Raw genomic sequence first — 65,855 nt, forward strand, 5'->3', positions numbered from 1 at the left:
ACACAAGCGGGAGTACTTGTACTTGCTGGGAATCCAAGAAACAAGGAGTCCGTAGTTTTGGAGCTTGCACGTGGTCATGTCAGTAAGTTTTCTATATAAGGTAGCAATAGGATGTTGTGGTCTAAGTCGCTATTGTATAAACTTCGACTCTTTCATAGTGGATTCTATTTTACCTTGAGGATAGCTAGATTAAATCCTCCCCAGGTTTTTACCGGTTTGGTTTCCTGGGTAATCATATCTTTGTGTTCTTTATTTTCCGCATTTTACATTGATATGATTATATGATTGTGTTAACCTAGATTTGGAATTTGGACTAAGTAATAACTTGGCTAAATAACTAGGTTAATTTGGTTGTGTTTTTAAGGGGTCTAAAAACATACACTAACTACAATATGAAATCCAAAAGCAAGATGAATATTAACGTGAAGCGAACATTTAATTATTCCCATTCTAAGATTCTTATAACTACCATCCTAAATTCCTAATCATCATCTATGTAGACATTATATATTTGTATACTAGAGTTGCAAAAGACATCAAGATATAATTTCACACTCAACTATTCAAGTTATACCGCTCAGCAACAATTAAAAAGCATGCTCAAAAAAATCAATCAATCAATATACAAATATAAGCATAACTGATAAAATTATATATAAAAATATATTTTAGTAATATTAGAACACAAATTAGTATATTGATCAAACAAATTTAACAACATTATAGCTTAAAAGGCAGCAAAGCCAACATCAAATTCTTTATTTAGAAATGATGAAGCATTTATTCATTTTAATTGCAAGTGAACTAGAATCTAGAAAACATTTGTTTAGGTTTTACATAATTTTATAAAAATAAAATAAAAAGTTATACCATCACAACATGAAAATATAAAAACCCTTAAAGTTTCATCAAAACAAAAAATTTATCCCATTAAAAAAAAAAAACCAAAATATTTTATTTTTGGTAGGATTAGTAGGATCCCATATGATCGTACAATCCTATATGATCCTACATGATTGTACGTACGATCCTACCATTTTTACAATCCTAGTGCGATCCTAAACGCTTTGATGAGGTGGGATTGTAAAATCGTGCGATCCTATGATTCAGATTGTGATTTTGACAACCATGACCCCAAATATCCAAATACACATTTGACAGTCCACATATAGCTATATATATTCACAAACACATACATATATGTACTCTCAAGATTTAGCCAGAACAAACAAGAATAAATCACAACTTTCACATGTAAAAGATTTATTTTACCTAATCAATGAAATCAAGCTAGAATAGAAGAGTGCGGTGGCCGACGAGGGAGAAAGGTAGAGATGAGAGTGAGGAGAGCTGCAATTTGAGTTGAGGACTACAGTGGTCAACGATAGAGAAGGACTAGGGGTGTGCAGCCAACCCACCAACCCGCCAAAACCGACTCGACCCAACCCAACTTGCTGGGTTGGGTCGGTTTTTAGGGCTTGGTGGGTTGGGTTGAGTTATAAATTTTTTTTTGATAGCGGGTTAGGTTGAGTTTGGGTCATAAAATTCCAAACCGGACCCGACCCACCCATATATTTAATATATATTTAAAATATATTATATAATTAATAATTTTTTTAAAATAACTAGCTCTTCCTCCTATTCTATATAAAAGCCAATATTAATGTATATTAGTTCATATATTAATGTATAATTGAGTTGGAATATTAATTCATATATTAATGTATATTTTGTTTATCAACTCAGGTGACATGTGTGATATATTTTTTTCTACTCAATTTAATAATAATAGTAATAAAAAAAAGTTGTCCAACCCATGGGTTCAACCCGACCCATGTTGGTTGGGTTGGGTCAAAAATCCCCTTAACCCGACCCATGCACACCCTTAAGAAGGGCAGAGATGAGAGTGAGGCAATTGAGGTAGTGAGGTGAATTTGAGAGAGTGAGCTTGAGAAAAGATTGAGGGTTTGGTTTCTATTTTAACCCTTTGAGGAACCAAAACGACGTCATACAGGGAAAAAAACAAAAGACGCAGTGATTTAACTCCAAAATGGTGCCGTTTAAGGCTTAAAAAAAGGGACTTGTGAGAGCTACTAGCTCGGACCACGGTTCGTATAGGTCCTTACTTTTTTTTTTGCATAAGACAGTTCTTGATGTTAAACAGACCACAAAAGTTAACAGTTTGAGGTTTTCCCGGTCAGACCATTTCAAAACCATGTGCACCACACCACCACTGCTGGTGGTGTTTTTTACTAGTGTCACCACCACTAGTGGCCAGCAAGTCCCTTCCTCTCTTTCTCTCTAATGTCTTTTCTTTTTCTTTTTTTTCTTTTTCTTTTTTCATTCAAAGTGTGGACACACTGGGGAATTGAAGGCTAACTCCTTATAAGTTCAAATTGGACACGTTCTGTTTCTAAGTCAATGAAAAACAACTTGACCATATGGTAACAAAAAATTGTGCCTCTCTACTGTAATTTGGAAATATTTATGCGACATTAGGGAAGAGTTAGGTCCAAGTTTTGTTACAATTTGTACACACCAAAAAAAAAAAAAAAAAATCCCAATTGGGAAAATGAATATCCAACCAATGCATGGCATAGTGCTAAGCATAGTTGAAGTAGATTTATCTATGGTCAAAGCTGATTTGTGGCAGGTGGTAAAGTTGATAGCTGAGAAGAGAGTGGATGAAAATAGTTTTAATTGAGGAAATGTTGGAGAAAGAAAATGGGGAAGTTGATTATGTAGTGTAAGGTGCAAACTTGACATTGTTAAATTTGGAAGAAGCTATGATTTATGGATTGTAATTAAAGGGACATAGACCCATTTTTGCAAACTATATGTAACCAATGGGGTTGGTGATGAAGGGATTCGAGGGCCTGTAAATGGCTAAGGGAAAGGTGGTAGTGGAAATGGACTATGGTGATCATGGTTCTGCCTGAAAATCAAATTGCACTGCTCAAAACTAAAGTAAGCTTGGAAGGGATTGGAATATCGTTTGAAATAAAATCGCAAGAAAAGAAAGATAGTAATGATATACGTCAATTTTCTCTTTTTAGAGCACTAGTTATTGGGTGCGAGTGAATATATATATATATTTTTTTATCAAGGAGTGCGCTTAAGTGAAGTCAGTGTAAACACAGGGAGTAGGTGAGTGCAGATATAAAAATCTAGGTATGTAAAGGGTAAATAAGCTGTGTGTGTTACCTTGTTGTTTCGTTTCCCTTTGCTTTGATCTGTGTTATTGCCTTGCTTCTTTATTTTAGCTGTTCTTCTCTTCTGTCCCTCGTACCTCCTGAGCAATTTTAGGAGTATACTTCTTTTTTATTTTTTTGGGCTGTTGTTGTTGCCTTTAAGTCTTTAAGATCAACAAAAAGAAAACAAAAAGAACAACCAACTCTCTATCTCTCTCCGATTATTTCTCTCTTCAAAAAAATCAAAGATCAGATCAAAAATATTTTTTTTATTCCAAACTGAAATTTCATTCAATTCAAAGATGAAAGTACATTAATTAGAAAGACAAAGAAGGTACAGATTGTAGAACATGCAATACCCCCAAATGGTTTTGTACCAAGGTGGTCGATACTATACCGGTTCATGTACCGGTATCTAAACGCCAATGTCTTTTGGTACAGAAAAAAGCTTTTTTTTTTTTAGTTTTGTAATTTTTGAGTTTTTGTAAGGGCAGGATGGTAACTTACTTGCATTAACTTATTAATATTATTTGTTTTCTTAGTATGCAATGAACAATTAAGTTTTCTGTCTTTTGTATTGTGTGTGTGTGTGTGTGTGTGTGTGTGTGTGTTTTTTTTATGCTAAAGTCTAAAACCATGAATAATTTATTTTGAATTGAGTTAATGTTTTATGGTAAACTTTTATATTGATTATATAATATATATATATATATATATATAATAGTAGTAAACCCGAAACAGTATACCGGTATTGATAGGTATCGAAATTTATCGTTTCACTAGTCAAACCGGTACAACCTTCGATATGAGGTTGACTCCCTTGTTTTTTACCCTTCCAAATTTGCGTATTGGTGTTCTTTAGGCCATTTATACTAGTTTATGAGCTACCTTCTTATTCTCTAGCTAGGTGCGTTGGAAATTGGCAAATTGGAAAGCCTTGAATAATATGATTAATTGACCTCACTTCTTTTCAGAGTTTATGGCTTGATTCATAGTTAAAGCATCACTTTCAAAAATTGCTTTCGAAACTCCTATTTCTTGAGCCAACATCACAATAGATCTATGTAGTTTTTTTACACAAATCCAACTAAAACCATAAATCTAAGCTCATGTCAATGATTGAGTAATAGAGAGATCCAACCAAAACAACAACAACAATCAAAACCCATATAAGTTGCTGGGTTTGAAACGGGTGGAGGTGGGTGGGTCGGCCACCATGGACCCGTTTATGAACAAGGGATAGAAGGGTTTTACAAGTGGTGAAGGTGGTGGTGTGTTTGCCTATTGCGGTGGCTAGATTGGTGGTGTTGGTGGGGTTGCAATGGTGGTTGGGAAGAGAGAATGAGATATTAGAGGAAAGAGAGTGAGAGGTTAGAGAGAGAAAGATTTGGATTTTTTTTTTGTTGTTGCTTTTTTAAAGCTAATTTGGCATTTTTTTTATGTTAACTAAAATTTTTAATATTATTTTAGAAGCCACATATGCACACCATTTGCCACAGGAATTTCTGTTAGTGAGTTAACGATATGGACCAAATTGACTACAAGTTAAAAATAACAGGGACTAAATTGACTGCTATAAAAATGTAGGGACCAAAATAGTGTTTTTGCCTTTATTAATATAGTCTTTTCTATATTTGATATGCTTGATGTTATTTATTTATTTTGATATATATTAATATGATTTTGGGTTGATATAATCGGTTCTATTTGTTCTTGTGTCTTTATTTTATTCTTATGTTATATTAACATGTTATTTAAGTAACGTTAGCTTGAATATTAATATTTGTTTTGTTTAATGATTATGATTCTTGTTTGTTGTGTTAACATGATTATAGGTTAGTTTTATGTGGTTCTTAGTTTAGTACTTAGGGTTTCTAACATGCTTATTTTTTAATACATTTTATTTTTATAGAAACAAACACACACACACACACAAGGGAGAGGGAAAGGAGTTCTAACACAAAGGTACACCACAACTCCACTCAAAAGCCATGATAACTTTTAAGGGAGGGAGGGGCAAGTTATACCTTTTTTTAAAAAAAAATACCTTTGTTTGTTCAAATTTGCAAAAACGTGATTTTTCGGATTTTTGTATGAAGGAATAAGAGACAAAATGTTGCATCTCTAGTTTAGTTTGTGTTTTAAACAATGTTACACCACTCAATATTTTTTAATTGGATACGAATATTGACAAATCCACCGTTAGATTACATTATTTGCGTATATTCTTCATGCTTGCAAAATTTCGAGGTAATCAAAGATTAATAGCCATGTCATCAATTAATTGTTAAAATTCAAATTTTTATAGTTTAAAATAATGCATAAAAGATGAGTTCATAGATCAAATGGTAAATAGCATCCGATTGATATGAAAATTGGCAAGCATGTTAAGAATATGTAGAGCATATAATTTAACAGTTGGATTTTCAAATTATTAATTCAATAACAAGTTATTGGGTGGTGTAACATTGCTTAAAGTTATACTAAGTGTAACTTGAACCTAATCCATATATAAATATATATATATATATATATATATAATAGGTTGTAATATATTTACCAAAGTGTGCCTATTGAAAGGTCATAAACCTTCAAATTTGATATACCAAAAGGTGTCTATTGAAAGGTCATAACCTTTAATATTGGATATACCAAAAGGTGCCTATTGATCAAAAAAATGCCTATTGAATGAAAATGTGTCTATTGAATGAAAATGTGTCTATTGAATGAAAATATGTCTATTGACTAAAAAGATTCCTATTGAATGAAAATGTACTTATTGACTGAAAATGTGTCTATTGAATGAAAAAATTCCTATTGGCTGCAAAGGTGCTTATTGAAAAATGAAAATGCACAACTGTTCGTTGTTTTTAAATGTATACAGGACATTAATTTATGTAGCCACGTGACACAAGGAAGAGCGGTCAACAAAAAGTCAAAAGTTTCGCTTTTATATTATATATAGATTATTTATGTTTAATTGTTTTCCATGTTTGTTTTAGTCTTTTTTCCATGTTAGGTTTATTTTGTAGTCTTTCCTTATGTGTGTAATTTAATAGTTATCTTTTTCTTTTTTAGTATATATCTTTTTAATTCTGTTCTAACGTGTTTCCTTTTCTGTTTTTATTTGTTTCCTATAATGTTGTGATGCAAACTTTACCATGTTGTGTGTGTTATTCTTTTAAGTGAATGATGTATGTTTAGGTTAAGGATTAGAGTTCTCTTAATAAACTCTTTATTTAAACATGTCCTAGGCTCCTAGCAACACATAATGGAGGCCGGCCTACAAGCGGGACAGTCTTAGTCATACCCAAAAATCTGATACGCAGATCTATGCATGTAAGTACTAAAAGTTCCAATTTGGTTCCTAGACCTAAACTAGGTGGCGACTCCCAATTCCTTTGCCACGGGTCCATTCAGATGAGGCATACTTCCCAAAGGGGTACAAACCACGTAGCGTGAGTCAGGCGCGAGAAGGTGTGCTCACACATAGCCACATAGTTTCCTTAACATATCTTTCCTTTTGCCAAAAAAAAAAATTATTTAAGGGAATTTTGGAACAGCTGAACAGTTAATCCAAAATGGATAGTAGGTTGGAAAAATTATAGAATACTAATGCATACTCCTAACCTATAATTCATATAAGAGGGGGATGTACGTATTTATAGTACTTCGGGAGTACTCAATAATTACCAATTATAATGTATTTAAAATGGGTAACAACAAAAGAAGTTACCTTATATTTGTAATGACCATTAAATCTATAATAACTAAAACAACTAATATTTTCCTAATGATTTTTTTATTTTTGGAGGGGGGTGGGGGGGGGGAGGGATGAGCATTAAATCTAATAATAATATATTGCTTATAATAGTTACCAAACAAGGCTCGGTTTATGTCTAGTAAGTTACAACACGTATTTATAGGTTAGGAACATGGGAAGATGAATCAAAAGGACAGTAATATTGTATGTTGAGTGCCGGCTTGCGAGTAAATATGGGTTTACATCTCTTACTAGTTCTAAGTCTTTGTTTGTGCTACAAAGCTGTTGGAGAAGGAATAACCAATGTGAAGCCAATTCAGGTACTTACATTTAAGTTTTTAAAAACTAATATTGTATTTAGAGATTGTTTTCAAATACTGTACAATGTTTTTATTCCTGGTGAGACCTTTATATGTTTACAAGCAAAAAATCATGCTTAAAATATGGGAGAAAATGGGCTTTTGCCCTTTTTTTAAAAAAAAAAATATCCAGTAAAATGCCCATATTTGAAACTATTTAGGGAAATGCCCCTGTTTTGGAACTCGATTTTCTAAAAATCGAGTTTCAATTTAAAACTCGATTTTTGATTTTTGGACAATCGAGTTATAGTGAACCAAAAAAAAATATATATATATATATATATTTTTTTTTTTTTTCTGAAACTCGAGTTCCATGAACTTGAGTACTTTACATGGACCTTGATTTCCAATTTTTTTTTCTAAGTCCACGTTCGCTATAACTTGATATTCCAAAAATCGAGTTATACATTTTAAACTAATTAGAGGTATTTCCCTAATTAGTTTCAAACATGGAGCATTTTGCTGGATATTTTAAAAAGAAAGGGCAAAAACCCATTTTCTCCTTAAAATATGTATATGTTTCGTTTTGTTGAAGGTTTTTAAAAACGTTGATATAAAGAATAATTGAAAAAAAAAAGTACATAGTGGTATGTATAAGTAAATTACAAATTTCGATAAATAATTCAATTTAGTTGCATAATTATGTTGTTTTGATTGAAGTTCTTATTTATGAAGGTGCTTTAAAGAAAAATAACAAACAATATTATTCATTTATAATTTTAAAATTTTATTTTTTTACTAAATCATATGTGTGTAGAAAAAGGTAGTGAAATTAGTCTTTTGTTTTAAGTATATAGGAATAAACAGATACTGTCAAATACAAAAAATATTTTACTCAAACGGAGCATTAGTATTTATTTTTATTGATCTAACAATTAACACAAGCTATTTGGATAAGAGAGTGAATAATTATCCAAATGTAAGATTGCCTTGATATATAAATAGAAATAAAATTTGAGATGTCAAACCATCAATGACATAGATGACAGATATAGTTTTAATGGTAATAAGCATATTTATAATTGACACTAGGAAAACCCAGGCATGCATTTCTTGATAAGAATTTGTTTACAAATTTAGCAGGAAAAGATAATAAATTAGATTACTAAAGTCAATTTTCTATTTTTCTCATCTACTTGCTTCAAATATATTAAAATCTATTGTTATATTAACAATTTTTATTTCAAAGATCCAAGACTGATTTTTTTTCTTTCACTTGTACAGCAAAGATATGACCGTGAATTTGATTGCGTGGATATATACAAGCAACCGGCTTTTGATCATCCTTTACTTAAGAATCACAAAATTCAGGCACCACTTGATCCCTCATATTTTGGTTTCCTTTATTTTTTATTTTTCTAAAAATTAAAATAACGTTCTAAATAATTAGGATTCCACGATATCTGCTTAACAAACTTCTTGTAAATAAAGCCCTAAAGTTAGGATTTTTTTTTTTTTTTTTTTTTTTGGACAAATGAGGGTATTCAAACCTCTTCAAGTATCTAAATATTTCTTTTGGAATATGCAATCCCCCCATCCCACACACACTAAGTTATTACAGGGAGCTTTAGATATCATGAGACATTAGAAATCGCTAAACTGACTCCTTGGGGTTAAGTTAGAATTTCAAAAATGATTAATTTTATGTATTTGACCATATTACTTAAAGTTTTTAAATAATTTATAATTTGGAACACCTAAATAGTGGATACCAAAGAGTGATAATTTTCCTAATGGTAGCAAGTATAGATTATTGGTAGACTATGCAAATTTATCATTCGTGAGTGCCTTATTTTATAGAAAAAAAAAATCATAGTTTGTCATTTTTTTAATGTATTTTTTGTATGTATGATGCAATAAATTTATTTGATGTTTCATTCAAATCATATACTTTATGATACAACTTATGTTCTTAAAATTATGTATCTCCAAATTCTACTACACATATAAAATTCTATTACCATATAATTAAAATAAATTTAAAATTCATTTTATCAGTCAAGTCTCAACAATTAGCGATCACACTCTAAAATAGGGATGTTCACCAAACTGTACAAACCACAAAAAGCGCACAAAAACTACTCATAAAATGAAATAACCGCACCACACTATAAGTAATAGTGCACACATTGCATGATGCAGTGTAGTTTGCGATTTTATAATAAGAAAACCACACAAACCGCACTGCACCGCACCCTCTCTATATATTAATATATTTATTTATTTATTTTTAATATTAAATATATTATTAATAGTTTAATAACCCTAATTTTCAAAAAAAAAAAGTTTGATATTTCTAGCAAGTGTTGACTAAAGAAAGCCAGCCCAAAATAAAGAAAAACTAGTTCAATAGTTTAAAATTTGGTTCAAAATAAAGGGAAAAATTAGTTTTGGGCTAGGTAAGAAAAGCCCAAAATTTGAAAAATATACCGAGTTCAAACCGTTCGTATTGCATCTGACCGCAAAAATAAGGTACAGTGTAATTATAGTTTTGGCTAAATTGCATCGCAAAAGGCTATGCTAAAATGGCCCAAAACCGCACCGCAAACACCCCTACAATCAGGCATTAAAATAGTATATATATATATATATATATTTTTTTTTTTTTTAGAGAGTTTCAACCTATGGCATCCGCTTCTGATGATAACTCTTTATTCATAATTTTTTTATTACAATTACTTTATTCTTATTTAATTTTTAATTTGTGCTGAGTAGTTTTATTTTATTCTAATTATATAGAATTTTAGTTCATTTAATTTAATAGAAAATAAAATTAATTTTTATCTTAATTTACCAAACTTCATTTAAAATTAACTTTCACAAAAATAAAATTCTCTCCAACTTAGTTCATAAAATTATTTGGATCTAGTTTTCCCATTTTCTTATTATTTTAATGTACAAATAATTCAATTGAAGACTTAGTGTTATTACTTTGAATAAACCTCAAATGGACAGCTTACAAAGTTGCCAATTTGGGTTGTGTTGGTTTGGCCTTCGCTCTCACAGCCCAAAATGCCAATAGCAAATGTTGGAAATATTCAGATAGCCAAAAAGATTCAAGTTATTTGCTTGAGAACAATATCTTTTTGTGATTTCTAGTTTTCTATGGTCTTTGTCTCCACAGGTAAGGTTGTTCTGCACATATTGCTTAGATACCTAGGCCTGTGACTTGTACTAAGTAAACATTTTTATTTTCTGTCTTTACCTTTTTTTTTTTTTTTTTTTGGGTGTGTATTTTGTATTTACCAATTTAGATTTAACTTTTATTGTTTGCTAAACTAACATGCAATTAGTTTAACTTTACAGATGGCTCCAAGTTTTTCTGGAAATGTGCTGAATAATTACGACACCAAAATTGGTAAATTTTCCAAAATTGGCCTTCAAGATGAAGGTTGTCCACCAGGAATGGTACCTATTATGAAGATTAAATCCAGTCACCTAAGAAATGAGTATTCTCACTCAAAATATCATTCTAAAAATTTTACAGACGATAACCCGAGCCAACAAGTAAGTTAACTATTTATATTCACTTTTTATTACTATAAAACACAAATATATTTAAATAGAATATTCCGTACGTGCTCAAATTCTTATGTTTTATTTATTTTTTTCTTTTCTATTTCAATGACCTTGTGGTTTAGTGGCACTTTTTTCACCTAACCTATATCATTTTCATGTCATATGATATGAATGACCACCTGTCTATAATGGCAAAAATCCAATTTAAAGACAAAACTTGGATTTTGACTATGAATAAACGAGGCTGTCCTAAAAGCATCATTTGTTTCTTATACAATCAACAACGTTTGAGTTTGTGAATATAATAATTGGGTAAATTGTATGCTAAAACTCTATAGCATACAATAAATTTTACAGATAATATATATCATTAGCTAATATTATAAGGCCAAAAGGTGCTAGTTGAATTATAAAACTCTTAACAGTTGGCATTACAAATGCTTTATAATGTAGAACATCATTAGTCTAAAATAAAAAATAACTAAATTTCTTGTAGGTATATTTTTTTCTCAATATATAATTATAATCTTCAAAATTTAACATGCATTCTACGATTCAAATGTAATGTTCTCTTATTTATTTATTTCTTTAAATTTTTGTAACCACCCTCCACTCTCTGGATATCAATTTATACCTACCAGTATCACCTCCTAGTTAACATTGTCAAATCTTTAAATGAATTTTTTTGGTATGTCATGTATTGACATAAAATGATAAAAACACTGAATTTTATAGGGGAACTTTAACATTAATAAAATATAATTTTCTAATTCACAGTATTTAAATGGTGGCTATTGATGGCACAATTATGTTAAACTAGATGTAGGTCATAAGCTAATTCTTTTTTCTTTTCTTTTTTTGGTTTCTAGTTTGCTACATATCACACAAAATCGAATAATAGAATTAATCATGGTGCTCGGGCGATCATCTCTTTGGAAAATCCAAGTGTGGAAATGGGCCAATACAGTATGGCTCAAATTTGGGTTCAAAAGGGACAATTCAATGGACTTGAAAGCATACAAGCCGGTTGGGCAGTAAGTGACAAAATGTATTTCTGTGTCTCTTGAATAATCAGTTCAATATACATAGATTGATGTCATTAATAATATAACCTTTCTTTATATTCCATATTACACTGTTATAAAGGATTTTTATATCATGGTATTGACATTCATAGGTGGATCCAGTGTTATACGGTGATAGTCGTACACGAATAACAACATATTGGACAGTAAGAACCAAATCATTTTCATTCTTACCTATAGTGTTTATAAGTACTTTCATGAATATATCCCTACTTTCGCTTATATGTTTACAGGTAGACAACTTTGGGAAAACTGGTTGTTTCAATTCTGAATGCCCTGGGTTTGTACAAGTGCATCCTCGTCTTCACCCTGGTTCGCCTTTCGCCAATATTTCTGTATTTCAAGGACAACAATTCGTTACTGATATTTTGATAGCTCAGGTAATACATTGTCCATTAAAGTGAGAAATCATGCTATGATACATCATTCTTTTATTATATAAATCATTTATGATATTATTTGTCATTTAAAATATTTACTAATAGAACTTCAACAAAACTGTAAGTGTCATTTTTTTCTATATAGGATAGAATTTCAACTTACTGATATTTTGATAGCTCAGGTAATACATTGTCTATTAAAGTGAGAAATCATGCTATGATACATCATTCTTTTATTATATAAATCATTTATGATATTATTTTTCATTTAAAATATTTACTAATAGAACTTCAACAAAATTGTAAGTGTCATTTTTTTTCTATATAGGATAGAATTTCAACTTATGACAGTTACTTCATAATGATTGTTTTTTATCATCAAGCCAAGACAACAAATTGTTTTTGGTGTTGACGGAGTTTGAACTCCAAATTTATATTTACTAACAAGATATTTTACCAATTGAGCTAACATGAATTCATAGATGTAATTTTACTTTACTAATAAAGCCAATATTTTTTTTAAAACATAACGAATCACACCTATATCATTAGACAATGGTTGAAGGGAAAAGAGAATACTATGTCTCATTAAATAGCCCAAATACCTAAGAGACAATCCTATGGACCATGAAAAAAAAAAAGTAGAAACAATCACATTGATAGTAATTTCTCATAAAATTATATGTATATTATAATTATTGAAAAAAAAAAATACTAAACCAAAGATTTTTTGCTTAAATGCGAAAATGTTTGTACTTTTTGATTGACATTGAAGCACTCAATGAGAATTTGTTTTATAAAAGAAAGTATGATAAAGGAAAGATTGAAAACTTGGATGCATTTATTTTTTACCTTAAATTTTTACTTATGATACACTAAGTGTGCTCTCTATAGTCACAACCGATTCACCAAAACAGAGACATAGACTTTGAGTTTGACTATAGAAAGTGAAAGCACAAATGATAGAATCAATTTATGCTCTGTTTGTTTCAGTAATGATGTTTTCTAGAAAATTAATCGTTTTCCAAGAAGCATTTTCTATAAAACTATCTCATTTTCCAATGTTTGATAGTAACTTTAAACGAGTTAAAAAAATAAAATAAATAAAATAAAAAACCCTCCTAACTTCCCTTATTTAGCTGCTGTGAAATAGAGTTGTTTTCCAAAAAAATTAATGGAAAACAATTTCTAAAAATAAGCCATACTTTTTATATTGACCAAAAATAGTTTTCCTCTGACTCATCTTTTTTTATGCTACCAAACACTGGAAAACACGGAAAGTTATCTTTACACAAAGTTTTCCATCGAAACAAACAAAACGTTACAAAAAAAACACTGGAACCTTTTTTTGTTTTACCACATAATAAGTACAAAAAATAAAATAAAATAAAATAAAGGTTAGATTGCTAACTACACCCTTAAAGTTTGAGAGTGTTTGAATTTTACACCCAGAAGTTTGATGGTGTTTGGATTTTATACCCTAATGTTTCAGAATTTGAATTTTACCCCCCAACATTTTAGGGCTGTTTGGATTCTATTGCAAAAAGTTTAGGGGCATTTGGATTTTATACTCTGAACTTGAGAATGTAAAATCCAAACACTCTCAAATTTTACGGGTAAAATCTAAATTTTAAAATTTCAAGGTGTAAAATCTAAACACTCTCATATCTCATCCCTAAAGTTTGGGTTCAATTCCAAGTTGCCCACATGTTACAAATCTTGGCTCTAGTATGTATATGCTTGCATTGATTGGTAACAGTAATTGCCCAGGCCAAGCATACACATGTCTTACTTTATACTTATAGCCCGGTAGCATGCATACACCCATACCTTGGCCAATACTATAAAGAACAAAGTTTCTCTCCAAATTAGTTTAGAGAGGAACCCTTCAAGCTTATTGTATATCTCTTTTTTGAGTGTGAATTTTGAAAATTTAACTGTTGAAGTTTATGTGTTCCTTATGTTCTTAACATGCATATCAAATTTCTTTCAAATCAGTTGTTATTTATTATTCGATTAATAAATTTATTTTTTTTATTCACAATTTTAGATAATAAAAACTTGAAATTTTAACATTTGATTGATGATGTAGCAATTGATTTTTGATCTTCTTAAAATTTTGCAAGCATAAATGATATAATAAGAACATGCAATCCAACGGTTAGATTTTCAAAATTCACATTCAATATAAAAATATATGATAAGTTTGAAGGGTTTCTCTCCAAACTAGTTTGGAGAGAAACTTTGTTCATTCTTAACATCCATATCTGAAGCTACCCAGTCTGCGATGCTTATGACATCCCAGTTCGCATGCATAATTGCACACTTATGTAGCAAAACCTTGTCCTATTACTATTTGTACAATTTTGCATCCCTACCCACAAAAAAATCCATATATGAAGCTACCCAATTTGCGATGCTTATGACATCAATTCACATGCACAATCGCACACTTATGCAACAAAACCTTGTCCTATTACTATTTGTACAATTTTGCATCCCTACCCACAAAATCGCATTGTTATGTTGCTAGCTTTTGATTTGGTCAATTTAGTAGACCTTGTCCTAAAATCTCTCTCTCTCTCTCATATAATATGTAATTAAGCAGTGACTTTGTTCTAGAGAAATTTAGATTTCTCTTCATGTGATTTTGGTGAGAGAACTCTTTGGGTGTATTTGGAGTTTAGATTTTGCAGAAGTGCCTTTGTGTTTAGTGCTTTCAGTGAGAGAGCTTTATGGGTGTATTTGGGGTTTGGAACCCTATAAATCTTTATGCTTTGTGTAATTGTCTTTTCCATTTTGCATAACATACTATTATTTGGTTACACGCCTAATAAATAAGTATCAAATGCATGTTTCGTTGCATTGTAGATGTATTAAATAGTAGCTTACATGGCAAGTTTTAATTGGTGGAACATAAAATAGAACACAAAAAGTGATATAAAAGATTTGTATTCTTTGCTTTCCTACACTCTGCTGCAAAAAAGACTGCTAATTTGTTTGCTGCTTCTAATAATGCTTTTCATTTTAATCAAAGTCGTTTTCATTTTATTTTAGTTAAATTTTTCACATTACAATGATTTTTTCTTTTAAATTTTAAAGATAACATCTAAGACTTATAGTATCAAAATATTCTCATTTGTTGACGTTTCTTATACTTCATGCAGGATAAAACAAGCGGTCATTGGTGGTTTACACTGGATAATCAAAAAATAGGATATTGGCCCAAAAATATTTTCACTCTCTTAGCCAATGAGGCTCGCTTTTTTCAATTTGGGGGCGAGGCATATAGGAATATAAATAAGCCGTGTCCACCGATGGGGAATGGTCATTTTCCAAGCAGGGTTTTGAAAGAATCAAGTTATTTTGTACAAATGCAATCTGTCAGTCCAGCATACAATTTATTGGATATAGACCCCATTATTATGGATAAGACCATTAGCAATGTAGGATATGACTTGGTACCTTGGGGAAATCAAGGTGGAAATTTGAAAATTGCCATGACCTATGGGGGACCTGGAGGGAATTGTGGTCAATAATAGTTGGTGTATGCAAAATACAAATAAAAGGAACAAATGTACTTGGTCTTATGCCTCTGACACAAGAGTGTTCAATGGCCTGTTTGGATAAGCTGTTTTAAAAGGTACATTTTCAAAAAATAGCGTTTTTAAAATGAGCATTTTGAAAACTCAGTTTTTAAAGCTACATTTGAGCATTTGGTAAAACATGTTATTCTAAAATTGTTGTTTTGAGAAAATTACAAAAAAGGACACGACAGGCTATGCTATAATGATAATAATAAGAGTAGTAATATATTTTTTTTATTTAATAATTTAATAATAAGAAAACGTCCCATAAAAAATTTAATAAAGAAAGTAATAATAATAATAATAATAATAATAATAATAATAATATGGTTCCATTTAATAGTGTAATTTACTTTTGTTATTAAATAATAAAAAATTACACAAGAAGGACACCTAATTTTTATCTTTTCCAATGTCTATCTCCTACTACCTCAAGCTTCTTCTCCTTCACTTGTTGGGTAGCTGGACAAAAATCCTCTACTGCCAATCACATGGTCCGCATCTAACCTTAGTAATTTCTAAAAAAATTCATTCAATTGCATCCAAGTTTCTCCAGACTCATCTTCTTTGCGTCACCTACAACCTCATCCCATACCAAAGTAATTTTTGCTTGCGCTCCAATTTTTGCATGCCCAAAATATTCAATTAATGAAAAAAGCTAGAGAGAAGAAATTTCATCAAAGCCGAGCAGAATTAGATAGTGGCAAGGCCTAGAGGAGATAGATGATAGCAAGGTTGCGCCCACAAGTAGCAGGCAAGACATTATTATTCGAGGTTATTTTAGGAATTTCAAGCTTCAACTGACTATGATAGTTGCGTTTTTTACTTGGTTTTTTAAAAAGCTATCCACCGTTGTGCTTTGCAAACGTGAATTTTCCGAGTTTTCAAAAACGTAATTTTTGAAAAAACGTAATGCCAAACGCATAGCTTCTAGTGTTTTTTTTAATCAAAAACGCAAGTTTTCATTTAGAAAACGCCCCACCAAATGGAGCCAAAGAGTAATAATTTGCTAATGGTAGGGGTTTATGATGACTATGGAAGGGTGATTTGACAGTGAATGACTGTTTTTTGAATAGTAAAATAAGAGTTTTAGTATGGATTTCGTGGGTTTTTGGGGATGAGTGGCTACTTTAGCAAAAGTACTCCAAAATGACACTCTAGTAAGTACAATATTATTAGTGCAACTGCATTAGTTGATGCAAAGTCTCGCAAAATAGAAAAAATTTACTCATTTTACACATTTTGAGCAAAAAAAAAAATACCCACATCAGTGGGTGTAAAATTTTGCATTTATGCAAAATTGCTACAGTAACCGTGCATATATACTGTAGCTGTGCATATCATTATTTTATATATTTTTTCTCTCACCTCTCTTCTTTCTCCATTTGACTTCTCTCTTTCCCTCTCCCTCTTCCTCTGAACCGAACAAAACCGATCGACCACCGACCACCCAATTCAGCAACCCACCATCACCCAATCCAGTAACCTACCACCACCATCACCATTACAAGATTGCAATACATAATAAACCAACCAAAAACTCAAAGGAAAATCAAATAACCCATACATGGACACACAATAGAGACGTAGAGAGGGAGAGATCTGACCAAGATCAACTGTGGCAGAGATCAGTTGTGGTGGGTCTTTCTCTTTCACACTTTCACTTCACTGACTCCCCCTCTTTCCTTCTCAACCTAGGGTTTTAAAGACTTGGGCTTTGGTATTTTTTTTCTTTCAATTCCATCCCCCAATTCCCAAATCAAAACCTAGACAGCATAAACAATCACAGATCGTGTTTCATTGAAGTGGGCCACATATTCAGCGACAACTTGATGACCAATAACAAAGCTAGAGAGACAATTTGAGTGAGTATAGGTACATTGTACACTTTACCAAACCAAAAAAACACCATAGCCTACTTGACAACTTCAGAGGGAGCACAGGGTAAAAGACTAAAAAGTCATGCGCGGTTGTTGATCTCGGTTAGAGAAACCTTAAAAATTCAAGTTCTTGATCTTGGTTGTTGATGATTTTTGAAGGTTTTGATGGTGTTGATGATTTTGATGATTTTTGGGGTTTGATGATTTTTATTCTTTGTTTGATCAGTGGGTGAAGGGAGAGCTTGATGATGGTGCACAGTTTGCAGTGGCTATGCTTGATGATGGTGGATTGATCGTTCATGGTGGCTTGGGTTGTGTGTGAGTGGATTTCAAGAGAAGAGATAAGTGTGAAGGGTGAAGGAAATAATAAAAAATTGTAAAAGAATGAATATTTTATTGAATATATGTGTAGAATAGACAAACTAATGTGGGTGTTTTGTAAAAGGGCAAAACTTAGATACAGTACCTTAGGTATCCCTTTTAAAATTCAGCCACCTGTCTTATTAAAATAACTTAGCTAACGGTGTTAACACCCTCTCTTTCTCTAATTCTGTTAACTATATACCTTCATCATTTCACTCTCATCTCAAACTTGAAGATCTCTCCACCACCGAATCTCCATGGCTGCTGTCAAGGGCGGCCACAACAGGCCACTATTAGCCACTCTCATAGTCTCTTTTGGGTTTGCCCTTCTCGCTGAAGTCTAGCCTAGGACCCAAGGCTAAAAGCCTAAAACCCATAAGCTTTGCAACCATCAGAAGCACACCGATGATGCTGTGGCCGCCGATCGTCCTCCTCCTCCTCTTCTTTTTCTTTGTTTGTTCTTTAGTTTTCCTTTAATTTATCTTTTCTCCTCTCCTCGTTTGATTTTATGTGGATTTGGGGATTGGGTTTGTTTTGGTTGTTAGGACATGATGGTTTTGGTTGGATTCCAAACATGGGATTTTTGGGTATGGTCATTCGTAGATCTGTGATTACATGAAATTGTTCATTGTCCGTTCAAGTTCTTTGCTTCTCCAACTATGTCCCTAGCCACAGACAAGAAGCAACAAACCTTTAGTTGACAACGCAGTGCACATAATTAAGTCAACCTTTTCGTTCTTCTAATCTTGATTTCTGATGTGCAAGAAATATATACAATAAAGTACTCACATATCTACATATTTAGCCTTACTTTTATGTTATTTTGTGACTGATTATATAATATCTTTGTGTTGCAGGTAACAAGGGCTTTACATGCAAAGTGGGGCTAGGCCAATTGAATCAAGCCAACTTACATCCAGATAGGCATGAATTCAAGAAAAGACCAACCCAATTAAATTTAAGTCCAATTGGAGCAAGAAATCAAAGGAAATTTGCACCAAATCCAAGTCCAATTTGGATTAGGATTCCAGCCTGCATGAAATATATACAATAAATTACTCACATATCTACATATTTAGCCTTACTTTTATGTTATTTTGTGACTGATTATATAATATCTTTGTGTTGCAGGCAACAAGGGCTTTACATGCAAAGTGGGGCTAGGCCAATTGAATCAAGCCAACTTACATCCAGACAAGCATGAATTCAAGAAAAGACCAACCCAATTAAATTTAAGTCCAATTGGAGCAAGAAATCAAACGAAATTTGCACCAAATCCAAGTCCAATTCGGATTAGGATTCCAGCCTGCACATCAGTTAGTATTTTTGGCATAACTTTTGGCTCAGATATCCAATTGAGATGATTCAAATTGGGCTAGAACTTTAACTTAAAGGGATACAACTTTGTAGTTTACCAAAAGTCCGAATTCTGAATTTAAATGGGCCAAAATCGTCGGTTAAGTGAAGCCTAAAAATCTAGGATTTTCTCCAAATAGGAATTCAACTTGTAATAGGATTCCTTGACCTATTTAAAGGCTCTCTAGGGCAAAATTTAGAGAGGCTAGTGCTAGGGCTGAGGGCTGAATGCATGGAGAGCTGCGGCTGTGGCTACCTCTTTGGTTTTCTTCCATGATAGTTAGTTTTATTTATTTGTCTAATTTAATGCTTAGTATTTTATTGTTTTGTATTTTCTTAAAATTACTGTGAGTAGCTAAATTTATAATTAGGGTTGAGGATGAAACCTTGTTAAGGATTATCAGTAATATTTATGTGATTTGATTTTTCCCACAATAATTGTTCTTTAATGATTTAAATTGTTCTTGCTTCATATAAATTGACTAAGATGGGATTCTAGATATGAGTTCAATCATGTTTTTCTCATGATTTAGGATTTGTCTTAATTAATTGAATGCTTGGTTTATTAATTCTTGATTATAAAATTGGATATCGCTTGTGATTTGTCTGTCAATGAATACAATTTATGATTTGATTTTTAGAATTGGATATATCTTGTGATTTGTTTGGCTATGGATACAATTGATGATTTGATTTTATACCTAGGAAGCAAAGGAAAGCATGCTTTAGATTTTTAAACATAAGTTTTAATGATGATATTTACCATGATAGCAAGATTGATTTCTAGATTATCATGTAGTGGTTGGGAAAAATTAATGATCATAAATATATGTTGATATGATTTACAAGGTGAATTCCAAAACCTTATTTCCTTTCCCTTGATTGTTTACATCTTTTTATTGCTTTATATCTTTTGCTTAGTTCATTTAATTTCAAAACAACCAATTTTTATTAAACTAGATTAGAATTAATTTGGTTAAGGTTTGATTTAATTTTCCTACGTTCATTCAAGTCCCTGTGGGTTCGACCTCGTTCTTGTCAAACTATACTTCGGTACAGTTTGTATACTTGCGAGTACTTTAAAATTTCACAACAATTTCTTTAAAAATTTAGAAGTCTGAGAGATTGAAAATTTAAAGAGGTTGGGTTTTCTCATGGGTTATCTAACATCTTGGGAAACTGAAAACAAAAGTGAAAAGAAAGAGACAGATAAACGGACTGTGTTAACACCGTTAATTGAGTTATTTAGTTAGACAAGTGGCTGAATTTTAAAATGGGTACCTAAGGTACAGTATCTAAGGTATTGTATCTAAGTTTTGCCCTTTGTAAAAATAGATGTGTAAAATAGAAAAAGTAGATTTTTTTTTGCAAAATTTACAAAATTTTTGCATCAACTGATGCATTTGCACTTACTTATATAAAAATACAAATTGTGTTGTCAATAATTAGTATCTTCAAATAAATGATAAAGAATGATGATCCCCACAAGCAGCCATTGGAAGCTTCAAACTCTCTCTAGTCAGGGGCGGTGCCACGTTCAGGCTAGGGTGGTCCTAGCTTGAAAATTTTTTTTATATATAATAATATAAAAAATTTTATTTGTCTACCCTTCAAAAAATATTTGAGAGCACCCCCATTTTTTTTATGTCAATAAAATTAAATTTTGCTCCATTATTTGTTCTACTTTCAAGCAAAAAGAAAAAGCCCAAAAAAAATTTTGAACTAAAATCTGGCAAAAAAAAAAAAAAAAATTGTAACATAGTAAGCCCACCCCAGGGAAAAAAAGCCCAACATCAATCCTAAACAAAACTAACCCCAAAAATATTTTTAAATCAAAATAATTAAATTTTTATTAACTAAATACCCAACCGGGCCAACCCAAACGGATTCTCAAAAAAAAAAAAAAAAAACCCAACAAAAACCCAATACGCGTCCGCTGATTGCTCATATGGTAAAGCAAAACTGAAATCAAAAATCCTAAACTAAAGGAAAAAAACCTCATCAACGACAACGACCAACGGACCAAGCACATTGGCGTGATGGCACCTCCACCTCAAACTCGAGCAACAGAGCACATCGATCATCGAGCCTCAAACTCGAGCAACAGAGCACATCGAGCATCGGCGACAGCGAGATCGAAGATCGGTCAGATTTGATTAGACATTGCTTCACTTGCGACACTTGGCCTTGAGTCCTCACCTCGATGTGCTACCGCGGCACCACCCCTCAGGCCTCAAGGTGTAGACACTCAATTTTGCATGCATAATTTAATCAAGGAAGATGGCTAGAGTGACCATTCATATACCTGAAAAAATCATAATTTCATTACATGCATTAATTCATTCATTGCATATCATAAAAAAGATCTTGAGATTCTAACAGTCACGATGGTGTGCCTGATTCCAAATTGAACCATTGGATTGAAATATATCGCATGATCAGGTTTGCACAGTTTGCATGCATTTTGTTTGGATAGAACCAACCACAAATGATTAATTTAAATTAAATCTAATTGGTCAAGCAATTAAAATTAATTAAATAATTTTGTGATTGGTTGTTAATTAGTGTTAAAAATAGGCTTGCTTGCATGGGAATAAAAAATGATAATTAGATAACTACAAAATTGTGGATAATCAAGACTTTTTGGAGTATTTATTTACAAGATAATCATTCCTGAAAAGGACTGAATTATCAGAAAAAGAGTTTAATTTTTAGAATATGGATTAAAAACACATCTAAGTGCAAGCCTCGGCTTAAAAAACCTCATAAAAGTAGTCCAAAATGAACCAAAACTAGAACACGGGACCGGCACCCAAAAGGGCCATTCGGCAATTTCCAAGTGCCGATTGGCACAAATGCGGGCCTCGGCCCAAGGGCACTTGGATTGAGATAAACCTTACATTTTTCAATTTTTTAGAGACAAGGACACGTCCCAGTTCATATTCTAACCATTTAGCTAAATTTTCGAACATCCCAGCCTCTATAAATAGAGGGGGCCTCTCAAAATTCAGCACACTTTTTCATGCTCTGTGACTCCCCTCTTTCTAACTGTTCTCTTCTTTTATTTTCCTTCTTACGTTAAAGACGTTCTGGAGGCTTTGACCTTAGGAATTTCTTTCCTGTAGGCAAAAGATTTTAGGTTTCAAAGAGAATTGAATAAATTTCTTTGAACTCTAAAATATTCCTTCAATAAGAAGATCACGCTCATGCAAGAGGTAGTTTTTCTTTTCTTTTTTCTATTCATTTTTATTAATTCTACTTGATGATGCATGAATAGGTTTAGGATGTTTTTTATTAATTTGATTTCTGATGTTGTTGCCACGTGTTGTTTAAACTTAGTATGCTCAGCATCGTTTTACCAAGATTAAATCAACTTTCTTAAAAAAAATGGATAAAACTTAGTTACAATACTTTAATAAGGCAAACTTAAAGAATAACACCTAAGTACAATACCTAAAGAGGGGCTTTGAAACTTATACTAATTTCAGTAATTTGATTTGCAAAATGACATCGTTGGGCTATGAGTAAGTTTAGGAATGTTTTTTTTTTTTTTAAATAAAAATAAAATAAAAAATTTAAAAAAAAATAATGTGAGTTCAATTCAATCGTTTAGAATAATGAATATGGTGGGTTTTTAAAAACAGAAAGAAAAAAAAAATGTGAAGAGGCTCTTGTCAAAAAATAAAAAATAAAAGGGCAAATTACAATTTTCTCACTTGTGCTTTGATCGAAATTTAAGTTGCTTATATGTAGTTTGAAATTTGACATTTTAAGAAGTTGTCTGGTACTAGATTTTAAACAATAGTTTTTAGTGTTTTTAACACTAAAACACGTATTTCCACGATACTTTTTAACCCACACGTATTTTCACAACACTTAAACAACGATACTATAAATCTCTAACCAAACGGGCTCTTACTCACCTGAGTTTTAACTGAAATTTAAGTTGTCTATCTATAGTTTGAAATCTCATGACACAAGTGTTCTGCTGGATTCTTTTTTATCTTGTATTGTCATATATTTTGTGTTTTTGGAGAAGAGTGACATAAAAATGGAGCAAAGTTACATATTTAGCCATATTTTTAATAGAAGTGAGTTACAGAACTTTAATTGAGCTAATCTCAAATGGATAAAGTATCAAAATTGAAATCAAAAGTAGGTAATTTAAATTTTGATCAAATCACAGGTAATTAAGTTGTAATTTGCCTAAAAATAAAAGAATTCGCAGAAGTAATATAAAAATCAGAGTAATTATAGGAAATATATATGGATAATTATGGGTATATAAATTTACGATAACATTTAATGATAAAAGCAGAGTCATTAGTGACATGTGGCCACCATTTTTTTTTTTTTTTTGAGAAATTGACATGAATTAATTAATTTTTACTACGTGGAATTTTATGTCTAAAACATGTTAAATATGGATAAAGGTTAATTTGTAGAAGAAGCATACACAACACATGACAGAACCTAAAATTGGGTTTCTGTAACCAATAATAGTTTGATAAGGTTTTTAATTATGTATCAAACATAACTAATAAATTATAGTTAACTTACGCTACTATATTTTCTTAAAAATTAAAAAAATTAAAAATTAAAAAACTTATTCTACCATACACATATGAGCATAGTCATAATAGTGAGCCTATACAGGAGAATGTAACACACCACCAAAAAAAAAAAAAAAAAAAACCTACTATTGAGCATCCTCATCCCATCATTTGAAAGTCCCACTCAATCATCTCCAAATGAAATGACACCTCGACAATAGGGGCATGTAGAGGCTAGAGCCAAGTAGGGTGCAATGCAACTGTGATGGAACACATGCCTGCATGGTGGAAGACTCGACAACTCATCTCCATCAACAAAGCAATGCAGACAAATACAACACTTCTCCGTGTTATAGGGAACATGAGACCCATCATGAAACACAATCACAGGAATCCAGAGGTAAACTCTAATCCTAATAAGTCCATAATGGTATGCCACGTAGAGCATCGACATAATGAGCGCAAAAACACAAGTCATGACAACTAGTGCAGGCACATAATGATAACGCCAAACACTAAGTACGCTAGGCTCACACTCAAAAGGAAGTGAAATAATTGCATCATCCATGTCAAAATCTCTGCAAAAAGAATATTAATTGATGTCAGCAAATTCTCAAATAGATTTTTTTTTTTTTAATGCAAAAACAAGAATTTGATTGTTCTTATCTAATTTTCCTCTAATGTTTTATCCATTCTTTGGATAGACACAAAAACTTAATTGTCAAATGGGTGGGGTTTGGGTTGGGCATAAATGGAGTGAGTACATAAAACTCATTTACCCATTATAACCTATTTAACCAGCTAATTATAATTTAAACCCAACCCAACCCAATTATTATAGGTAAAACTCAACCCACTCAATTACCCATTAATCAATGAATAAATACAACTAAAATACCCCTAAAACCTCTAAAATAGCCAAAATATCTCTAAAAAAAAAAAATCAAAATGCCCCCTTAAAACTTGAAAAATGGCCAAAATACCCTTAAAACCCTCTCAAATGACCAAAATACCCCCCAAAACTTAAAAATAACCAAAATACCCTAAAACTTGAAAATAACCAAAATACCCACAAAAATTTCAAAATGACCAAAATGCCCCTAAAACCTCCAAAATGACCCAAATACTTCTAAAACCTCCAAAATACCTTGTACACCTTAAACAACAACAACAAAAAAAACTAAAATACCCCTAAAAACTCTAAATTGATTAAAACAGCCCCAAAACCTCTTTAAAAAAATACACCTAAATCTTTAAAATGACCAAAGTACCCCTTGAAACCTTAAAATGACCAAAAATACTCATGAAACCTCTAAAATAACCAAAATGGCTCCAAAACCTAAAAACAATAATAATAAATAAAATAAAATCATGAAACCTCAAAATGACAAAAAATACCCATAAAACCTTTAAAATGACCAAAATACCCTGAAATCTCAAAAATGACCAAAATAGCCCCGAAAGCTCAAAACGACAAAAAACCCATGAAACCTCTAAAATGACCAAAATACCCTGAAATCTCTAAAATGACCAAAAATGCCTCGAAACTTCTAAACGACCAAAACTTTTCTTGAAATCTTTGAAATTGCCAAAAATATAACTTATTGGTCATGCTGAAGGTTTTAAGGTTATTTTGGTCATTTTAGATATTTCAAGGGTATTTTGATTGTTTTAAAATTTCGGGGGGTATTTTAGTCATTGTGGAAGTTTCAGGGTATTTTTGGTTATTTTAGAGGTTTTGGGTTATTTTTAGTCATTGTAGAGGTTTTGGCAGTATTTTGGGCATCTCAGAGGTTAAGGGGTGTTTTGGTCGTTCTAGAAGTTTTGGGGTATTTTGATTTTAAAGGTTTTAAGGGTATTTTGGCCATTTTAGAGGTTTAGAGTTTTTTTTTTTTTTTTTTTTGGGGGGGGGGTCATTTTAGAGGTTTAGGGGTATTTTGATCATTTTTCAAATTTTGTTAAGGGTATTTTGGTCATTTTAGAGATTTTTGCATATTTTGGATCATTTTAGAGGTTTTAGGGTATTTTACTCATTTGAAAGGTTTAGGGGTACTTCAATCATTTTAGAAGTTTCCAAGGCATTTTTGTCATTTTAGTGGTTTTAGGGTTTTTTTTTTTTTTTTTTTTTTTTTTTTTTTTCTCATTTTAGATATTTTGGGGGTTTTTGTTTTTTGGTCATTTTAAAGATTTAGGATGTATCTTAGTAATTTTAGAGGTTTCATGAGTATTTTTTGTAATTTTAGAGGCTTCTAGGTATTTTGGCTCATTTTAGAGGTGTTGGGGGTATTTTATTCTTTTTAGAGGTTTCGAGGTATTTTTGGTTGATTTAGATATTTCGGAGGTGTTTTGGTCATTTTTTAGGTTTCAATGATATTTTAATCATTTTAGAGGTTTCTAGGTATTTTGGATCATTTAAAACATTTCGGGGGTATTTTTGGTCATTTTTTTAGGTTTCAGAGTAGTTTTTTTTTTTTTTTTTGGGAGTGTAATTTAGTTATTTTTGTGGTTCTAAGGATATTTTGGTCTTTTGAGTAAATGATAGTTGGGTCATACTTGGGTCTAATTAAGTACCTAGTTAAGACCCAATTAATATTTACGTTAATTGAGTTTAATTGGGTCAATACTCATTTGAACTAATTAATAATTGGGTAGATTTAGACAAGTAAATTAGTTTGGATTGATTTTGTTACCCCTAACTAGGACAGTAGACAAATACCGCTTCGTGCTATCAAAAAAAATATAGAGACAATACCTCTTCTAAGTTTACATGAACAGGAGAATTAACAATTTAAGGAAGTGTATGTTTCAAAACTATAGGTTTGTTTTTGTTGAAGTTTGATCAATGTAAACAGAACCTCGATTGGTTTATAAAGTCACTCAACAAATTTATGGAAATTAAGAAATTAAGATATCTTTTCTTTTGTAGGTTCCAATTAGCTGAATTAATAAAGTCTCTAATGATTGAATAAGAGATCTGGAGTTCCATCCCCGTTTATTTCAAAAAAATCGATTGGTATCTTGATTTGATGATAAAAGAGTTATCATCAAGAGTGGACGTCATAGGTTAAAACTCTCTTAAAAAAAAAAAAAAAAGGGTGTTTAGTCTCGATTGTTGGAAAATAATGTTATTTCTTTGGAGCCAGAGTTTCCATATAGCAAAAGGAAGAAAGTACCCCAGGTGTAGGTTTTGTTGGGTATGGGGTTATTGTCATTGGCATTCAAATGAAGCCACTGACTGAGGTGGGCGTTGAAGAAATCTGTTTTAGTCCAAGATTTGTCAGCAGCTAACTAGAAATTTCTAGCAATAGGGTAGTCTCTAAGTACATGAGAGCAAGTCTCATCTATGTTAAGACAGGATTGACAGCAAGGATTATCAGTTATGCATCTGTGGTGAAGTATAGCATTTACAGGGAAAAAATTGCCAAACAAACTATTCCTGAGAAAAATTTAGGCGCGTGGCACGTGTTCAAAGTTATTTAGTAAGTTAGACTGTTTTTGAAAGTCGAGTTTGACAAACTCGATTTTAGGCTGGAAAACAGACACTATAGTGGCGTTTTTCTAGTGGCTATAGCAGCGTTTATAAAAAACGCCACTATAAGGAACCTATAGTGGCGTTTTTGACAAACGCCGCTAAAAAAAACGTCACTATTGTGTCTGTACTCCAGCCCAAAGTCGAGTTTGCCAAACTCGACTTTCAAAAACAGTCTAACTAACTAAATAAGTTTGAACGCGTGCTGTCCGGTTAAAATTTTTTAAAATTTTCACTGTTTGGCAAATTTTGCCCATTTACAGGGAGGCTATTGTGTAGGCATTTCCATAAGAAAATTTGAATTTTTGGCAGTGTGTTGAGTTTCCACAACCACTTGCCCTCAAAGCTAGGGTGTGGGCTTTCTTCCTCAAAGGCTAACTTGTAGGCATGATTAGAATCAAAATTACCTTTAACATTTCCACCCAACTAAGCTTATCAGTGGAAGTAGAAGCTTTCCTAATAGGAATAGCTTTGAAAGTTAAAAGGAGGTGTGTGGGGATTTCAAAGGAAAAGTACGGGATGTCCCACTGGCCATTTCTAATAGCATCCTTGACCAATAAACTATCTTCCACAATAGTGAGGGGTCCCATTTTAGACCATTTTGTCGTACCAGAATGATAAGAAGGAGCTGTTATTGCCAATAATCCAATGGGAACCTTTAGCACACAGGTTTTCACTTTTGGTTATGGCAGACCAGGTTCTAGAAAAGCCCCGTTTCCTCGGATCTCCATTCCTCCAATATTTTTTCCTTAAAACTCTCAGCCCATAGCTCGCCTTTGCTATTTTTAAATCTCCAGAAAAGTTTGGTGGTTAGGACAAGATTTCTTTTTATCAGCAGTATAACCCCAGATGAAATTCCTGTTGGTCTTGTCTAGGGTGTTATGGATTCTACTAGGTCAAAGGGCACCTTGCAGGACATAACTAGGTATAGCAGAGGTTACAGAGGAAGATAGCACTCTCACACTCAGCAGGTGCAAAAAAAAAAATATCTCTGAGAGTCGACTCCCAAGTCCCAAACACAATCACATATTTAAATTCAATTCACAATCATCCTAAAATAAAATAAAATAACCACAATCACAGATTCACAAACATTATAATTTATAAACGTATGGCTTATGGAGTGGAGAGAGAAAAATTAGATTTTGAAATTTAAGGAGAGAAAAAAATACTTGAAAGGGCAGATCGGGATAGAGGCTGGAGGCTGCAGCAGCCGGAGAAGGTGGTGGGTTGGGCAGATCAAGCTGCCGGAGGCGCTGGAGTGGCTGTGGGCCTGTGGCGGCGACATGGGTTAGTGGGAGGCGGCTGCGGTGGCTCTGACGGATGGGCGGCGTCGTGGCTGACGGCCCGTGGCGAGCTGGAGGCGGCGTGGCTGACCCTATGCTCTCTCGGTGTCTCTCTCCCTCTCTCTCTACTTTCTTTCTTTTTTTTTTCTTTTCCTTTTTTTTTAAAATCTAAATTCAGTTTGTATATGACCTGGGCTGGGCTTTGGGCTATCTGGGCGGTGCTGACTGGGGGCGCAGGTAAGGGTTTGGGTAGTTGTATACATAGGGTCTGTTTAGATTGAATTTATTGTTACTGAAATTAAAAACTGAAAACACTATAGTAAAATAATTTTTAAATATGTAAATAGTATCGGGATCTATTTTTAATATTTTTTAATACGTGAACAGTATATGCACAATATATGAACAGTGCATACACTATTCATAACAGTAAATATTATCTCCCAGAGTCAACAAATGCGAGCAAAAAAAAAAAAAAAAAAAGAGGAAAACGTAAAACTGGAACGTGGACGCAAGATTCAGTTGAATCCAAACGCACACATAATTGTTTTGGGACAGGGCCTGGGCCCCTTACATCTCACTATTCTGTCTTGTGTAGCACTCTTCACTTATTCGCTTATTCGCTTTTCCATTATGAAATAAAATTAATTGGAATTTTATACTCATAAATTCCAGATACATTTGATTTTTAAAACTCGTGTAAAAAACAAACAAACTTTCTTTAAAAAAAAAAAAAAAATGGTGGTAGTAGAGGTATTTATTACAAATCTCCGAGACACGAAACCTAAAAAATACTATAAAATAAGAGAAAATTATCAAACATTATGAAAGCTACCCATAACTATGAGAAAAAAATATTGATGTAGTAGATTTCACCTGGCTGATTTTTTATTTCTCCTTCTCAACTACTGTTTTTTCTTATTTTTGATTTATAGCTCTCGTTGATTTTGAAGAAGCAGAACAAGGCACGCAAGCTGACTATTGTTGTAAACACTCAATAATTTTTCTCTCTTTCAATATAAGTTGTTGGCTTATATATATATAAAATTAATTTTTACCTTACAAGAATTAGGATTTCGAAATATGCTGTTAACTTGATATAATTGTTATATATAAAAAAGTTTTAGACACCTCAAATAATTGTTGTTTATTAAATAAAATAATTATGCTGGTTTTGTTTAATGTTTAAGGTCATGAATGATAGCAATAACCATATTAAGAGTGATCATCAATCAGTTCAAAATTTTATTTTTGAAGATGAGGATTTACCAATGATAGTTGCACCAGTAGTAGAACCTATATTTGAAAGATAGCAAGGATGAAATTCATGCTAATGTACCAGAACTAGAAGAAGTGGTTCCAAAAATAGGGATAGAGTTTGAAACTGAACAAAAAACATATATTTCTATAAAAATTATGCACATGCAATCGAGCTTAGTATTAGGAAAAGTAGGGGTATAAAGATGGCACGAAAACATGGTTAAATAGAAAATTTTGTTGCTCTTGCCAAGGCATACAAGGGAAATGACAAATGAGATGGCAACGTTAAATGCGATCATCTAGAGACAAGATGTGGTCGCTTGGTTGAAATGAAAACTAGTTGTAGATCAATTGAAAAATATGGTGTTTTCAAATTTGTGGCAAAGCATACGCATGTATTAGCTTCTCCTCATATGCACATGTTCCTTAAATCTCAAAGGACCATTAATCCTAAACCAGCTGTAGATGCTGAATTAACAAATAGTTCTGGAATTACTCTTAACCAACAGTACACGTACACATTATTTACTCTTATCAACTTCATGGTCGTGCTGCAACTGTAGTCCTTGCCATCATCTCTAACTCTCTCATGCGCCTATAGGAATGTGGGCGCCTCCTCCTCCGTGCCACCCAAATCCAAATGCAGAGCCAGATCAGGCATAGTAGCACTACGAGTGGAATCACAATCCACAACCAGTAGATCTGGAAATCTTCTGAGACGCCATTGCCAGCCCCTATAGGATCAGAAGGATGCTCTGGGGGAAGTAAGGGCAAAATAATGTCTGGTACATCCCATGGATGCGTTGGTACGATATCATCATCCATAGCTCACCGAATGGTTGCAAATTCTCTCTATCTCGGGCTGCACCTCACTAAAGCTCAATCTCTGGAACTTCTCCTCACCAAAGTGGCCGAATGGCTCTGCTATTCTCTCACTCTATGGCCGAATGGCCTTTGCTTCTTTCTGTTCTTTTTTTTCCTTCAGCGTACGCTTAAGCCACTACCCAAAGAAGAAAGCAAGCTGTCTTTTGTCGCTTGTTCAATCGGGAACCGGACTATAATCCGGTCCGGTTATACTCTAACACCGGAAATCCAGGGAACCGTGCCGATCGAACCGGTAGCTGTGTTGTTGACAAAAAGAAAGAGAGATTTTTGATGAAGATGCTTTTAAGCCCGAAGCAATAAACTCAGCTACCCCAAAAGCGTTAAACTTATATGATCTTTACAGCAAGGAAGAACTGAAGAAGGATAGAGACAAAGCAGTTTATCTGCTTCAATTTTAAGCCTCAAGTTCAACCCATGCTGCTCTTGAATTCACAGTGATACACACACAACGACAAAGAACTGAAAGAAGTGAGAATGAAAGAGCGAGAAAGGAGGAATGAAATTGAAATTCGAAACTGAATCAGAAGTCTCAAGTTATCAGGTGAAGTGATGTGGTGGGTAGGTAAACGTGTAGTAAATGCGTGGTGAGAAGTGAATATAGAGTCAGTGGGAAATGTTGGCTACCCGTGAGCTGTGTCAGTGAGAGTTTTTATATTAAAAAATTCTTTGTCCTAGATACAGGAGTGTCAAGTGAGGTGATTATGATCCGTTCGAGGGAGTGTATAATTAAACTGGGTATATAAAATTTATTTATCCCTTTATCATGTTCATTACTTTTAACTAAAGCTCAATCCATCCTAATTATTATGGTTAAATCTTAACCTATCTAATTACTCAATAATCAAAATTATCAAAATGTCACTAAAACTTGAAAATGACCAAAGTAATCCTAAAATCCTTTAAAATTATCAAAATACCCCCTAAACCTTAAAAAAACCAAATATGATAAGAAAAAAATCACTCAAAATTACTAAAATACCCCTGAAACATAGAAAATGACCAAAATACCCTTGAAATCTAAAAATTGACTAAAATACTCTTGAAACCTATAGAATGACTGAATTACCCCTGAAACTTGAAAATTACCAAAATACTCCTGAAATCTATAAATTGACCAAAATGCCCCCTAAACCTAAAAATGACCATAATACTTCTGAAACTTATAAAATTATTGAAATGTCCCTTGACCTGGTGCCATCTTCTTCCCGATTAAAAACTTTGACCTGGTGCTTTTTTCCTAAATTATTCATAAAATTATGCTATTTGGCCAAAAAAAAAAAAAAAAATGCTGGATTTTCAGAATCAGTCTCTTTTTTTTTTTTGTTGGATATAGGTAATTTGTAAATTTATTTTTATACAAATCAGAAAATTTTGGATTTATTTTTCTTGTATTTGGAGCTTGGATAGTCCGTAGGCCAAGGAATGGGCCTTTTTTTTTTTTTTTTTTTAGGTTCTTTGTTCTAGTTCAATTTTTTTATGGATCTCCTATCCAAAAAAAAATATATATATATATATATTTTTTTTTTATGGATCAGCTAATTTTATTTGGGTTGTTCGTACCAGTTTAACTCTTTTACTGGGTTTTTAATTTTTTTTTTGCTGGAATAAATCATGAATTTAAAGGATTATCTTAAGGTCTAAATTCTAAATTTTGTTGTTCAAAAAAACTTTCTAAAATTTGAGAGCGGTTCAATAAGGAAAATTTTGTCTAATTTATAAATTTGCTTCTATATTTAATAGGAAATTTTAAAAGTCAGGGGCCACCTTAGATTTGCCTCTACATTTTTTATAGTAATATTTTTGTATCGATAACACTAATTGACTATATGCAATTTTGTAGAAGCCCCCAATGATAGAAATTGGAAGGGCAAAGGAGCTCAAACTTTGCCTAAAAGTAAGGAAGTGGAATTCTGTCACTAGAACGGACCACAGAAAAAGAGGTGATCTAGACTAGGCCCAAATCCCTTCTCTAGGGTATGAATTCCGAAAGAAGTTCTCAGCGCAATGCAAGACTCATAGGTGAGGTAGCCATATATGTTACATTTCAATAACAAACCTTTATATTTAAGAGCTTATTAAGATGGTTCGAAGGGCACTAAAAAATATTTTAAAAAAATGTCATGCTAAAAGGCAGGTTTTTTAATTTGTTAACAATCCACTTCCTGTATAAAGAAAAATGTAACTAATGACTATGGAGAGACCGTGAATTCTCATACAAGCCCTATACGAAACTCCTCCTTCACAAGATCATCAAGTTGCCTCATAACCTACAAAGGATGTCCTACTGATTTGGGCCTCTACAAATTTATCATCAATGAGACTTGAGAGTGACAATGTTCCTCTTAAAGTAATGGCATATGATATTTGGTGGGTTCTTCATGCTACTTGGAATATATAATATTAGGCGGTTTGCTAAAAGATTAAGAGATTTCAGTTCTTATTGTAGTAGGAAATAGCAGAGTCATGTTGCTTATACTTTGGCAAAGGAGGTGTTAATTGTAATTCCTAGATTTGTGTAGAAGACTGTCCTAACTTCATTTTGCCTTGTCTGTTACAGGATATGAATGAATTTAATACTTTTGTTTAATTTAAAAAAAAAAAAAATTTGGGGAAGAGGATTTGAGTATGGTTCTTTTTACTAGAGTTGAAATAATATTACTAAAAACACAAATAACTAACTAAATAAATAAATTTGTAGTTTCATTTTGAGTTTGTCTAAAGCCATAACAAATTTCACAATGGTTGAAGTGGCGACTTGTAATTAAATTATAATAGATATGAATATATGATGTTAAAGATGATTTGATCTAGGCAAAAATATTACTTTAGTCTCTACATTTTAGGGTCATAGTCAATTTAGACCATTCATTTTGGTCAATGTTATTTTTAAATTGCAACCAATTTTATCATTAACTTACTAACGGAAAATACATATATGGCAAACAATTTATACAGTTGACATACTTAAGATTTATATGTCTAATATAATAATAATAAAAATATAGAGACCAAATTGACTGTAAGTTGAAAATTGATTGTGAACTCAAAATCTAGAGACCAAATTAACTATAATATGAAAATAACATAGAACAAATTAACTACTACAAAAATATAAAGACAAAATTAACTGTAACCTAAAAATGTAATAATCAAATAATATTCTTAACCTTTGATTTAGAAGTGATATTATAAATGCTAGTGCCACAAGCCCACAATGCTAGCCAGTCCATGTGAACACAATATCAGTGGGCTTTCTTATTTTGTAACAGACCAAGGAAGGCCCAAATCTTCAAACAAAGCCTATTCGGGAAAGCAAGGTTTTTTTTGGGTAAAATTATCCACTATAAAATCCAGGAATGGAAACCTAATTTTACCTTCTCTCTTCAGTCATCACCTTGCTTTCGTTTCCTCTGTCTCTGTGTTATAATTATTGTTTGGTAGAATAGTCCTTAATTTTTTGCCCAATGATGTACACCAAAATTTTATTGAGCGGTTAGGAATGGTTTTTCAATTCATTATCAGATCTTTACTCAACACCACCTTTCACTACCACCACAACCACGACCACCTTCTACTCTTCTTTTATCATATATATATATATATATATACACACAAAATTTATTTTCTATGGTGGTGGTTTGTAAAGGCTTTTGATGAATGCCCATTGCCTTAAAAAAAACAACCGTGGATGATCATTCAAAGCTATGAGATCTGAGGGCTTTTTTTTTCTTTCTTTCATTTACCTGCATTTCTTATATCTGGGTTTTTGTTTTTGTTGTGAAAGATGATAAATGCACTGGGCTCTGAGAAGTTTTTATTTATTGATGGAAATGCAGACTAGAAAGCTGTTTCTGATAGTCCATAATTTTTTTTTATTATATGTATTGTTGGGTCAAAATTTAGTGCATTGAAAATACCCATATGCACCCAAGTAATTTATCTCTATCTGCGTTTGTTCAATGATTAAAAACTCAATTGATTTTCTTCATCAGCCTTTACTATGTTTTCTCTGTTGTCATCATCATTATTATGAGATATGGCTATAGCTATGACTATGAGATATGGGGGATTTATCTCAGTAGTACCCTTCTCCTGTTTTATTAGAAATCTAATGTTTGAATTCTTGAACTGCTAGATGGTGATTAGAAGTACACTATTTGACTCAGTCAATTCTAACGTATTAGTTTGTAAAACCTTTATTGCTCCCTTGTTCTTTAATTCCTTTTGGTTGTAAGTGGTGCTTTTGGTTACTATTCATGTTCCAATTAGATTTTTTTTTTCAAATGGTGAAATTATTTCATACTTGCTTGCTGTTATTTCTTTTAAACTGTGGCATGTTATAATAGTAAAAAAAGAATTTTGACAATAAACTTTGGTCAGTCACACACCTGTCTTAAGATTGACATTAATTTTAGGCATTTTGGTTCCTTTTCTAAAATGCACGTGGCTCTTGCTTGGCTATGGTTATAGTAGTTAATTTCTGATTCCTTTCCAATTTCTACCATTTCTCTAGATGTTTTAGACTACCTATTTTTTTCTCCTAGTATTCCTCAATTGATGAGGTCACTTATTTGATTTCTTTAACCCTTAATTACATTGAAAGAGCATTGAAGCCGTTTCATCTGCCCAATGATGAATTCAAATTGCACTGTGACAGTTATTTTGATTTTCATTTTGAACCCCCATTGACGCATCCAGTGAGCCCACCAGCATGTGTTCTAGGCTACTAGTCGCTGTTGGCTGCTGGTTCTGGTTGTGGTGGTGGTGGTGGTGGTTGTTGTTGTTGTTGTTTTTGTTTTTGTTTTAAAATGTGGGAAGGCTCTTAATGAAAATCATAAGCTTCACTGTTCACGAATACATGATCTGAGGGCTGCAGCAGCTTCTTCCCCCGTAACCAACTTTTTTCCTCCTTAAAATTGATGTATTTTTGTCTTTTTAAAATTTTTATTTACTCCATTTAGCATTAAAAATTTAAACTTGTGTTTCGTATTGAGGTCTTTGATGGTGATGGTTAATTGGAGTCTTAGGCATGGTCATTTTATCTTTGTTCAATGGGTTTTTATTTGGACAAGGTTCTATGTTAAGTGTATCTTTGTTCAGTGGGTTTTCTAACTCAAAAGTTTTAGTCAAGATTCTTTAATATGTCTCCGTGTGAATTTTGTCTCTGGCTCTCATATCATTATGTATTCTATAAACTTGCGAAATATTATTTGTCAGACTTTAATTGGACCATATGATTATGCTTCTCCATTTCCTGATTCTTTCATGTACAGGTTAAATATTAATTTACATTAGGCAATCTGAGTTTAATTTTTTAGACCATATTTACTTGATTGCAGATTTGTAGTAGCCTTGGATTTTTCATTAACAAAATGTTTGAATTATGTGTTCTTTTCATTGTATTGTTACCAAATTATATTAATGTGTTGAGTTAAACAAGTATATATATTTTTATTTTTTCCCTTTAATGCTTGATTCTTGTCAGTTTATTTTCGTCAATTTTTGACATGCTACATTTCCATACTGCCCTATAATAGACTTCTGAACTATATTCATCTGTTGCATGGTTTCAATTTATCGATAGCCTTTGCGCACCACCACCCTGTTTTGTCCGTTATGTAGTTGTGTGTGTATGAGGGTATGTATTTGTGTATCCTTGGTGGTGTGCGGAGTCTTTTGATGATTGGCATTTGCATTCCGTAGATGATTTTGTCAGAGCTGTGAGATCTGAGCTCTTTCATAGAGAGCATACATGTTTATGAGGGTCAACTGTATCTAGACCTGGTCTAATGTCAGACACTGTTAAGTTGTATCCTTTTTTGTTGCATAAATTCTTGTTCCAAAAGGAAGCAATTGTCTTGATTACTCAATTTGACCCATGCATCTGCAGTTGGTGGAATGTTTCAGATCCAAAAGCACTGATTAGGGCCTTTGGTAAGGTTATGGATGGTATCAATTACCTCTTTTACTGTATATTATATTGCTTTTATTTATTACTTATGTGACTGAATATTTCGGCTGAAGGTGAAAATATTGTATATCACTGTAGTTTTCATTAGATGTTAAGATTTAATTAAATGGTTTATGCACTGGGCTCTGAGAGATATATTGCTTCTTTAGATGGAGTTAGACCTAGAAAACTCTATATCTGAACCTACCTGTAACAATTGCTGTATCATGTTTTGATTGTTGGAATTTGGGATATAGATGATCTTCTGTCTTTGGTGACGAATATCCTAAATCCACGCCCATTCCTCTCTCGTTTGCCTCTTGAGATTTTTAGTTCTCTCTCGTTTTTTTTAATAATCTATGTTTGGTTGCTAGGAAAACGAAGGAAAATTATCCCTTTTGTGGGATTTATAGGATTTTTTTTATCTGGGCCTTGTTTTGTTGTAAAGTTGTGATATTTTTTTTTTCATTTCCATGATTGTAATTTGTACTAAATACGGTGAAATTGTTGAATAGGTTATTTGTTTTGGCTCGTATTATAGATTGGGCTGTGTGTTTTTGTTTAGTTTTTGCCTATGCAAAAAAAAAAACTTGTGTGGGCCTTAGCAACCTATTTTAGAAATTAGGAAGGTCCATGTGAACTCAATTTTAGTGGTCTTTCTTATTTTGTAAGAGACCAAGGAAAACCTAAATCTTCAAGAAAAACCCATTTTCAGAAAGGTAGGTTTCTTTTTGGGTAAAATTGTCCACTATAAATTCTACGGACCATCTTGACTGTCCACACATGGAACCCTAATTTTAGCTTCTCTCTTCAGTTTTCACCTTGCTTTCCTCTGTGTCTTTGTTTTAATTATTGTTTGGTCAAATAGTCCTTCATTTTGCCCAATGATGTACAAATCAAATTAATTGAGCGGTTTGGCATGGTTTTTATTCATTATCAGCCCTTTACTCACCACCACTTTCATTACCACCACAATCACCATCTACTCTTCATTTAACAGACATACATACATATATATATATATATATATATACACACACACACACACACTCAATTTTGTTTTTCTTTGGTGGTGGTTTGTAAAGGCTTTTGATGAATGCCCATTGCCTTAAAAAACTGTGGATGATCATTTCAAAGCTATGAGATCTGAGGGCTTTTCTTTATTTTCCTTTACATGCATTTATCATATTATATTATGTGTTTTGATTTGGGTTTTTGTTGTTGTTGTTGTGAATGATGATAAATGCACTGGGCTCTGAGCAGTTTTAATTTATCACTGCATTATTGATGGAAATGCAGCCTAGAAAGCTGTTTCTGGTACTCAGAATTTTTTATATGTATATATAGTTGAGCACATTGTAAAATTTGCAAGATTTCTTGTTCTTTGAATTATTCTATGTAATGTTGGGTCATAATATATTTTTTAAAATAGTGAAATTCTTTCATATTTGCTTGCTTATTGTTGTTTCTTTTAAACTGTGGAATGTTATAATAGTAAACAAATAATTGACTATAAATTTTGGTCACACCTGCCTTAAGATCGACATTAATTTTTTGCATTTTGGTTCCTTTTCTAAAATGCATGTGGCCCTTGCTTGGCTATGGTTATAGTTGGTAATTCCTGATTCCTTTTCTATTTCTACTAGTTTGCTAGATATTTTTAGACTATTTTTTTTCTTCACTTATTTGATTTCTTGAATCCTAAATTGCATTGAAAGAGAGTTGAAGACTTTTTCATCTGCCCAATGATGAATTTAAATTGCATTGTGACAGTTATTTTGCTTTTCATTTTGAACCCCCATTGGCTCATCCAGTGAGCCCACCAGCTTGTGTTCTAGACTACTAGTTGCTGCTGGCTATTGGCTGCTGGTTGTGGTGGTGGTTGTGGTGGTGGTGTTGGTGGTGGTGATGATAATGGTTGTTGTTTTTGTTGTTGTTATTGTTGTTTTTATTTTTCTTGTTTCAAAATGTGGGAAGGCTCTTAATGAAAATCATAAGCTTCACTGTTCTTGAATACACGATCTGAGGGCTGCAGCAGCTTCTTCCCCGTAACCAACCCTTTTCCTCCTTTAAATTGGTGTATTTTTGTCTTTTTAAATTTTTTGTTGCATAAATTATTGTTCCAAATGGAAGCAGTTGTCTTGATTACTCAATTTGACCCATGCATGTGCAGTTGGTTGGATGTTTCAGATCCAAAAGCACTGATTAGGGTCTTTGGCAAGGTTATGGTCTCAATTACCTCTTTTACTGTATATTAGGTCTGTTTGGGATCCGCTTATTTTGTTGAAACTGAAAACTTTTTGTTGAAAATAATGTTGATAAAGGTAAAAGTTAGCTAAAATAGTATAGTAAGATCCATGAATAGTATCAAAAAGTATAGTGGAGCCTATGAATAATAGTAAAAATAAGCCGAATAGTAAAATAAGTTGGCAAAAATAATTTTTGCCAAACACACACATTATATAGCTTTTATTTATCACATATGTGATTGAATATTTTGGCTGAATGGTTTATGCACTGGGCTGTGAGAGTTACATTGCTTCTTTAGATGGAGTTAGATCTAGAAAGCTCTATATCTGGATCTACCTGAAACAATTGCTGTATCATGTTTTGATTGTTGCTATACGGGATATAGATGATCTTCTGTCTTTTGACTAACATACTTAAATTGTGGAGAGATTTTTTATTATTATTTTTAAATGATGTTGCTTTGTCTAAGTTATGCCTTCTGTATGATTGAAGTCTTTGAGCTTCACAGTATTTACATCTGCCCAATGATGAAAAATAGTCCTGTTGAGCGGTGCTTTTGTTTTCTCGTTTTTAGCCTCCATCTCTACTGCCACACTCACCATCATCAATACGCTGCTGTTGCTGTTGCTGCATCTTCTTCTTCTCCTTCTTCTTCTTCTTCTTCTTCTTCTTCTTCTGCTTTATTATTATTATTATTATTATTATTATTATTTTATTGGTTTTGGTAGATGTGGTAGTGGTTGGTATTCTTATTGCCATAAAAGATGTTGAATGGCTTTTAAAGAGAATCATAAGTTTCACTGTCGGTGAATCATTATAGCTATGAGATCTGAGGGCTGAAGCTTAGTTAATTTTTTTCCCTTGAAGCATTTTCTTTTACAAGTTTTGGTTCCAGAAGTGTTATATATTATCCGGATATCTTTCAGTCTTACTTTACTTTATTCTCTTACACTTGTTTTATATAAACTTTCAGATTATGATTGCTAAATATGTAGTAAAAGTTATGGTTACAATTTGTATGTTTGCATAGCTGCTACTCCTTGAGTACTTTCAGTTGATCTTAGGTTTGTGAAGTAGCCTTGGATATGGTGCTGTAGGTTTATCATTAAATATGATATCACCCACCATCCATTTTGCCCGATGATGTACAACTCAGAAGTATTGAACGATTGCATTGTTTTCATCCATGGTTGCACTTTTTGCACCACCAAATGGACTGTGTGTTTGTGTGTGTGTGTGTGCGCGCGCGTGCGCACGTGTGCTTGTATTTGTGTTTACTATTTGGTGGTGTGAAAAGGCCTATGGTGAAGCCAGTGGCATTAATCAGAGATGATCTGTTTTAAGCTATGAGATCTGAGGACCTTGCTTTTAGCATTTTCCTTTTGGGTGGTTTCAAGTCATTTCTCTGTAATCTGTAAACCTTGGATGATGTGTTTTGAGATAGAGATCTATGGTCTTTTCTTTTCTTTTCTTTTTTAATTGTATTTATTTTCTAAATGTTATTTTATGTGTGTTGGGTGTGTTTCACATAGTGATTTGCTTTGGAAAATGAAACAAGGATTGGTGAGAAATATTTAGTTTAACTTTACGGTTTTTTTTTTCTCTCTGTCTCTCTCTGGGTTATTTACCCTGTGATTTGAATTTATGGGGATTCCAGTGTTGTTTTTTGTTTATTGATTTTCATTCTTTAGTTTGTTTTCATTTTTTGATTTTGTATTGACTTTACTAAAGCATGGTCTTGTTAAATACACAAAGGATGATGTTGAATAGCGAGTTTATAGTTTGCTGAGGTGGTCTCTTGTCATATCTGTTCTTTTAGTCCAGAATCAGTGGAGCATGTATTTTTCTTGTGTGGACAAAACCCTCTTCCGCCTGCTTAATTTCTTCATGCCTGGTTCAGGCTCCATCGGTGATTAGGTTAAATACCTGTTGTACTTGTACCTAATAATTTAGTGTTCACTCAGAGATTTACTTTTAGTTGTGGCTATTCTACGTGACCAAACATGGGTGCTACAATCTAGTTTTTGACAATGAATGAATCCTTGTAAGCTGGTCCTCTCCATCAACAGGGTTTTTCCTACTCCACAAACATGCTTGGTCTTCCTTGGTTCCAAGTTATCGTAAACCTGTTCATTGAACCTTTACCCCACAGGGTTGGTTGAAGTTAATTTTTGGTGCTGCAGTTTGTATTGATTGTATTTCTATTCTTGGTGTGCGGTCAAAGTAAGAAACTCTTGGGGAAGCTCTTGTGGGCTGAAGTAAAAGTTGTGTCGTTTGCAATCTTTGAAGAGAAGAATCCTTGGATCTGATGTCATTTTTGCGGGGCATTCCCGGAATCTAATCACTGTTTGAGAGACTTATGTACCCCCAACTGGACCAATAATATCTAGGCCTAGCTGATGCCTCTTTAAATTTTTTGGATTTCTCTTCTCTTTTGTGCACATGGAAACCAATATGGCTCGTCACTTGTTAGCCTGTTGGGCACAATTGTACATGAAGGGGCCTTATCTGGGTCATCCTAAATGGTTTGGGCTCCAAGGCTTCTTTTCTCAATAAATGAAATTATTAGTTGTAAAAAAGTCATATGCTTTCCTTATTGATTTGACATATACCTCCTGGATTAAAATGTTGATTATTTGAATTGTGTATGTGTGGAACGTAATGAGATAACTGAGTTGTTTAATGGCTATGTATCATTTTATTAATGTCATCGATGACATTTTTTTCCTTCCCTCGACACTCACCTTCCAACATATGAATAAAAGCTTGAAGATATACTGATAAATGGAAAACAACAAAAGAAACTAGAGATCGATTGTACACAACTTCTCCTGAATCTTCTCCTGAATTTTTAAACTGACGGAAAATTGGTTTTTAGTAAAGCAGCATTAGGATCGTAATTATGATCCTGGTATACCTCAAAAGATCCACTAGCCATTTACAATGCATCATACTAAAAATCTAAGAGTTAGGAAGGCCACAGAAAAAGGGACAGCAATGTGTTCATGGCAACTAGACTTGACTGGAGAAAGGAAACGCAAGCGAGAGAGAAAGTGACAGAGGGTCTTCATCACCATCTTTATTGTTTTTGTTTGTCTGTGGCTCAGAATGCTTCTCCTGGTTAATTTTATTGTCCATTTTACAAAGAAATTAAGGCATGACTCCCTGTTTCTTTAATTTGTTTTCGGGTACTTGTCCCTCTGTGGAAGATTTAGACATATCATATTCCCCACATTTTCTGAAATTATCCCCGGAAAAGGTAGTTGGACTGACACCATTTCTACCAAATGGAAATCTATTTGTAGAATTCTTTGTGCCTCTAGAACTACTCTTCATCCTCTTGAATTCACGTTCTTGGTCCACAATATGTTCACTACTTTCTTGAAAACATGGTTTGAGATTCATATCCTGCTTCCTAGTATCTCTTTCTTGTCTCTGCTAGAAGAAAAAGCTTCATCAGTACTATACTGATATTCTAAGGTAATCAGCACGTCTATCTATTATTTAAAACCGGAAGAACAAATTAAATTGCACATTTGCCATGATTTTACGGTAAGGAACATAACATATTGGCCTTTGAATAAAAGTTAACTGACATTTTGGTAAAAACAAATTGGAGGTACTTAAGTTAAAACCAAATCAAGATGAGAAATAGATAAATCGATAATTGAAGAAGCATATATATTCCAATCAATCAAGCATCAAATCTTCACTTGGCATTATGTACAAGTTATATGCTACACTACATACAATGAATTCCTCAAATTCAGTAATTAATCCTTTCTTTTTAAACAAAAACAACCAAGTGCATTCTAAAAATATAAAATATAGAGTGGAGTAGTACTTCTATAGACCAAGTCACTAAACAGAAGAAGAAATTTAAAAAATTTCATTTAAACATTGGGTATTTACTGAATGTAGTATATATATGTGCGTGTGTGCGTGATTACCATTTGGGAACTCTGTATGTCTTGTAAACAACTAAGCCTTCTTCCACGAAATACACCCCATAAAAACAACAGTTTATTCCTACTTGCCAAGGACAAACAGGGTAATTTAAAGACGTGAATGGAAATGTGCAAGTGGATCCCTATATAACATTTGTCATTTATATGGAAGAAAATTAAGCTAAGTACAACTTACGCTAAGAATTTTCAGGAAGATAATTAGATGAAAAAATTAATAGATCAACTCCATCCAAATTTCCTTTGAGAGCCATGTCATTCTTAATCATGCATTTAAGCAATCTCTTGTAGTTTCTTCCATAGCTGCATAAAAGAATTTGGAAATATGTATTGAATGTCAGCAAGAGGGGAGCACTTTAATTCACAAAAGCAAATGCCAAAACAAACCTTTCTAAGTCTTTTGCAAAAAAGTTGAGTGCAATATTATCTTCTGTGGCATGATTTTGAGAGAACTGAGTTGGCCAAGCACTTAAGCGAGGTACTTCCTCCAATATAATTTTTTGAGGAAGCTTGAGAACTACTTCAAGAACTTTAGGTGAAGCATTATTTGATAAGTGTGCTTGCATCCCATAACAAGAACTTGGAAGTTTTTCACTTCTCTGCATTTCAAATTCCCCTCTGCATGAAATGTTAGAAATTTTTGCATGAGACATTTTTATCAAGGCACAGAAGTGACTTCGAGTTTTATTAAAAAAAAAAAACACACACACACACACACAGTCACACACAAACACAGCAATGAACTTTCAGAAAAGAGCAAAAGACCATACTGCCAGATGCAATGAATCTGGGGAACAGCAGAAACTTGAGAAGGAATGACTGTTGTAAATGAGGTAAAGTTTCTCAAATAAGGCCTTTCATTGGAAGGAAATGTGGTATTTGAATTATTCGTTTTTATTGAACATGCTGCTTCTGTGGAATGCTCAATATGCCGGCTCACATCATCAAATTCACCTCGATTTTTTAAGCCTTTTTTAGCAAGATGACTAAATGCATTCAATGAATCGTTTGATTGTTCATGACCCTCAACTACCTCAATATCATGATATTTGGATCCTGATGAAAAGGTTTCACCACGCGATACAATTTCATTTCCCCTCATTGATGCAGAAACACCAGAATTAGCAACTGGTGAACTAACTTTAGATTGTAACACAGATGTATACTTCCCTTGAGTTGAGTTCCATTTTGCATGGTTTAATTTCTTCAAATCCTCAACAAGAGAAAAATTGGAAGCTAGTGGTTTAACCTTCGCATCAGTAGCATTTGAGCTAAATGACATAGATTTTCTCATCATTCTGGAACATTCTATTCTCTTATCCTCAGCAGCAGTAATGCAGTATTGCTGGAAAATTTTTTCTTTTGGACAACAATGTCTTTTGAAAGTTGACCTTTCACTTTTGAGTCCATAATGTTGAACGATTTTGACTTAAAAAGAGAACCTGTGAGGTCAAAATTTTTAAATTAAGTGAACTAAATCTCAAACAAACATTATAATGAACAAGTCAACACATGATTAACTTATCCCACTGCAATCAACTTTGTTATTTTCAGGAATATAATTTGAAGATTGGTTATCTAAAGAATTAACTTGATGGTCTGGCTTCATTTTCGACTTACCCGAGTTCTTAAATGAAGAGTCACCACGAAGTGGACCTCGTCTGATGGTTCTTGATGCCCCAGATAATTTCACATTTGTTTCAAGAGTCCTTTTTGTCGCTGTTACAGCTTCTATATTGCTTGCAGGTTTCTTAGCAGAGAAGAGAGAAGAAAAATTTACTTTCTTTGTTTGGTTTTCCTTGACACCTGATTTTTCTACATTCAATTTTAAACCATCCTTACATCTCAAAGTGCTAGAATTTCCAGAGCTTTCCATACTTTTATGCATGAATGATGCTTTTGATGTTCTAGCTGCTTTTTGATCTTTATGTTGTTCTCCTTTTTCAATTCTCTCCTCAAGCATGCACTCTTCGCACAACCAATTGCCTTCAGGAACTTTATCCAGCACAACACACGTGCAATAGCTGTTTGATAGAAACCAGAAAAACACAAAAGGTCAATTTTGTCACCTTCCCGAGGGCAGACAATGATGGAACACTCATGCAGGAAGTTTTCTTTTAAAATTTATTAAAAATATGTGTGTGTGTGAGAGAGAGAGAGAGAGAGAGTCAAAGATTCAGAAGATTAGTCATTTACATGTGCTCTGCCCCATCACTGCATTTGCTACAAATAGCAAGCAACTCCTCACGTCCTGCATCTCCACAGATATCACAAACTCTCATCTGTTCAATTGCAAAAGGAAATTAGTCTGTCAATGTTTTTCTTATAGACAATATATAAAAGAACTACAGAGATCCTACATCCATGAAGAAGAAAAATGATGATGGACAAGTAAGCAGACAGACACATAGATTTACATGCAAAGGCGCACGTATGACTTAAGTCAAAACTATAGCTTGGCTTCATCCAAAAGCAAGTCAAAATATAATATTTTAAAATTTTAACTTTATTCATGCAAATATGTGTAAAAGTTTTGAATATATTTAATGGTGCAGTACTAGAAGTCATAATTTTGTTAATGATGGTTTTATCAAATTCTGTAAGTAACAAAGAATGTCCAACTTTCACTATCAAATTTGTTGTGATAGCAACATGTTGGATATGTCCAATAAGTTCACATGTATCAATTTAAGTCTACTATATATACACTAATTTTATTATTGTCAGATCTTGGTGCGATAGCAAGTGCTCTCCTCCAACGTGATGTGTTGCAGGCGAGTTCAGGAATCAACCTTTCCAAAATTTGTAGGTAAAGTTGCTTATCAATCAAATCTCCTAGACCAGAAAAAGTAATATATATAGCCTTGTGTATTGGGAGCTTCATGTAACCTAATTTCATCTAGCCAGCATAGCAATTGATAGCAGTGGTGGAAACAGTGATGACTGTATAACCTATTTTAAATTAGTTTAAGTATTTCAAAATAGGAGGAAGAACAAAAGGCATGCTCATCAGAATGGTTGGAAGGGTTATAATTGCGGAGAATGGACTGGAGGCTGTCGCTCTAGATGGAATTTAATGGGAAAAATGCTCATGGAAGATGGCCTGCTCTAGATCTACAGCCTCAGTGAAAGCATTGAAAGAGCTAAATAACCTAAATTTGATCAAAGGACAAGTCTTTCGAATTTGTGAAGTGGTATGAAAATGATCTTAAATACATTGCTAACTTAAGCTATTCATTCCAAACAGTACCTAGAAATTCGATTATCGAAACATAATACTAGACTGTAAAACCTCCATCAAATAGTAAAAAACTATCAATGAATTTTTAGGTGAGGTAAAATTTGGGTACAATTGTGGACGACTAAATTTCTTGTTTGAAATAAATCAAACAAGTAAAATAGTTTCACAAATGCGAATTTGCATTGATGAATGTGTAGTACAATTCTCTGATGTGTCAGCTTGTGATAGGTCGGGAATTTTCCCTCTCTACAACTATATCTTAGGTTTATTACATTAGGTTCCCCAATTATATTCCAACATATAATTGCATTATAATAATTATTTTTTTGAGAGAGAGTTGCATTGAATTTGACTGTCCTTGTAAATAATAATACTGTATGTGTTTTATTGGTCAATGCAATAAGGTTTTTGAATATAATTGAGGAACCTAATGTAGTGCACCTAAGTCAATTTACCATTGAGCCTAAGATACTAAGATATTGTACATAATTTTTGTCCTGTTTGGTGATATAGAAAATATAATAGTAATAATTTATTTTATAATACAAGAAAAGAAATTAAAACCAATCATATTCTACAACTGCTTATATGATTAACTCCAATTAACTCAATATAACCTTATGGCCATGCTCATTATATCGGCCACACAAATTCACCTTTGCAAATTAACTCTATATAGGGAAATATTTTCTATTAAATCATTGGTAATAAGGTCTATCCTCCTACCTCAAATTTTACTCTTACTTACTAGTGCATTACTTGATTTTCATAACCTATGAAAAGGCTGTCTTAGATGACTTCCTCATTGCCAAGTCTAACTCCTAAAAAATGCATACCTTTGTGATTCTGCTTTCCATCTATTACCATTAATCATAAAGAGATCTCAAAAAAAAAAAAAAAAAAAAAAAAATTGATACAAAAAAGAGCATAATGATAACAAAGTTAACATGTTGAACAATATATTTTTCAGTAGCAAATATAATTGAATAAAGATACAGTTTTCAGAAAGCAACAGTATATAGCTAAATAAAGATACAGTTTTTAGGATCATGGAAACTTCTTTTTAATCGTTTGAGTTTTTAACAGCCAAATAGAAACTTAATAAAGAATTTGAATTAGATTTCATGATATCTCAATTAGGTAGATAAGCAGTCCACTCAATGCCATAACAGTATATAGCTGTAAACTATACCAAGAAGGAAAAATTACATACTTCATACTCCAATGTAATTGATTTATCCTTATAGCCAGCAAGCTAGGATTGCGAAAGATGCTCCCATTTATGGGGTTCCTCAACCAACACACTAGAATTCCCAACCTGGACCTTTTGATCTAAACATGATCCAGCTTCAATTACTGGGTTTTCACTATTCATTTTAGTATCATCTTTCACAGATCCGGCATGGATATTCACATCCTGCAATTGACCACCAACCTTGAATGTTGTCACTTTTTTTAATGATGATTCTGCCTATTCCTCAAAGCAATCAGAAGGCTCTCCCTGAGCATAAACACATAAATTTCAAATCCATTATCATGAAAAAATTGATTCGCCAACTAATGAAGAATCTAAAAGACACACCTTCAGTGAGCTGGCACCGCCAAAGAAATCTCTTATGGAAGAAATTTCTGATTGATCTGATCTACTCGAAAAATCCGCTACTGCCTGTGAAGATTCTCTGTTTGGCCTCCAAAGATGATTAGTGGTCACTTTGTCAAAATGACTACTACCCCGATAATGAAAAGAAAATTGATCATTAATAGCCTTTCTATCTGCGGGAGAACCATCGATTAAAGCTGAAGTACATGATAAATTCCTCATGTCACTAGCACTAGTTTTTGTGTTGTCTAATCTATTGATGCACGATATGTTATCCCTAAGGCCCTCTAATTCTTCCTGCTTCTGTAGATGATTTGATTATGTTTGAGGATAAACTATTTGTGGTTTAGGAAAACCATATTTGTGGTTTACAAGCATCTCAATGTTTTCTGAAACGTCCATAGACCTTAAAGCAGCTTTACTTACTATGTTTTCAGAGAATGAATCACGACTTGAACATGCTCTAAAAACGTTACTCATCTCACTGCTTGCATGCTATCCACCGTTGCATCCACAACTTGATGAAGGAGATGAGAGTTCAGCATCACTAATATAGCTCCCAAGCGCTGCCTTTTACTTACATGTGGTTTCATCTGAAAACTCATCAGCCTTTGTGTCCATTAGTGATGCCACTTGTTCAAGATGCATACAGGATGAGCATGAGGCAGCAGACACGTCCCCCTTTTGAAATCTACTTTTTGGGAAGTTGCATGTCCTGGATTCTTCTCCAATTTGAAATGTACAGCTTGAGAAATGTCTATCAAATTGTTTTCCATTGACGGATGATCCCTGATATGAATGCTACAGAAAATTAAAACCACAAAAGGAAAATCTGTATATATATATATATATATATATAATTGTTTACTTATGGTTGATGCCCAGTGTTGTATTTATATGAGCATAAGGGTTATCTGATACGAATGCATGGTGCCATATTTTGCAATTTTGGACACATATATAAGGTAGGAGAACAATGCAGTATTTTAATAAAGAGAAAGGAAAGATACGATATAATCAAAGAAAACATCTGAAAATTAAATAATTTAGTAGACTATATGAGGTATATCTTAACCATGTATTATTAATTAATCAGGTCATCTACACAGGTAAATATCTTTGCAAGCTTAATTATGTAATGTTATTTCCTTGAAACCTTAAATAGGTTCAAAGTGATGAACTCAATCACTTAACATAAGAAGTGTACTAATGGACTCACTCCACCCAATTCATCTCTCTCTGTCTCTCTCATCATGCGTGGTGATGGGGGTTTGGTGGCTTTAATGGCCGGTGATGGTCAGCAGTAGTTGATGGGTGAAGCTTTAGGTGGGTTTGGAGCAGCCATTGGCAGCATGATAAGGCTCGGTTGGGTGGTTAATGTAGGTGTCTAAAGGTATCATGGACTCCTTAGTGTAGGTTGACAGGCAGAGTTTGATAAGGGTAGGGTTGGCACTAGGAATTATACCCAATTTGTGTGTTGGAGCAAGGTCAGGGCACCCATGCCTCGGCCCCTTCTTACCCTATTTCCATCCTTATAAGAGGACAGTCTAAAAAACTATTGAAAATATGCAAAAATTAGGCTCAATTCCCTTGATTTCAAGTTGTCCTTTCCCAAACTAATGCCTCTGACTCTGTTACAGATCTTTGACAAAATTGATATCACATTGATTAAAAGTCTACTAGGATGATGCATATGAGGTGGGAGATTTGTGAAAGTTCAAAAACGTGTACAAAAACACCTTTGAACTTTTAGACCCCCAAATAACAACTTAATCAATTCAAGCAATATGTCAAACAACTAGTGTGCGGAAACTTAACATATGCTATCAAACGAAATTGATTAAATACTATCTAAGCCATAACAGATTAATATCCACAGCAGATAAATAAAAAGGCAAAGATAGAGAGGAAGGAAGATGCAAACACAAAGACAACACGCGATGTGTTATCGAAGAGGAAACCGAAGCCCTCGGCGAAAAACCTCTCCGCCGCCCTCCAAACGGTAATCAATCCACTAGAAAATATAGTTGGGATACAAGGACAGCAAAAGACCCTCCAAGCCTAATCTACCCAGTGCACCTAAGCCCTTCAAGCTTTTTGCTCCAACGAGGTTACGCCGAACCTTTTTCTTTTCTAGCTTCCCGGATTCCGCTACTAGACCGTAGCATCAACCAATGAAGATTGGTTCCTTCCTAACTGCTTCCCAGAAATCCAAACAGCAGTCTCACAATGATGATGATGGTGAGAACCTGGTTTGGTATAATGCCTCTCAAGGATTTAACAATGGAGAGGAAGAGAGTTGAGGAATTTGAAGAGATTCTAAGGTAGAGATTGTGGGTGAAACAATCTGGTTTTTCTTTAGGGTTTCTCTCTCAAAATTCTCTCTGGAAGCTCTCTTTCAATCGTGGGTAATAGGGGTATTTATACTGGAGTGGAGAGGAATGTGAAACGTCAAGTTTTTACAAAACAGGGGTGGCTCGCGGCTTGACCTCGCGGCTTGACTAAGTCGCGAGATCCAGTCGCGAGATAACCGTATGGCCAGTTGTCCTGTTTTGTCCTGTAGTGCTCCAGCTAGCATGACTGTTCATCTTCCAGCATGCTTGGCACGTGTGTAGCTTCTGGTGGCTTGCAGTCGCGAGTCACCCACGAGTCCCAGCCGCGACACTCTGTTTTCTTGCACACTCTTGAGCAAACTTCACTCTATCTCACTCACTACCCTTACATGAAACCCACCTAAATACAGGGTTACTAAATGCTGAATTACAAGCAAATTTGGCACGGAATGAAGCCAATAAGATGGTTGAATAAATTCAACCTTACAATCTCTCCCTTTGGCTATTCCGTGACAAAACCCTAAAACAGACTCTAGACTTAACATGTGAGTTGGGAACAGTTGAACAAAACTCACTCACGCCTAACTCTAGAAGCTGTGAAGCACTTGAATCATATGAACATAATACTCCTGAAACACAACAATACACCATGATCATTGTAAGCAGAGAATTATAAAATGCATATAAAACAAGCAATAAGTGATCAAGCAAAGATGGAGTTATGAAACAAACCATGGCTTGATCAACCAAGTGAACACCACAAGGTAGTGATCACAATGCTCATTCACACTTGGAATGAACACAAGGACATACAAGTTAACAAGCACAAGGCAAGACACTTGTATGCTCAACAGTCAACCAATGCATATCACATAAGTCATATGCATCTAGGAACAATCCTACAAGGGCACAAGAGTGACAGTACATAAACCAAAATGCATACCATTTAGATTAAAGTACTGATTTCAACATAGCATAAAGGCTGCATTAAGCAAGGTACATACCATAAAGCCTACAAATATGCATAAAAACATAACCCTAAAAGCTTACATAAGCACATGGGTACAAAACACAAACAACCTTGAATAACAGTTTACAAAACACAATATATCAACTTAAAAAGAAGAAGAATGTAAAGACACTCCCCCTTAGATAAAGACACTCCCCCTTTGATCATGCCTATCTCTCCCCCTTTTTGTCATGGAATAGGCTAGTCATCCTCTTCCAGCGTTCTTTGAATTTGATCCAGTTGAGTTTGAAGAGAAGTAAACTTCATATCCCACCGAGTGTTTTGATGGTGTAGAGAAGCTGTGAGTCCAGACATCTTTGTATTCAACTCGTGGACAGAGGAGATAATGCGATCAAGTTTCTCATCCAGGGAGAGAGTGCTAAACTGAGAGTCATTGTGAGATGCAGAAGTTTCTGGTTTGGCTCTCTTCCGACTATGTCCAATGCTTGCATTGAATGTACGCATGTTGATTGGACTTGGTTTGGACATAGGGAATTCATCAGCCAGTGGATAAATTCCCTTGAGCTTCAAGATCCGGGAAATGAGACTGCAAAAAGGAACGCATATCCGAGACTCATGTCGAAGAACCGTTTTGCGCAGAACATGAAAGATATGAGCACAGATGTCTATTTCCACATCAGAGATCAGATCATGAAGAAACAAAGCTCGTCCAAGGTTCATATACCCAGTGCTTGACAAAGGGTACAAATTGTGAAACATTACAATTGTAAGCACTCTCAGCTTTGGAGAGAGAGAGGAAACACTGATGGATTTGCCATTGGGCGAGAACTCCAAATCTTGACCAAGACTCTCTTTAAGAAGCTCCTCATCAGGACAGAGATCATCGTAAACCGGCGAATGTCGGAAAATGGGTCTGTTGATGTGAAGAATTTCTGCCAGATATGCAGGAGAGACAGAAAAGCTCTTTTTTCGAACCCAGCACTTAAGTTCATCTCCTTCCACAATTGCGTTGGCATAAAATTCTTTTATCAACTCTTCATATGCGTCATCCGGATCAGAGAGAAGGTAATTTCAATCCTTGTGAGCAAACCATTTCGGAATGTCAGTGTCATGAAGTGATGGCTGATCCAAAGCTCTCTCTAGTAATGGTTTGGCATGAAGAAAGAAATTCTCATAAGACTGATAGGCTGCATATGATCTGAACTTGTCGGGATCGAATCTCTTTGATGAAGAGCGAGTCCCTTTTGGTTGAGGTGAGAAATCATCAACATCTATTACTGGTTCCATCCCTTTGGAACTACCTCCTTTAACAGCAGCCTTTTTGAATGGTGACATGTCTAGTCTGCATTATGAACAAGGGAAATGACAGAACACAATCCAACAAACTTTATTAGCAGTGGGTTAGTGGAAATATAGGGACAATGAAGAAACCCTAATAGCTGGATGAAAATGGTCAGAAAATAGCAATGAGGGACACAAATGTCTCAAATTGAACTACACAGAAGAGGGAGTCCAAATGGAACCACATAATCAGCTGAAAAAGGACCCACATTCAATAACACATCATCAGGATACCACACAGGATCATAGTGAAACACGACATCAACAGCAGATCAGACAAAAAATAGCTAACCCTAGCTAAGCACATGATGAAGAACAAAAACACCCAAAATAAACTAGCTCAAAAACAGAAACACAAGCTTCCAAAGGCTAGACATGGACAAAGAGTAATAGTTGAACTCAAAACTCATCACAAAATCACAATCAAATGAGAACAATCCAGAGGGAAAACCATAACAACAAGAAAAATAGAGTTCAAGACAGAAAAACCATACCTGTTAGTCGACGATTGTGAGCTGAGAAGAGGCAAACAATGGAGATCGAAAATGGAGGCACGATGAGAAAGGGAAAGAGCAAATGAGGAAGACAATGAACAGTCACAAAAAGATCGAGGGAAAAACAAAAAGTTTTAAAAACTGCCCCTGTATGTACAAAACACGCGATTTTCGTGACTGAGACGAGTCGCCAAAAAGTCGCCAACTCAAGCCGCCAAAACACCCTAGGACGAAAATTTGAAAACTTTTCTAAGTGTTTTTCGCGACTGGAAGGTCTACCCGCGAGTAAGTCGCGAGCTGAGCCGCGAAAATCTCTGAGTGAACCTCGCGACTGGACCTTCCACTCGCGAACAAGTCGCCAAAAATGACCAGCGAAGATGCGACTGAGGCTCGCAACTTGACATACCCGCGACTGAGTCGCCAAAACAGGGCAAAACTGGATTTTTGAAATTTTCAGATTTTTTAAACAAAATACTTTCCAAAATCAGCTAAAACACTCAAAAATCTTTTTGTGCTTGAATTAACAAATATTGAGCATGTGAAAACACATTTTATCAAGTACAATCACACAAATGAATATGGCATTTATTGAACATAAACTTGTGTGTTGTGTGTGGATATCAACAATGAGATAGTCCTTCGTCTAATGTGAAGCTTCAATGATCAATTCAACCAAGGCATACACAATTAGCACTAGATCATGTGACCCATCTCAATTATAGAAGTATGTATATATGACCTCCCACAAAACTTGATAACATGATTTGGAGCTTTACATTTGACTCCACTTTCAAACATAACAATTGATCTTTTTGTTTTTGATCTTTTGAGTCAATCACCTCTCATTGTGAGAGTGATATATGATATTTCACTTTAATGAATAAGCCTTTGGCTTTTTTGAATGAACATTCACTTCAATATAAGGTCGCTTACCCTTTTTCCTAGTCAAATACTAGAATGTGCGACAGGCTTTTGCAGTTCAATATCTCTTTTCATTTGGAGATTTACATTTGGTGAGCTCTTTTTAGCAAAACAAAAATAAAGAGTGGGAAGATATATAGACACAAGTCTATGCAAGTCTCAAGATCAACAAAACCATTCACTAATCATTCATGACAAGTTTGAAGATCTATTTACAACAATCACAAAGATTTCAAGATTTCTCCCACATAGATATAAGTGCAAAGAAACAAGCAATGCTCGAAAATGCACAAAGCCATTAGCACAAAGGTACAAGGCAAAACAAGTTTAGAGACAAAAGCTCAACAAAGTCAATCAAGCTTTTTGATTTTCTATTTTTATGTGATTTTTGGATTTTTGACATAAAAGAAGAAAAATGATTTAACAATCAAAGAAAGAACCAACAAAATTAACAGAAGGACAAACAAACAATAAACATGTTGCACAAAGGGCTAACAAAGAAGTGTGTGCCACATCACAAGCAAACATATCAAATTATAAATATGTGAAGCACACAACACACAAGAGGATCAAGGAATTGTACCGACACCAATGGTCTTACGGAGTGATTCAAACCGTGGACCATCGAGAGGCTTGGTGAAGATGTCCGCCTTTTGATTGTCGGTGTGTATGAACTCAAGACACACAACTCTTTCCTCTACCAAATCCCGAATGAAATGATAGCGTATCTCTATGTGTTTAGACTTTGAATGCTGGACAGGATTCTTGGAAAGATTGATGGCACTGGTGTTGTCACAGAAGACACACATCGTTTCTTGAGGAATTTCATAGTCATGAAGTAATTTCTTCATCCAAAGAAGCTGAGTGCAGCAACTTCCAGCAGCGATGTATTCTGCTTCTGCAGTAGATAGAGACACTGAATTCTGCTTCTTGCTCATCCACGAGACAAGGTTATTACCAAGATAAAAACAGCCGCCTGAAGTGCTTTTCCGATCGTCTACACTGCCAGCCCAATCAGCATCTGAATACCCAGCAAGACAATCATTTGAGTCTTTTGAATACCACAGACCATAGTTTGCAGTACCATTCACATATCGAATGATTCTCTTAGCAGCAGTCAGATGAGATTCTTTCGGATTAGCTTGGTACTTGGCACATACGCCCACACTGAAAGCAATGTCCGGTCTACTGGCTGTAAGGTAGAGCAAACTTCCTATGATGCTCCTATACAATGTAGGACTTACTTCAACTCCCGACGAATCCACATTCAGTTTAGTTGAAGAGCTCATGGGGGTGGAGGCGTGTTTTTTGGAGTCTAGTCCAAACTTCTTGACAATGTTTCTGGCATACTTTTCTTGAGATACAAAAATACCCTCCTTCTGTTGTTTGACTTGAAGACCCAAGAAAAATGTGAGCTCCCCCACCATACTCATCTCAAACTCCTTCTTCATCTCTTCAGAAAATTCAGTAGCACGATCTTCGATGGTTGCCCCAAACACTATGTCATCAACATAGACTTGTGCCACAAGGAGATACTCTTCATCATTTTTGACAAACAGAGTTCGATCTGCATACCCTCTCTTGAAACCTCTGTCTAGAAGATAATGTGTAAGACGATCGTACCAGGCTCTAGGCGCTTGTTTTAAGCTATAAAGGGCTTTCTTCAATCTTAGTACATGATCTGGAAAATGAGAATCTTCAAATCCTTTTGGTTGCTCAACAAATACTTCTTCATTTAGATATCCATTCAGGAAATCGCACTTTACATCCATTTGATAAAGTTTGAAATTCAAGGTGCACGCAATGGACATGAGGATGCGAATGGATTCGAGTCTTGCCACCGGAGCAAAAGATTCATCAAAATCCACTCCTTCAACTTGAGTGTATCCTTGGGCTACTAACCGAGATTTGTTTCGAATTATTTCTCCATCTTCATCAGTTTTGTTTTTAAAAATCCATTTTGTGCCTATAACATGAACGTTCTCGGGCCGTGGAGCAAGTTCCCACACATCATTCCTCATAAACTGATTCAGCTCTTCATGCATTGACTCGACCCAATTCTCATCTTGAAGAGCCTCTTCAACCCTTTTAGGTTCAAATTGTGCAAGATAACAGTGATATGTTACATGATTGGCTAGCAGAACGTTTCCTTTCCTGAGGCGAAGACCGTCATCAAGAGATCCTATGATATTACTTTCCGGATGATTCTTGATAACTCTTGAAGATGGCCTTTTTGAAGTGGAAACTTCATCACTACGAGAGATAGGAGGATGAACTTCCGGAGGAGTAAGAGGGCTTGATGTTCTAGACATCGATCTCGTTTCCATTCTTGGGTTGATGGGAGTCGATTCTACTTCTGGTATAGGTTCTTCACCTTCTATATCCAAAGCTTCTACCTCAACATCGGCCTCTTTGGTGCTTGGCCCTTCTACATCATCAATCATTTCCACCTTAGGTAAGGCATCATCAATCTTGACATTTATGGACTCCATCACAGTTTTTGTTCTCTTGTTAAACACTCTATACGCTCGACTTGTAGTAGAGTAGCCAAGAAAAATACCCTCATCACTTCTCGCATCAAACTTCCCAAGATTCTCTCGATCATTTAGGATATAGCATTTACTTCCAAACACCCGGAAATACTTCACTTTTCCAAACTTAGGAAGTCCCTCGACTGCTTCAAGTTTTGAAACTTTCGCTACTTGTTTGAAGTTGACATGTCCAAATCTGTGATGCCACAACTCCAATGTATCCACACGAGCACTTCTACACGATATTGGTGCCGTGGGAACAATTCCATAACAGTTATCAGTAGTCCGATTTCCTTCCAAAACCTGAATCCCCTCTTCATTGATGATCAAACATCCCTTCTTAGAGAATTGTACCAGAAAATCATCATCACAAATTTGAGTGATGCTCAGCAAATTCGCCTTCAGTCCTTTTATGTACAACACATCTTTCAACAGCGGCAGACCAGGTATCTCAATGGTTCCTTTGCCTAGGACTTGAGCATGACTTCCATCACCAAAGGTCACATAGTCACCGACCTTTTCTTTGAGTGTCTTGAACAGAGACTTATCCCCTGTCATATGGCGAGAACACCCACTGTCAAGATACCACAAACATGCATTAAACACCTTCAATGAGGTATGCACAAATAGGTTCACATGTGATAGACATTCTTGACCTTCAAACACAAATTCATCATCTGTTTTCATGCTTCTTTCAGTCTGATTCTTCATTTTCAGATTCTCAATCATCTCACACAACATTCTATTCTTTCTTTTATATTTCTTAATCAATGATTTAGATTCAGATATGCTACTGTGTAAGACATAATTCTGATTTTCAAGACATTCCAGCATGTGAACAAAATCTCTAACATGTTTCTTAGTTTTTAACAACTCTACAAACACATCAGTAAGACACCTTTCAGACATATGCATAGAGTCATTTTCACAAACACTTAAGCTACAATTCAGCATGGTATATTCCAAAACAATCAATCACAACACAGGGGTCTAGGATCACACTTAGGTAATAAAACCACAACAAGTGTACCTGCTCTGATACCAATTGAAAGTTCAAAAACGTGTACAAAAACACCTTTGAACATTTAGACCCCCAAATAACAACTTAATCAATTCAAGCAATATGTTAAACAACTAGTGTGCGGAAACTTAACATATGCTATCAAACGAAATTGATTAAATACTATCTAAGCCATAACAGATTAATATCCACAGCAGATAAATAAAAAGGCAAAGATAGAGAGGAAGAAAGATGCAAACACAAAGACAACACGCGATGTGTTATCGAAGAGGAAACCGAAGCCCTCGGCGAAAAACCTCTCCGCCGCCCTCCAAGCGGTAATCAATCCACTAGAAAATATAGTTGAGATACAAGGACAGCAAAAGACCCTCCAAGCCTAATCTACCCAGTGCACCTAAGCCCTCCAAGCTTCTTGCTCCAACGAGGTTACGCCGAACCTTTTTCTTTTCTAGCTTCCCGGATTCCGCTACTAGACCGTAGCATCAACCAATGAAGATTGGTTCCTTCCTAACTGCTTCCCAGAAATCCAAACAGCAGTCTCACAATGATGATGATGGTGAGAACCTGGTTTGGTATAATGCCTCTCAAGGATTTAACAATGGAGAGGAAGAGAGTTGAGGAATTTGAAGAGATTCTAAGGTAGAGATTGTGGGTGAAACAATCTAGTTTTTCTTTAGGGTTTCTCTTTCAAAATTCTCTCTGGAAGCTCTCTTTCAATCGTGGGTAATAGGGGTATTTATACTGGAGTGGAGAGGAATGTGAAACGTCAGGTTTTTACAAAACAGGGGTGGCTCGCGGCTTGACCTCGCGGCTTAACTAAGTCGCGAGATCCAGTCGCGAGATAACCGTATGGCCAGTTGTCCTGTTTTGTCCTGTAGTGCTCCAGCTAGCATGACTGTTCATCTTCCAGCATGCTTGGCACGTGTGCAGCTTCTGGCGGCTTGCAGCCGCGAGTCACCCGCGAGTCCCAGCCGCGACACTCTGTTTTCTTGCACACTCTTGAGCAAACTTCACTCTATCTCACTCACTACCCTTACATGAAACCCACCTAAATACAGGGTTACTAAATGCTGAATTACAAGCAAATTTGGCACGGAATGAAGCCAATAAGATGGTTGAATAAATTCAACCTTACAATTTGGTATGATCCTTGGAGTGGACACCTTCCTCTAAGGGAACTTTACCCTGATCTATTTGTTTGTTCTATTTCTAAAGAAGCTATGGTTTGTGTTGGTTTCTTCTCAAGACGGGAGAGTAGGAGCTAGAATTTATGAGCTTTTCAGGATTGGAAGTTGGAGGATGTGTATTCTTTCTTTGAGTTTCTTTATTCCAAATTGCCTAGTGGGGAGGGAGATGATAGATTGAGTTGGCGGCTGAGGTTTTGATGTACGTTCCTATTATAACTCTATTTCTAGTTCCCTCACTATTTCTTTCTCATGGAATAGCATCTGTTGTGTAAAGACCCAATACAGGGTGTTGTTTTTTCATAGGTAGCAGCTTAGGGTCAAATTCTTACCATTAGTAACTTTGTTAAGAGCATACTCCCCCTAGTTAATTGGTGCTGCATATGTCGATGTTATAGGGAAACTATGGTTCATCTTTCACTTCACTATGAGTTTGCTCATGTGCTGTGTAGTGAAGTTTTCTTGATCTTTGGGATTCAATGGGTGATGCGGAGAAGGTAGCATCTCCTTTGTTTGGGTGAAGGCACTGGTGGTGGAAACATTCTTCAGATATTTGGAGTTTGGTACTAGTGTGTTTTATGTGGATAGTTTGGGGGCAACATAATAGCCGCACTTTTGAAGATGTTACGACATCATAAATTAGTTGATTTGATTGGTCTCGGGTTTGGGGTTTTACGCAATGTACTTCTATTTTTTATTTCCAACACTTTGTTAGAATTTCTATTTGATTAGCTTGTAATTGTTTCAAGTACTATGTGTTCATCATCGTCTTTATCAATAATATTTCTATTACTTATCATAAAAAGAAAATGTCTACTGGTATGTCCAAAAAAAACATTCACCTAGATATACTATTATTGCAAGAGAAATATCTTCAAAAATGTAATAAATAACACCACAAGAATACCATAAAAAAACTTCATAATAAATAACTACGCCAAAATAATATAGTTCATCATGTTTAAGCAAACAATACAGTCCATTTCACCCAAAGGCCCTCCCTCTTATATGAAATCCTCTTTCAAAATTGGTGTGATCTAAAAAGTAAGTCAAATATCAATGTTCATTATTAATTGGTTTCAATACCAATGCTATTAGCTTTTATTTAAAAAGAAAAAAGAAAAAAAAGGTACCAATGCTATTAGAGTAGTACTAGAAACATAACATTTTCCACAATTTTTTATTTTATTTTTTTATTTGCAATTGTTGACATGATTGGTTGTGATTAGAACATTACTTTCACATGGCTCCGCCACTAACACCACTTTTATTATGCAACAATCACAACAAACTATATCAACAATTATGAAAAAAAAGCTATTATTAATATTGTCCCTACACTTATTGATACTATTACTATAATAGTAAAGTAAAGTGACTACTGCAGACGCCTACAAATTTACAACGATACTTAAGCAGTCCTTTTGATTTAGAAAGTTTTGTCAATAAACCTTTCAAATAGAGAATAGAAAGTAATCAAAAGAAACTTGATTGTTATTTTTTGTGTTTGGTTACCATTACCTATAAATTGTAAGGGGAAAAAAATAAATAAAAATGTTTGTACAAACTATTCATTTAGAATTGATACGCCACTGAATTACTTCAAGCAAGATCAAACACCTAAATAGTACAACATTATGATGACACATTGATGTTTTCATATCTTTTGCTTGATATCCCAACAAGCAAAGAACAACTAAATGAATTGACCAACACACATTATTGAACTAGACTATAAACATTCATATCATCCCACAAAATCATCATAGAACTGTAAATTAATCTCAATCACAATCTCAAAACCACTCAAATCAACTGCCAACTATAAAAATACAATTTTTGCACTCACAAAAAAAAAAAAAGTAGAGTAAAGAGAATACATTTTCCCTTAATATGAAAGAAACCTATAAAACCCAACAAAGATAACAAACCAAAAACATAAAAGCTACATCAAATTGTCACAATCAAACTATAAATTTCATCAAAATCACAACTTGGAATCCAAAACCTTGACCAATTGAATCCAAACAAGAACCAAACACAGAATAAACCACAGAAACAATAAGAATTCAGAAAGTAACACAGAGAGAAGTAGCAAAAGTACATGCCTTTGTTGGTTCCTCAAACTCCTCCTTAGTACCACCACACAACTCTTTCATAGTCCTAAACTTGGAGAAATTATAAGATCCACATGGTGGATAAGTGATGTAGTCCATTCCACTAAAAAATTTCCACTTGTTTAAAATTTTTAGTTAGAATTTTTTTTAAAAAAATAGAAATTAATTATTGACTCAGCAATTTTAAACAAGTGGAAGTTTTTTAGTGAAATGGTGGACAAGTGACGTGGTCTACCAGAGGACTTTATAATTTCTCTTAAACTTGACTTTTCTCATACCTACCAACAACAATTCATCAACATGACCACCAATACTTATGTACACACACTGTAAGAACAAGAACCCACTATTTATAGACTTCCTCAAAATCCAATAGCACATACAAAATTATGAGTCCTGATATGAAAGATGTGTGTGTATATTGTTCATGCCTTATATACCATTTTGCTTAAAAATGGTAAGCATTTTTTTATTATATATATATTTTTTCTTTATTGGGTTGCTTTCTTTTGAGGGGTTGGTTTTTTCTTTTTATTTATATTTTTGTGCGTTTGTGTTATATGATCTAGTGCTTTGCATGTAAGGAAAATAGCAAATAAAAAAGCACCATGTAATAGACCTGTATAGACAATTGAAATATTTGCTAGATGGTAGAAAATGAATAAAGGAGCATAGTACTAGGAAATCATCAAAGCAGTTTGCAAAATATTAAAGACCAGTCAGAATATGACACGTTTATGATGTGTGTAAGCTAATACTATGTAGCTACTATAACTAATTCACAAATTGTAAAGACTTGGCATGTGTGTGATGTGCCATGGACTGTTTTATCTTTGTATACATGGCAAGCAACGACGGTGGTAGTACACATATGGAATCTTTCATAAGCTTCTTCTTCTTCTTCTTTTTCTTTTTTTCTTTTTTAAATTTTGCATCTACAATATTTTCACAACACTTGCATAATAAATCCTAGATGTAAATAGATGTAAATTGTTACTAGTTCCAATTTGAATCTAACTGAAACTATTTTTAAAAATATTATATCCATAACATTTTTACAACACTTTCACACTAAATTCTAAATGGTAGATTGTTATTGGCTTGTGGGTAAAAAAAATAATTTTAATTTTGAATTCAAATTGTAAACTTGTAAGCAGTAACAACTTACTACCTAGGATTTGTTATGAAAGTGTTATAAAAATGTTGTGGACGTAACACTTCTCTTATTTTTTTTGCCCACTAATAAGAATTTGATACTTTAAAGTTGTTATGAAAATATTATAGACATATATTTTCTCTTTTATATATAAAGTTACGGAAAAAATATTTTCACAAGTTGTGTTGTAACTTATGTCAATCTCTCATAGATAAAAAAGAAAAGAAAAGAAAAGAATAAAATATTAGACTTTGGAACCCACCACAACAAAAAACAATGGTATTGTAAAAAATGATATAACATTTTGTTGTATCTTTAGACTTTCTCTATTTTTACAATATTTGCATAATAAAGTCTTGGGGTTAAGTTGTTTGTAGATAAAAAAAAAGGTGGCCCAAACAAGGATCAATATCAACTTATCATCTAAGTTTTATTATTTTAAAATTATTATGAAACTACAGTGATTTGAGCACTACTCTTTGTTCTGTTATCACTCTCATGAAATAGTATTATGGAAGTGTGTCACAAACCTCCAGTTTTTTTTTGGGTCATGCTAACAAGTGCCCCTAGGGCAATGGTTAATAATTCATTTTAGGAAATTTTTAACACCATTTTATGGGAAATGAAAAAAAAACTATCATAACATTAATTGCTTTTTTTTTTTTTTCCCATAAAAACTTTCTTGGCGAAAACACCATTTTGGTCCCTATATTTTAGAGTTATGATCAATTTGGTCCCAACATTTTGACAGCAATCAATTTGGTTTCTGATATTTTCAATTTGCAATCAATTTGGTCCTTACCGTTAATTCATTAATGGAAAATGCATATTTGGCAAACCGTTTACATTGTTGGCATGATTAATTTTAAAATATTAAATGAGATGCTGACTTGTCAAAATTTAAGTGGCCACATCAACGTTTAGATGTCAAAAAAAAAAAAAAAGTCACATCAACTTAAAAAAAAAAATTCTTTTCTTTACCAAAAAATTTATTTTCTTTATTTTAATTTTTTTTACAATTTCTTTAACCAATTAGAATTTTATTGTTCTTCCCTAAACCCAAATTCAGTAGTTTGACATCATCTCCACACCACAAAAGTCTCACACTTCAAAGTCACAATGAAACCCAGGAATATGACTCAAAGAAACCCACTCTCAATTTTCTAGTACCCTTGTTTGAATATTCAAGCATCTCCTTTAGCATCATATTTGCCTCATTTGGCAGCAGATTAGAATACACCTTTGATATCTTCACACTCCCAACATGAGATCCACCTTCACTCCCCAAGAGAGTCACAAACACTGATAGTCAATAGTCACTTCCCTTCCTCCCCCTCCTTTCTCTTTTCCAACCAATCCATCATCCAAACCTGACTTTCACAAAAATCAGTTCATGATCGACCCTGAAGAAGAAGACAGCTTTGATCGTTTTCAAATTCCTTTGTTAGGTTTAAACTTAAAGTCGACACAAAATTAGATTTTCGTTTAAACTTTGCCATCCCATCGACTTCTTGTTGTTAAAAGTGATGAATCTGAATCCTTTAGATCTACAAGTTTCACAGTCGTTGATGATCTAAACAACTAGATCTTACGCCTTCATAGAGATAGCAATGGGTCTAGGAATGGTTTTGAAAAGACAAGCAAGATTGTCACTTTTATTTTTTGGGCTCACTTTGATCCCTTGATGCCATGTAAAATTTTGATATTTGTTTTAGATTTGGTTAAATTGTTGAATCTGGGTTTGGAGAAGAAGAACAGTGAATGAGTATTAAAATGAAATTCTAATTGATTAAAGAAATCGTAAGAAAATTAGAAGGAAAATAAACAAGGGAAGAAAAAATTTTGGTAGAGAAAAGAATTTTTTTTAAAAAAAAACTAACATGGTTTTTAGCCATCTAAGCACTGAGGTAGCCACTAAAATTTTGATATGTCAACATCTCATTTAATAATTTAACATTAATTATGTCAACAATACAAACCGTTTGCCATATAGGCATTTTCTGTTAGTAAGTTAATGGTAGAGACCAAATTGACTACAAGTTGAAAATAATAGGAACCAAATTAACTACTGCTAAAATATAGGAACCAAATTAACCGTAACCCCAAAATATAGGAACCAAAATAATGTTTTCACGAATTTTCTTTAAATAAATTATTAACCAATGCTCTAAGGGCATTCATTAGCATTTTCCTTTATTTCCTCCTGTATTTATTAGAGTCAAATGTGGTTATTAACTTCCACTTAACTAATTAAAACGTGGTTGCTTTTCTAGTACTTGTAGTGTGAGGGTTTTTGGAATATCAAGGCATTCTAAATAAGGGAAATTTGAGGTAGTATTTACAATAGGTTTTTCCGAGATTTTAATAAATTTAATGTTATAGAGTGAGGGTCTCAATATGTTCGGTTTTCAAGGTGGTGGCTTTGTTCAAGTCATTCTATATGTGTAATGATTAAAGAATCGAGAGCACAAGGTGGCAAACAAATTATTTAATCTATACTTATGAGACTTTGTTAAGGAGTGGCTAATAACACTAGCATATTGCATGTTAAAACATTCAAAATGCTATTTTAGCACACCTAAAAGTAAAAAATGACTTGCATTAAATGTGTCAAATGCTTAAATTTTTTAGCATTATATTGCTACTCTCTCTCTCTCTCTCTCTCTCTCTCTCTCTCTCTCTCTCTCTCTCCTATTGGTGGCTATGGGTTTGATGGTCATCAATCTCACTATTTGATTCAACTTAGGGGTTATGGCTAAGGCTCGCAGTTGATGGGTTGTGGATGTGGCTTGCCATTAATGGTCAATTTTGGATTGTGGTTGTGCCGTACAATTTTGGATGATTATTTGTGGGTCGTTGTGGTGGTGGTTGGGTTGATTTTGAGTTATGGTTATGGTAGTTGGTAGTGGTTGGATTGATTTTGAGTGATGGTGGATTACATTCTAATTTATTTTATGCCAAGTGTCATTTTTTATTTAAATTATACATGCTCTAAATTTGTTGGAAGTGTTCATCCAATTTAAAATTACTCCTTAGCCATTATACTTCAAGCTCAGTTTACACAACTTTCTAACCCATTTGAAACAAATTCAATTTTTATTACCAAAACTTATTTCTTAATTAAAGTATGAACTTAAATGAAAATTTTATCACGTTCAAAAAGGCTATTCCTTTTCAATATTTTTTCCACAGTGACTAATTTTTAATAAATTATTTGAAAAATATAAAAATTAAATAGCATTCCATCACAAAAACAAAAATTACATTTTAAGTATATAAATAGATTAACAAACTAACTTCTCTTTGTTTTTACTTCATAAAATAGAGTAGTCAAAAATGAAAAACTACACACTCTACTAAAATGATATCTCACAAGGTTTTTTCAACAACAAAACCCTTAGTCTCAGCCAAATTTTTAGTCCAGCTATGGATCCTTAATAGATTAGTTAGGGTTGATCACATTCATTTTTTTTTTTTTTTCATTCTATTATATTTGAAGTTGTACTTTATATTACTTTTATAATTAATGTGTCCTTTTTAATAATAATTTTACTAATTATATATATATATATATTTTTTTATTCTATCTTTTTTTGTTCCCTCAACCTAGATCAATTCATTCCTTTTTATGGATACATTAATCGCTCTTGTTTGAGCATATGGCCAAATCATCTCAAGCAACTCTCTCTTATGTTTTACTTTAATATATAAGAAAATCTATTACCAAAATAATGAGTAATTTATTAATTTTTAAGGTAGTTTATTTTAGGTAAAATTACAATGAT

General features: G+C 33.7%; 3 protein-coding genes and 2 non-coding genes across 5 annotated transcripts; 3 read left to right on the forward strand and 2 right to left on the reverse strand.

Moving 5' to 3' along the window:
- The first annotated feature begins 7,187 nt into the window (after nt 1-7,187).
- LOC115970130 lies at nt 7,188-18,086 on the forward strand. Its single transcript, XM_031089800.1, has 8 exons — nt 7,188-7,274; nt 8,538-8,649; nt 10,438-10,442; nt 10,620-10,721; nt 11,702-11,866; nt 12,010-12,063; nt 12,151-12,297; nt 17,991-18,086. The coding sequence occupies exons 1-8, from the start codon at nt 7,188-7,190 to the stop codon at nt 18,084-18,086; spliced, it is 768 nt and encodes a 255-aa protein (XP_030945660.1).
- A 6,051-nt stretch (nt 18,087-24,137) lies between these two features.
- LOC115972490 (RING-H2 finger protein ATL74-like) lies at nt 24,138-28,984 on the reverse strand. The gene is made up of 2 exons (XM_031092798.1): nt 28,738-28,984; nt 24,138-24,614 (listed from the first exon to the last, which is right to left on the reverse strand). The coding sequence occupies exons 1-2, from the start codon at nt 28,851-28,853 to the stop codon at nt 24,221-24,223; spliced, it is 510 nt and encodes a 169-aa protein (XP_030948658.1). The 5' UTR covers nt 28,854-28,984; the 3' UTR covers nt 24,138-24,220.
- Nucleotides 28,985-34,776: 5,792 nt separating this feature from the next.
- LOC115972667 lies at nt 34,777-34,854 on the forward strand. The gene has a single exon (XR_004087528.1). It is a non-coding gene; the product is annotated as a small nucleolar RNA snoR118 (small nucleolar RNA).
- Nucleotides 34,855-38,175: 3,321 nt separating this feature from the next.
- LOC115972665 lies at nt 38,176-38,267 on the forward strand. Its single transcript, XR_004087526.1, has one exon. It is a non-coding gene; the product is annotated as a small nucleolar RNA snoR118 (small nucleolar RNA).
- A 4,251-nt stretch (nt 38,268-42,518) lies between these two features.
- LOC115971015 (tyrosine-protein kinase BAZ1B) lies at nt 42,519-47,686 on the reverse strand. Its single transcript, XM_031090678.1, has 7 exons — nt 47,612-47,686; nt 45,358-45,443; nt 44,782-45,185; nt 43,549-43,779; nt 43,336-43,464; nt 43,147-43,225; nt 42,519-42,631 (listed from the first exon to the last, which is right to left on the reverse strand). The coding sequence occupies exons 1-4, from the start codon at nt 47,618-47,620 to the stop codon at nt 43,679-43,681; spliced, it is 600 nt and encodes a 199-aa protein (XP_030946538.1). The 5' UTR covers nt 47,621-47,686; the 3' UTR covers nt 42,519-42,631; nt 43,147-43,225; nt 43,336-43,464; nt 43,549-43,678.
- Nucleotides 47,687-65,855: the final 18,169 nt, after the last annotated feature.

This window comes from Quercus lobata, chromosome 12 (genome assembly GCF_001633185.2).
Source record: "Quercus lobata isolate SW786 chromosome 12, ValleyOak3.0 Primary Assembly, whole genome shotgun sequence".
NCBI classification, from domain to species: Eukaryota; Viridiplantae; Streptophyta; class Magnoliopsida; order Fagales; family Fagaceae; genus Quercus; species Quercus lobata.

Coding starts and splice junctions, on each gene's coding strand:
- LOC115972490 (XM_031092798.1), bottom strand. CDS start 28,853: ATGTCGCCGCCACAGGCCCACAGCCACTCCAGCGCCTCCGGCAGCTTG. Junction 24,615..28,737: donor ATCCCGATCTGCCCTTTCAA/GTATTTTTTTCT, acceptor TTCTTTTTGCAG/AGATTTTGACATGGATGATG.
- LOC115970130 (XM_031089800.1), top strand. CDS start 7,188: ATGGGTTTACATCTCTTACTAGTTCTAAGTCTTTGTTTGTGCTACAAA. Junction 10,722..11,701: donor AAGGTTGTCCACCAGGAATG/GTACCTATTATG, acceptor TTTGGTTTCTAG/TTTGCTACATATCACACAAA. Junction 12,298..17,990: donor CTGATATTTTGATAGCTCAG/GTAATACATTGT, acceptor TTGTTTGATCAG/TGGGTGAAGGGAGAGCTTGA.
- LOC115971015 (XM_031090678.1), bottom strand. Junction 45,186..45,357: donor AGTGATGGGGCAGAGCACAT/GTAAATGACTAA, acceptor TCTATCAAACAG/CTATTGCACGTGTGTTGTGC. Junction 43,780..44,781: donor CTCTTCATTTAAGAACTCGG/GTAAGTCGAAAA, acceptor CATTTCATGCAG/AGGGGAATTTGAAATGCAGA.